Genomic DNA, 54,450 nt, shown 5'->3' with positions numbered 1-54,450 from the left:
GTGTAGGTCCATTCATTTCACTGCTTTAAAATATTCCATTTTTTAGCTGGGTGTTGTGGTGGGCACCTGTAGTCCCAGCTACTTGAGAGGCTGAGGCAAGAGAATCACTTGAGCCCAGGAGTTTGAGGTTGCTGTGAGCTGTGACGCTATTTTTGAGACTCTGTCTCAAAAATAAAAAAAACTTCCATTTTTGTATCACAAGAATGGAAAAGCAATTATCCAATGTACTCAATACTAATATGAAGCCAGTAGATGATCTGATGCATGCCCACATGGGAGAAAAACTCATTTTGATTCAAGCTGGGGAGAGGAGTAGAGTAACAAGGGAGGCATTCAGGGAGAGGTTGTTAAGGTGATAGAGAAGCAAGCCTAACTCCATTTTGTTATAATTCTTGTTCCTGAGAATCAGTGGGAAAGCAAAGCGGGCCTGATTCCATTCTGTTGTTTTGTTACATTTTATTGCTTAAAAAAAAAAAAAAAAACAGTTCCATTTTCCTCCCCCCCATTGCATAGTATTTTAAGTTAAGTGTACCTGGTTAGAACTGTTAGAATTATTAATATTGCGTAGAAACTACCCTGTGATAACAACCCTCGTGATTATGTTAAGGTGATCTTCATACCATCCACATATGATATTGAAATGTTAACAGAACAAGCTTAACTCCATTTTATTATTTACTCCTTTTTACCTTCAAAACTTGTTCCTCTTGTTTGCCCTCCCATTGTAACTGTAAATGCTTTTAGCTAAAATTGTTAGTAATGCAAGGTACTAACCTGTAGCCCTTGTGATTATAGCTTTTTATAATCATGCTCTTTACGCCCCTCACCTGTGATCCTCCTCCCTACATTACCTTCGGACATTATAGATTGCACCTTCTTTGTAAAGAAAAAATTGCTAATTGCTCTCATGATCATAACATTGTGTAAACTGACTAAGTCGGCCTTACCCTTGTGATTTCCCCTATTTGCTGTTTTTGCTTCTGTAACTATGCTTGCTTGCCCCCTGGAAAAATTTTGCCTTATAAAAGTCAGAGCCTCAGACAACTCAGGGCTGCTCTCAGAAACCCCATGTTGGGACACTGAGGCAGTTGCTGGCCGGCTCTTCAACAAAAGGACTTCAACTTGTCTGGCAGTGTGGTCTTTGAGAGACTCCTGGGCATAAGAGGGTTGGGGTGCTTTCACTGAATGGGCACAAGGTGGGAGTGTTTGGCACACATTTTGTGTGTGGGACATAACAAGAGGGACTCTAACAAAATCAAATATATATATATATTTCTTTTTTTTTTTTTTTTAGAGACAGTCTCACTTTGTTACCCTCGGTAGAGTGTTGTGGCATCACAGCTCACAGCAACCTCCAACACCTGGGCTTAGGCAATTCTCTTGCTTCAGCCTCCCGAGTAGCTGGTACTACAGGCACCCGCCACCCAGCTATTTTTTTTGTTGCTGTTTGGCTGGGGCTGGGTTCAAACCTGCCAACCTCTGTATATGGGGCTGGTGCCCTACTCACTGAGCCACAGGTGCCACCCAAAATCAAATATTTTGACCTAGTTGTTTGTACCCTCACATTACCCTGAAATAAATTAATTTTTCAAAAAATAAAATATTCCATTTTAGGAATATATCACAATTAATTTATCCATTCTCCTGTTGTTAGACATTTTTTCCTACATTTTCGCTATTGCAAACAGTGCTGGCATGAACTACTTATGCACAATTCCTTGTGCATGCGTGGGAGAGTTTTTGGAGGTGCAAACCTGAGAGTGGAACTGCTGAGTCACAGGGGAAATGCATCTTCAATTTACTAGATATTGCTGAACCGTTTTACAAAAAGGTTGTGCCAATTTACATTCCCAAGAGTCTATGAGAATTCTCTCACTTCACATCCTTGCCAATCCTTGGCATTTTCAGATGGTTGGGTGTTAAAGTGGCATTTCTTTTTGGTTTTATTTTGCATCTTTCTGATTTCCAGTGAAGCTGTGCATCTTTTGGCGTTGCCTTTTTTCTCTCTTGAAGGCTTAAAGAGTGGAAGGTAATAAAGTACGTGATTGAACCAGTTTGAAATTGAATGCTGTGAGTCTTCAATCTAAGCAGGTAGGGCCTGAGTTACTGGGATTCAAGGGGACCCACATCACCCTCCACAGAGCTCATTACATAGAGGCCTTTCTCACCCAGCTGAGATCTGTTGTGGACCCAATTGGCAGCAACTCCTATTTCCGAAACACACCCTTCTAACACACCAAAGCCCTGAAGAGCAAACACTGAGACAACATGATTACTATGGGTAACACTTATCATGGGCCAGGAACAGTGTTCAGCTCTTTACATAAACAATCTCACTTCTTGGGCAGTGCCCATAGCTCAGTGAGTAGGGCACCAGCCACATACACCGAGGCTGGCGAGCTAAAACAACAGTGACAACTGCAATAAAGAAAAAATAGCTGGGCCTTGTGGAGGGTGCCTGTAGTCCCAGCTACTCGGGAGGCTGAGGCAAGAGAATCGCTTAAGCCTAAGAGTTTGAGGTTGCTGTGAGCTGTGACGCCATAGCACTCTACCCAGGGTGACAGCTTGAGATTCTGTCTAAAAAAAAAAAAAAAAATCATCTCATGTATCTTCATTAGTATAGTGGTTAAAAAAATAGATAAATAATCTCATTTTATCCATCTGCCAACTCTATAAGGTAGATTTCATTATCATCACTATAATTACTACTAAGCTAAGGCTCAGAGAGGTTAAGTGACTCACCTAACATCACACAGCAAAAACTATAATTTGAACCTATTTCAATGATGCCAAAATTAGTGAATTTAATCTTCACACAGTATCTGAAAAAAAAACAACATATATATATATTGCAGTTTTTGGCTGGGGCTGGGTATGAACCTGCCACCTCCGGTATATGGGGCAGGTGCCCTACTCCTTTGAGCCACAGGCACCGCCCTCAAAAATATTTTTTGATCACCCTCTCTCAATACATTTTGGAACATGCTTGAATGTTATATTGTATAGGTTATAAAACACACCTACTATTCATACTATGTGATGGCTCTGTAATCACTTGCCCCCAGGCAGACCAAGCTCATTGTCTCTCTGTTGCAGATAAGAAAATTAAAGCCCAGAGAAGTTAAGGAACTTGTCCAAGGTCACACAGCTGGGAAGTGCAGAGAAGGGATTTGAACTTAAAGAGGATGGGGGTAAGGGGTTAGGAATAGGGAGAGTGAAAAGAGTGCTAGGGGTAGGGAAGCTGGTGAGAAGAGACAACTTGAGAGTTTTCTCATTCTAAACCCAGGATTGGGGTCAGAGAAGAGAAATGCTGTGGTTGGCTAGCCTGTGTGGCCGAGGTACAAAAAAAATCATAGAGCAGGTTGGGCGCTAGGCCAGCGGCTGAGATTTGACTGAGGCCTAAAGAATGAGAGTTCTATTGAGCAAAGGGAAGTGAAGGAAGCAAGTGGTAGTGTTTCCCACTCCAGAGAGCACATGCCCGGGGAAGATAAGGGAGACAGGAAGCTGAGCTGGGGCTGGTGCTGGTGCAGCCCCAGTGGGTGAGGAGAGGCCCTGCCAGGGCCACAGGAGCAGGGATGAGCCAGGGACTGGCAGTGTGCCCATCTGGACTTCAGAGGACCAACCCTTCCCTCCCCTGTTAGCTACTGAAGATAAGCAGGTTAAGCAACCTGGCCCAACTCAGATAAAGGAGTGTGGCCCCTTCAGAGACTCGTTCAGGACACAGAATAATAACAATAACATAATCCGAGGGCTTACAGTGTGCAGGGCACTGTGTGACGTGAGCAGAGCTCCTTATTCTCACTAGGACCCTAGGAAAAATCTGAAGAAACAGCCATTTTTTCCCATTTTACAGATGAGGACACAGGCACAGATAGTGAACTGACCTGCTCCAAGGCCCTCAACAAATAAAGGCAGAGCTAGGACTCAAATCCAGTGAGTTGGGCTCCAAAACATGCTGTCTTCATAATCAGACCTTCCTGTTTACGATAATTAAGATGATTTATAGGGTGGCACCTGTCGCTCAGTGAGTAGGGCACCGGCACCATATACTGAGGGTGGCGGGTTTGAACTCAGCCCCAGCCAAACTGCAACAAAAAATAGCTGGGCGTTGTGGCGGGCGCCTGTAGTCCCAGCTACTCCAGAGGCTGAGGCAAGAGAATCACCTAAGCCCAGGAGTTGGAGGTTGCTGTGAGTTGTGATGCCAGCACTCTACCAAGGGCGATAAAGTGAGACACTGTCTCAAAAAAAAAAAAAAGAAAAGACTTATAAAGTGCCCAGGACACAGTATGTATTCAGTAGGGAAAGGATCTTGGCTTTAGAAGTAGCAAACGGAACTGACCTGTAAAGGAGGACGAATGGAGGGTAGAAGTTAAGTATGATTTCCCAAAGGGCAGGCAAAGAAACCTTAATTAGGATTTTCTCCTATAAGCACCTCACCTCACAAAACACCTCAACTTAGGGCACATGAAAAAAGCCCCATAAAGTCAGAATAATTCCAGCTCTTGCCTGTCCCAGCAATTGTTGGGAGCTGTTATTCTTGGTTTGACTTCCATCTCTCTCTCTCCCTAATCTATACCTATGTATGCCAGTGTCAGCCAAATTCTTGGCTTTCTGAACACAGAACATGCAAATGTTACCTTTTTACTTCATTACGTCTTTTTTTTTTGAGAGACAGAGTCTCCCTTTATTGCCCTTGGTAGAGTGCTGTGGCATCATAGCTCACAGCAACCTCAAACTCTTGGGCTCAAGTGATTCTCTTGCCTCAACCTCGTGAGTAGTAGGGACTACAGGCGCCCACCACAATGCCTGACTATTTTTAGAGGTGGGTCTCGCTCTTGCTCAGGCTGGTCTCAAATTCGTGTGGTTAAATTTATCAACTTATTCCTTTACAGTTTGTGCTTCTTGTGCCTTACGTAAGAAATCCTTTTCTACCCCCAAGATCATGAATGTATTCTATTTGTTATTTTTTAATATTTTATTTATTTATTTTTATTTTTTGAGACAGTCTCACTACATTACCCTGGGTAGAGTGCTGTAGCATCATAGCTCACAGCAACCTCAAACTCTTGGGCTCAAGTGATCCTCTTGCTTCAACCTCCGGAGTAGCTGGGACTACAAGCTGCGACCACGCTAGGCTAGTTTTTAGAGACCGGGTCTGGCTCTTGCTCAGGTTGGTGTCGAATTCTTGCCTCCGCCTCCCAAACTGCTAAGATTACAGGCGTAAGCCACTGAGCCCACCCCTATTGTATTTATTTTTAAAAGCTTTATAGTTTTGTCTTTCATCTTTAGGTGTTTGGTATGAAGTAAAGGTCAAGATTAGTTCCTTTTAACGGATATCCATTGTCCTAGCACCACTTATCAACCGGTAGCCTTTCCTTACTGATCTAAAGTGATATCTCTGATTGATGGTAAATGTGTCTATTCTGTTTCAATGCCTACTTGTCTCTCTCTGCACCAATGCCCCATTATCTCAGTATTATTTTATAATAAGTCTACATATCTGTGACTTGCAGGACACATTGATAACAGAAATTTTTTTTTTTTTTTTTTTGTGGGACAGAGTCTCAAGCTGTCGCTCTGGGTAGAGTGCCGTGGCATCATAGCTCACAGCAACCTCAAACTCTTGGGCTTAAGTGATTCTCCTGCCTCCGCCTCCCAAATAGCTGGAACTACAGGCGCCTGCCACAACACCCAGCTATTTTTTGGTTGCAGCCATCATTGTTGCTTAGCAGACCCAGGTTGGGTTCAAACCTGCCACCCTAGGTGTATGTGGCTGGCACCCTTGCCAACTGAGCTACGGGCGCCACCCAAGAAAAAAAATTTTTTAAGAAAAAAATAAGTCTACATATCTTGCAGATCAAGTCTTCCCACTTTGTTCTTCAAGAGTACCTTGACTGCTTTTGTATATTGGATTTCTGTATGTAAATTTTGGAACCATCTTTATCTGGTTGATGGGATTTTAGTTGATACCCCATTTAATGTATAAGTGACTTTGGGGAGAGAATTGATATCATCCAGTGCATGATTGGGCTATTTTTTCATTTGTTTACATCTGCTTTGAGGACATCTTTCAGAGTTGCTTTTTCAATTTTTTTTGTTTTAGATTGTGTGTGTGTGTGTGAGAGAGACAGAGAGGAGAGAGAGAGAGAACGAAACAGGGCCTTGCTCTCTTGTCCTAACTGTAGTGGTATGATCATAGTTCACTGTAACTCTCTGGTTCAAATGATCATCCTGGCTCGGCCTCCCAAGTAGCTAGGAGTACAGAGGTATGCCACCGTGTCTGGCTAATTTTCTTATTTTTGTAGAGACAGGGTGTTATTGTGTTGCCTACGCTGGTCTTATATTCCTGACCTCAAGTGATCCTCCTCTCCTGCCTTGGCCTCCCAAAGCACTGGGATTACAAATGAGAGCCACTGGCAGGGAGTGGTGGCTCTGGCCTGTAATCCTAGCACTCTGCAAGACCAAGGGTGGTGGAAAATGATGTTTTTAAAAATTTAATGGTTTATTTGTTACCTGTATATAGAAATACTGATAATTTATTGCATTGATTTTGTATCCAGCAACCTTAATACATAATTATTAATTCTAGCAATCATTTGTAGTTTCTTTTGGATTTTCTACAAGCATAATCATAGCACTAGTGGATGATGTCATTTTTTTCTTCCTTTCTCAGCATGTTAAAAACATTATTCTCATAGAAATTGACAGGGAGCATGGGTCAGAGTTTTGTTGAACTCACTAATGAGGAGATTAGCTGGATGACTAGGCCACTTCAAAATAGAATATAAAAGTCCCGAGCTACATAGCAAGAATTTTTTTGTTTCTACAAAAAATAGAAAAATGAGCTTGGTGTGGTAGCACATCTGTAGTCCTAGCAACTTGGGAGGCTGAGACAGGAGGATGGCTTGAGCCCACTAGTTTGAGGTTGTTGTGAGATACAGTAATGCAGCTGTACTCTGAGCAACAGAGACTTATTGCAACAAAACAAAACAAACATAAAACCAAAATAAAATTTAAAAACTGGAGTTTTTATAATTGTTGGAAAAGAAAAATATCAAAGTAAGATTGCTAAATTAAATACAAAATCGGAGCCAGGTGCTGTGACTCATGCTTATCATCCTAGCACTCTGGGAGGCTGAGGCAGAGGGATCTCTCAGTAGTTTGAGACCAGCCTGAGCAAGAGTGAGACTCTGTCTCTATTAAAAATAGGAAAACTAGGGTGGTGCCTGTGGCTCACTGAGCAGGGCGCTGGCCCCATGTATCCAGGGTGGTGGGTTCAAACTCAGCCCTGGCCAAACCGCAACAAGAAAATGCTGGGCATTGTGGCGGGCGCCGGTAGTCCCAGCCACTCCGGAGGCCAAGGCAAGAAAATCACCTAAGCAGAAGAGCTGGAGATTGCTGTGAGCTGTGATGCCACGGCAGTCTACCGAGGGTGAGAAAGTGAGACTCTGTCTCTAAAAAAATAAAAATTAATAAAAATTTAAAAATAATAGTAAAAATAGGAAAACTAGACGGGCATTGTGGCATGTGCCTGTAGTCCCAAGTACTGAAGAGGCTGAGACAAGAGGATGGCTTGAGCCCAAGAGTTTGAGATTGCTGTGAGCTGTGATGTCACAGCCCTCTATCCAAGGGTGACAGAGTGAAAAATTAAATAAACAAACACATACATACCAAATGTGTTAATGTTTGTACAGGGCACTAATACCTTTGGGATCATCTCTACTGGACAGTAATAAAGAAATCGTCACACATTAGGCCAGGCGCACTGGCTCACACCTGTAATCCTAGCCCTCTGGAAGGCTGCGGTGAGTGGATTGCTTGAGCTCAGGAGTTCAAAACCAGCCTGAGCAAAAGTGAGACCCCCCATCTCTAAAAATTAGCTGGGTTTGCTGGGCACCTGTAGTCCCAGCTACTGAGGAGGCTAAGGCAGGAGAATCGCTTGAGCCCAGGAGTTTGAGGTTGCTGTGAGCTGTGACACGATGGCACAAATGAGTTTCATTTTGATGACAAAATGAGTTTCTGTCTCAATTAAAAAAAGAAAAGAAAAGAAATTGTCACACATTATTGCTTTACGGAATTACACAATGTCTGGGCCCTAATTAAGTGTGTAAATGTTACATTTCTCCTCAGAGGCAGATGACTCTTAAGAAGATTTGCTAGTCGTGCTTCATCACAACATCCAAAAAGTCACACAATCGCCTTTTTACCTTAGTAACATGTTTCAATAGTTTTTCTTAACACCGGTATGTTTAATTCAACTGACAATAACAGTTAGTATAAGGCTCTCAATAAATGTTTACTGGAAGCATTTTCATTCTCTTAAATATTTTTCCCCCCTCCGGTTTCCTTCTGTCTTTATTCGTTGTTTTGTTTGTTTTTTGAGACAGAGTGTCACTGTCACCCTGGGTAGAGTGTCATGGTGTCATCATATCTCACAGCAACTTCAAACTCTTGGGCTTAAAAGATCCTCTTGCCTCAGCCTCCCGGGTAGCTGAGACTACAGGCACCTGCCATGACACCCAGCTATTTTAGTAGAGACAGGGTCTGGCTCTTGCTCAGGCAGGTCTCAAACTTCTGAGTTCAAGGAATCCTTCTGCCTTGAGCGCTAGGATTACAGGCGTGAGCCACCGCGCCCAGCCTTCCAGTTTCTTTCTTCCCCACCCAGCACAAGTGACTAGCAGCAGAGTCTGCGGCTGTGGGGCGGGTGGGCAGAGGGGGCAGTCCTAAAGGACACTGATCCTCTTCTCTCCTTCAGCCTAGTATTTTGCGGGGCCGGTTTTGTATCTTCAAATAAGCGGAAAAAGTAGCTGCTTTGGACTTCAGAAAAGCAGGTATCCTCCACCCCATGAGGACACCCACTGCCCCTGCCCCCGAAGAGCATATTTTCTATCAAAAATTTGATATTTCAAAAAGGCCACCATGAAATAAATCAGAATTGCATTGACTTACACTTCATTTATTTTTTCCACCTTTTAATTTTTAAAAAATGTGGTAAAATACACATAACAAAATGTACCATCTTAGACCAGGTGCGGTGGCTCACGTCTGTAATCCTAGCATTCTCGGAGGCCGAGGTGGGTGGATTGCCCTGAGCTCACAAGTTCGAGACCAGCCTGAGTAAGAGCAAGACCCTGTCTCTAAAAAATTGCCAGGTGTTGTGGCGGGCGCTTGTAGTCCCAGCTACTTAGGAGGCTGAGACAAGAGAATCGCTTAAACCCAAGAGTTTGAGGTTACTGTGAGCTGTGACACCATAGCACTCTACCAACAGCAACAAAGTGAGACTCTGTCTCAAAAAAACAAAACAAAACAAAAATTTACCTTCTTAACCTTTTTTTTTTTTAATTTTATTATAATTGAAATATTGGGACAGTACATTTCAAATTTCAACCAAAAGACAAAAATGCAGTTTAACTCAAAGGCACAACAATTAAAACACAGAAAATAACAGCATCTCTCAGATGCCTATATCCAAATTAAAGAAGTACACACATTTTGTTCCCTTCCCACCCCCAATGCAAGCCCACAAGCTTTTTCCAAAATCTTGAGTTTTTGATGCCATCCAGCATCGTGGACTTGTGCATCTTAACCTTTTTTAAGTGGCTAATTCAGTGGTAGATTTAGCCACAGATTCAAGATCACTTGGAATGTGAGCATTTAAAAACACGATCTGGGGCTTTGACCAGGGAGTCATTGATCCAAATATTTGGATGTGCTGAGCATGAGGGAAATACAAGCATTTCCACAAAGCAACAGATGGGAAATGTTCCAGGAATGAACAAGTTGTTTCTTGGCAGTTCAGAAGTATGCAGTGTGCAAGCTCTACTCTGGGAGATGGGAGAAACCACTTGAACCAAATGACTTCTAGATGCTAGAAAAAGTATTACCAGATACTTCCCTGCCAAAAGTAGTACTCAGCCTGGGCAGCCCCTGTGGCTCAAAGAAGTAGGGTACTGGCCCCATATACCAGAGGTGGTGGGTTCAAACCTGACCCTGGCCAAACTGAAAAAAAAAAAAAGAAAAGAAAAAAGGTAGTACTCAGCTAAAGGGGATCTAAAATGCCTGGGCTTCCAACTTCAGGGAATTGAGCTTTTCCTCTGATTTTCCAGGAAAAAGGAAGGAAATATGGACCTTCAAATCACATGATGTTCAAGTTAGAGGACACTGCGGAAGCTGACCAGATTCCCCTTTATAATTCCTTATTGGCTTTGTTACCGAAATGAAGTGGATCTGTTTGCCTGAGTAATGGAAAAATCAAACACTAAAGCGCAGCTTCTTTTTTTAGGGAAGAAAGTTTATAACAAGGCTGACAAATAAGGAGATAGGAGTTAGCCACAAATTTGTCTCCCTGACAATTTGGAGGGCACTCAAATCACATCGATACCTGGGGCAGGTTTCATAGGCAGAGGGTAATGAAGTGAGGTCTGAGTGAACCTTGCCATGAAGGAACACAGGGAAGCATGATCTGGCTGGGTCATGCCTTGGGGTGATGCCAGGGCTAGCTATGATTGGCTCATGTATCATACCATGGGGTGTTCACTTTTTAATTTGGCCTGTGTTCCAAGGTCTGAGCACTTGAGTTCCACCCATGGTTGCGTACTAGGTTCATCAAGGCTCCAGTTATATAACATGCACCTGGGGGCCCCAGCAACTAAAAAAACAACCCACCATTTTATTACACAAAGTTGAATTAGATCGGGCTGGTTCTGTGGTTATAGCTCTTTATTTGTACATTTGTCCTTGTTTCCATTAATGGGGTAGAGACAGGCTCTGAATCTTGGCTCTATCCTTTATTAGGTATGAGATGTTGATGAAATTAGTGAATCTCTCTCCAATTTTTTTTTTTTTTTTTTTTTGGAGACAGTCTCAAGCTCTTGCCCTGGGTAGAGTGCCATGGCATCACAAGTCACAGCAACCTCAAACTCTTGGGCTTAAGCAATTCTCTTGCCTCAGCCTCTCAAGCAGCTGGGACAACAGGCACCCGCCATAATGCCTGGCTATTTTTTTTGTTGCAGTTGCCATTGTTGTTTTAGCAGGCCGGGGCCGGGTTCCAACCTTCCAGCCTCGGTGTATGTGGCCGGTGCCCTCCACTGGGCTACGGGTGCCGCCCTCTCTTCAGTTTTTAAAACCTGTATTTCTTTTCTTTTCTTTTTTTTTTTGAGATAGAATCTCACTTTATCGCCCTCGGTAGAGTTCTGTGGTGTCACAGCTCACAGCAACCGTCAACTCCTGGGCTTAGGTGATTCTCCTGCCTCAGCCTCCCAAGTAGCTGGAACTACAGGCACCTGCCACAACACCCAGCTATTTTTTTTTTTTTTTGAGACAGAGCCTCAAGCTTTTGCCCTGAGTAGAGTGCCGTGGCATCACAGCTCTGGGCTCAAGCAATTCTCCTGCCTCTGCCTCCCAAGTAGCTGGGACTACAGGCACCCGCCACAACGCCCGGCTATTTTCTTTGGTTGCAGCCGTCATTGTTGTTTGGCAGGCCTGGGCTGGATTCTAACCTGCCAGCTCAGGTGTATGTGGCTGGCACCTTAGCCGCTTGAGCCAAGGGCGCCAAGCCAACCCAGCTATTTTTGTTGTTATTGTTGTTGCAGTTTGGCTGGGGCTGGGTTGGAACCCACCACCCTCGGTATATGGGGCCAGTGCCCTACCCACCAAACCATAGGTGCTGCCCTAAAACCTGTATTTCATAGCCAGGCGTGTGGCAAGCACCTGAAGTCCCAGCTACGTGGGAGGCTAAGGCCAGAGGATTGCTTCAGTCCAAGAGTTTGAGGTTGCTGTGAGCTATGATGCCACAGCACTTTGTCTCAAAAAAAAAAAAAATCTGTACTTCAATTTTTGACCTGTAAAATGGTGATAATAATACTATTTCAGAGGGTGTGGTTGGCTTTGATGCATGTAAAATATAAATAAGAGCACGTGGAACATATAATTGCTATATAAATGCTTGCTGTCACCAATACAGTGACTATTTTCTCCTTCTCCTCCTTGTCTCCCTCCTCCGTCTCCTTTCCCTTCTCCTCCTCCATCTTGTACAGTTGCCACATAGTCAAATTTCTTCTGGATTGTTGTCCTGCAGCTTTATTCTGCATGATAGATGATTTTTGGGGGAAGTTTCTGCAGTAGGTATGAATGAAATTCTGCTTTCTTTTTTTTTAGTTGAGACATACTCTCACTCTGTTGCCCCAGGTAGAGTACAGTAATGTCACCCTGGCTCACAGCAACCTCAAACTCTTGGGCTCAAGCCATCCTCCTACCTCAGCCTATTCAGTAGTTGTGATTAAAAGTGTGTACCACCACACCCAGTTAATTTTTCTATTTTTAGTAAAGACATGTCTCGCTCTTGCTTAGGCTGATCTTGAACTCCTGAGCTCAAGGGATCCTCCTGCCTCAGACTGCCAAGGTGCTAGGATTTTAGGTGTGAACCACTGCACCTGGACAAATTATGTTTTCTGATTTTTTGCAATAACTCTTTGCAATATGTTAATATTTTTCTTATGCTAAGAGGTAGTCCCACTTTTTCATTTTCCAGATATGGAAACTGGATTTCCAAAAGGGAAAGTGACTTGCCTAAGATTACACAGAGACATGGCAAAACCAGTAACAGAACCATGGGCTTCTGACCACCAGTCCAAGGCTTGCCTCCACTCAGCACAGAGTTGAACGACTCTCAGGTATTGATGTGATCAGAGCACCCTCCAATCTGTATTCACCATTCACCCACAGGAAGACTTGAACACTATGATTCCAAGTGTTCTCCAATTAATATCTTTCCTTTCCTTTCTATCAAACTTGCAAGCAATTCAAGGGAAAGGATTGTGGCTTGATTATTTTGGAATCTCAATTATACGCCCAGTATTATGCCTCAAACTCTTGAGAATAGGAATTTCCCGTAACACCCTGGATTACTATGGGCAAATGCTCAGTGAATGGAATTAATAAATAATCAGCCTCCTTTTTAAGAAAGGAGGAGTTGGGAGAGGCATGGAAGAGAACTAATATTTATCAAGAACTTAATATGTACAAGTCACCATGCTGAGAATGTTCACCTGTATTATCCCACTTAAGCCCCAGAAATCCTTTATGATATTATCAATCTCTGCATTTGAAATCAGGAAATTGAGTCTCAGAGAGGTTAGGCAGCTAACTCTGAGTTTCTTCACCGGTAAATATTCAAGTTTGACATTTCACTGGTATACTATCACCTCCCAGAATCCAATGTCATAAACACAGAGAGGCAAAGCTAGGAAGGAAGAGTCCTAATGCTTTTCAGAGGGTACAAAAGAACATTTCTTTCCCTCATTAGAGAACTAAGAAATCAGTCACAGGAATTGTGATAATGTAAGTCGTGGTTTTATTTGTTCTGTGACTGTGGAAGATGTACATTTTCATCAAGCTAGAAAAAAACAGGGAAAAATAATTACAAGTATTTCAATCTTGCTCATAAAGAGAGACCTATCATTACTAAATCCAGGCAACCTGCAAACACTTATCCACATGAGAGTTTTGAATGGGAGACAAACAGGTAAGCAATAGGATTTGTAATATGGAGAAGGATAATTAGGCCAGTGTGAGTTTCATTACAGGGAAGGGCCCAGACATAAAAAATACTTTGTGCCTGTGCTAAACTGAAAAATGGCCCCCCAAAACCCAGGTCCTAATCTCTGGAACCTGTAAATGTTACCCTATTTGGAAAAAGTGTCATTTGTAATGTGATAAAGGGTCTTAAGATATAACATTATCCTGTATCACCCAGGTGGGTCCTAAATGCAATCACTAATGTCCTTATAAGAAAGAAGCAAAGGGAAATAGTGACACATACCCACAGAGGAGGAGGTGACATGAAGAAAAGAGGCAGAAACTGGGGTGATACAGCCAAAACCAAGGAATACCAATAGTCTTGGAGAAACTGGAACTGATTCTCCTTAGACCTTTTGGAGGGAACACGGCCTCCAAAACTTGATTTTGGCCCTGTGAAACTGATTTCAGGCTTCTGGCCTCCTGACCTGTAAGGGAATAAATTTCTGTTGCTTAAAGCCACCATGTTTGTGTAATTTTTGCAGTAGTCACTAATACAGTGCTCCTGTATTATCCTGCCATCTTGGTTCCCTTCCATCTGGCAGCTCCAAGAAGAATTTCCAAAAACATCCTAATATTTACTATTTCCTTTGCCAGACACTTTAACAAGAAGTTTGCATATAACAGCTTGCTGAATCCTCATAATCCTATTAGGAAGACACTAATGTCTTTCATATTTTACAGATTAGAAAAATGAGACTCAGAGAAAAAAGTGGGGGGGTGTCACACTCTTAATGGGCAATGGAGATAATATTCCAACTCAGGTCAGCCCAAATCTAAAGTTCACACTTTTAGCCTCTGTGCTATCCACATAGTACCTCAGTCTCTTTGGGTGAAGTTGGGGGATTGAATTCTCATATTGACTGATGGCATTTTGAGATGCCTAAGGGATATATTTTTTTCTTTTTCTTTTTTTCTGGATGTTGTTATTATTTGCCTTTTTTTTTTTTTTTACTTTTTTCTTTTCTTTTCTTTCTTTTTAAACCATAGCTGTGTACATTAATGTGATCATGGGGTACAATGTGCTGGTTTTATATACAATTTGAAATATTTTCATCAAACTGGTTAACATAGCCTTCACCGCATTTTCTTAGTTACTGTATTCAGACATTTATACTCTACAATTAGTAAATTTAACATATACCCTTGTAAAATGCACTGTAAATGTGTTCCCACCAATTACCCTCCCTCTACTGTCTGCGCCCCTTCCCTCCCCTCCCTCTCTTCTTTTCCCCTCTTCTTGGGCTATAGTTGGGTTATAGCTTTCATATGAAAGCTATAAATTGGTTTCATAGTAGGGCTGAGTACATGGGATACTTTTTCTTCCATTCTTGAGGTACTTTGCTAAGAAGAATATGTTCCAGCTCCATCCATGTAAACATGAAAGAGGTGAAGTCTCCATCTTTTTTAAGGCTGCATAATATTCCATGGTGTACATATACCACAATTTATTGATCCATTCATGGGTTGATGGGCACTTGGGCTTCTTCCATGACTTAGCAATTATGAATTGGGCTGCAATAAACATTCTGGTGCAAATATACTTGTTATAATGTGGTTTTTGGTCTTCTGGATATATACCTAGTAGAGGAATTGAAGGATCAAATGGCAGGTCTATTTTTAGATCCCTAAGTGATCTCCAAACATCTTTCCAAAAGGAACATATTAATTTGCATTCCCACCAGCAGTGCAGAAGTGTTCCCTCTAAGGGATATTTTCAAGGATGCTGGACCAAAAGAGATGAAGCCTGCCTGCATTCCAGCTGGAGAAATTGAGCTGCCAGTTCTATCTGACTTTTTCAACAAAGAGGAGATGGCCAATCCTAGGATCATAGAAAGCTCAAGTGAAAAAGATTTCTGAGATCCATTTGTTCAAACCCCTCATTTTATAGATGAGGATACTGGACCCAGATGAGAGATTCTTGCCCCACCAGGGTTAATACACAGATTGTATACAAGTGGTAGAGTAGTAATTGATGGAAGCCAAGATCTGACTTCAAATCCAGGGTCAGTACTACCGCATGTCACATTGACCAAAGTGATGGGTGTTGCTATGGTCTAAGGTGCTGACCAAACTCTAAGAATGTGAAAGAAGGGAAATGGGGGAAACGGATCTCAAATCTTTTCAAAGCTATAGTGCATTTCATCTCACCTGGGACACAACAGGGCTGCTGCCACTGAGATAATTCTGAGGATGGGGAGGCCAAGCTTCTGGATTGGGGTAAAAACTGAAGGGTCCATGATAATGTGACCACATCCCAAAGAGGGAGAAGAGGAACATTATGCATTCATGGATTCCTAAAATGGTCAGATTTCAGGAAACCTCAAGAATGGAAGTTTGGGGCAAATAAGAACGTGTTTGGGAAACTCAATTATCTCTAATAACGATAAAGGTTGAACATCTTTCATTCATCCACCTTCACATACGTCCACTCCACAAATACTGAGCCCCTGCTGGTCCCTGCCCTCGCGCTTAATAAGGTGGTTGAAAGAAACAAAGGAGATAATGCATTTTAAATGCTCTACACACTTTTAATACGCAACAAGTGCTTAAAAACCGCTGTTATTATTAAGAGATTAATAACAACAGCAGTAACAGCCACTGTCTTTGAGCCACGTTGATTTATGCTTGGTAAATTACACGTGCCCAGACACTCTTTCCCCGTGTTCCGCCACCCATTGCATTCTGGGGCTTGTAGTCCGGAAGTGAGGCGGTGATTTCCCAGTGCGCAGCCGCAGTGGTGAGGCTCCCCGGAAGAACGCTTTGAGCTCCCAGGATGAGCGGGTGGCAGTGGTGGCTGCTGCTGCGGCGGCGGTGACGGGACTAGAGCTCTATGCCTTTCCAGCTGTTCATTCCGCTAGGCTTCCTGTGCGCGCTGCTCCCTCTGCACCATGGTGCGCCAGGTCCCGACGGCACCGCACCGGATCCCGCCCACTACAGGTGAAGGGGGCTGGGCTCCCGCCCTTGGCTGGGAAATGGGAAGCACGGACTGGGTCCCTTCCCTTTAAGTCCATCCCAGAACCTTTACCCTGACTCGCTCGGACCCCGCCGGTGGGCCCCAGATAGATATCAGCTGGTGATTCCCACTTTCCGCCCTATTTCTTGTTCTTTCCCCCGCCTGGTTTTGAGTTTTGCCCCCATACTTTATTTATTGTCCCCCACTCAGAGAGCGAGTCAAGGCCATGTTCTACCACGCCTACGACAGCTACCTGGAAAATGCCTTTCCTTTCGATGAGCTTCGACCTCTCACCTGTGACGGGCACGACACCTGGGGCAGGTAGTGCGCTGTGAGGGGCCTAGGCGGACGGGTGGGTCAGCAGGGGCTGGTGGCTTCGTCGGTTCAGGAAACTTCGTACTCAAGCCAGGGCCCCGCTCCCCCCATTTCATGCCAGCACCCCCAGCATCCACTCAGCCAATCTGGTGGGCTGGACCTCCGGGCTTGGGCTCAGCCCCAGCAGTAATGGGCAGCAGCTGGAGGGATGTAGGCAAATATCCAGGTGTAACAAGACATCCTGGAGGGGCTCCAAGAGCCCCAAGGAACCCAACCACTTTCTTTTATGGGTGGGCAAACAGGTCCAGTAGGAGGTGTGGCATTCCCCTAAATCTTTGTTCCTGTGATTGAAACACTCATTATCCTCATTTCACTGGCTACTTCTTGTCTGTTATAACTCAGCTCAGTATGTCACCTCCTCAGAATCAGCTTTCCTGACCACCCAGCCCCTTTCAGTCACTCTTACAAGTCACCTGTTTTATTTTCTTTGTAGCACTTCTTACTCTCTGGTACTATCAATCAACTTATTTACTGGTTTATTTTTCTCATTTCCACTAGACAACAAAATCGAGGAGAGCTGGAATTCTCTCTCTTGTTCCTTGCTGTTTGAAAAATAATTGCCTTAGGCGTTGATTGAACACTGTGCTAAGGGTTTTATTGTGTCATCTCCTTAGATTCTCTTACCACTCCTAGGAGTGGTGCCATTATCCCCGTTTTATTAATACAAATGAGAATGCTAAGGACTGAAGAAGTAAACTTAGAACTTGTGCTGGCTGTGTTTTAGCTTGGAAAAAAGTACTTACAAACAAATGGCAAATTCAAGTAGTACAAAATCATATACAATAAAATAACTACAAACTCATATACAATAAATATCTTCCATATGCAAGAACTCTGACCATTAACTTCCCTATGTATATTTCTAAAAATATTCTCAGTTTATACCATTATACTATATATGTGTATCTTTTTAAAATGAACTTATAAAAGATATAGTTTACATATAACAAAATATGCTTGTTTCAAGTGTGTAGTAAGCACCATCAGTCAAGATATAGAACACTCTGTCGCCCTAAAAAGTTCCCTTGTGTCCCTTTATAGTTAACCCATCCGCCACCACTGACCCTAACGACTGCTTATCTGCTTTTTGTCAGTATATGTCTCCTTCTGAAGTTCAAGTAGAAACATATGTGTACTATGTCACCTAATCTGTATCCTATCTTTTTCACCTGATAACATAATTCAGCTATCTTTCCATCAGCACATAGAATGCTTGTTAAAATATTTTTTGTAACTTTATAGTTTTTTTTTTTTTTTTTTGTAGAGACAGAGTCTCACTTTATGGCCCTCAGTAGAGTGCCGTGGCCTCACACAGCTCACAGCAACCTCCAACTCCTGGGCTTAAGTGATTCTCTTGCCTCAGCCTCCCGAGTAGCTGGGACTACAGGCACCCGCCACAACGCCCGGCTATTTTTTGGTTGCAGTTTGGCTGGGGCCGGGTTTGAACCCGCCACCCTCGGTATATGGGGCTGGCGCCTTACCGACTGAGCCACAGGTACTGCCCGTAACTTCATAGTTTTGCATTGTTTTTACCTCAGTGGTAAAAACGATATTCAGTGGGTGGACATTTGGGTTATCTCCAGCCTTTTGCTGTTCTAAGCAGTAATGCCACAAGCGTTCTCGAACTACTCTGGGTGCTGTAGGGTAAATTCCTAGATGTAGAATTGCTGAAAGACCTGTGTTCTTGGTCCGGCGCCTGTAGCTCAGCGGCTAGGGTGCCAGCCACATATACTGGAGCTGGCGGGTTCAAACCCAACCCTGGCCTGCCAAACAACAATGACAACTACAACCAAAAAAATAGCTGGGCATTGTGGCAGGCACCTGTAGTCCCAGCTACTTGGGAGGCTGAGGCAAGAGAATTGCTTAAGCCCAAAGTTTGGGGTTGCTGTGAGCTGTGATGCCATAGCACTCTACTGAGGGTGACATAGTGAGACTCTATTTCAAAAAAAAAAAAAGAAAGAAAGACCTGTGCACTTAGCTACAGTCTTATGTTGCCTCCATAGCAGAGAAGAATGCCAGAGAATACAAGTGATGTGTTTAATTACAATTGAGCTACTTCAGCCCACCCTCCCAGATGCATTAAGTAAGCAGGTCAGAGGATCCTAGCAATTTTTGCTATGGCTTCTCTGTTGTGACTGTAAGCGGAACTGGCAAAGGCATCACTGTGCCTCACTTCGTTTGGGGGAAATTTGATCTAGGGCAGCCATATTGTCTGGTGTTTGGTTTTCTTACTAAGCAGCTGGAATTTCTGTCTTTTTACAGTTTTTCTCTGACTCTAATTGATGCTTTGGATACCTTGCTGGTAAGTATCTCATCTATTCTGTTTCCTTCTCACCATTGCATAACCAACAGTCTTCCTCTTTTGGCAGCTTGACTGTGGGTGAAAAATGAATTCCTCTCTGAGGCCTTTGGTTTTCATCTCATGATGATTCTGAACCATCGGGCTCTGTTGCCTAGCTAGATGGAGAAAATGATAAATTCCAACTTATTCAGGTTCATTTATTTAGCGAACATTTATAGAGGATCTGGTAAGTACAGGGAACTATTATAGGCTTGTATAACCGTGTGGGATACAGAGACTTTGACATCCTCCTATTTTTAGAGGCTTACATGTTAATGGCCAAGTTTATTGATAACTACAGGAATGATTGTGGGAGAAAGGTGATTGCTCAAGGGAAAATTGAGGTGCTAAAATTAGAAGAAAAAGTATGAAGATTACATTTGGCTGATGATTTTTAAAAAGAGGGTTTATTTTCTCAAGTAAAAGAAAGCCTGGAGGTAATTTCTAGCATTGGGTCAGCAACTCAACTCTGCCATCAGAAACCTGGCTCTTTGTAGCTTTACATTAGAATTTTGGCTTTTGCTCTCCTGCTTAGTACCTCATGGTTTAAAATAGCTGCCACAGTTCTAGAAATTGAGTCTGTATTCAAGGAAGCAAAAGTAAAAGCCATGTCAGCTGTGTTTGTCCTTTTTTATTAGGAAAGCAGAAGCATTTCTGGAAGTGTCCCCGTAGACTTTTCAAGGGTCAGAACTGACTGGGTAACATAATCACCTCTAGCAGCAAAGGAAGCAGAGAAAGCAAGCACTGGATTTCCAGCCTCTATGCTGGGAGGCCACAGGGGTAAAGACGGTCGGGAGTGAATCAGTATGGGCCAACCAAGGTTAAATATGACAAGAGAGATTTAAAAACAACTGATATCCATTGTAAACTCTGACCAAGACTCCTTATGTAGTCAGCATTATTCATCCTCTTAGAGGATGGGGTGGAGAGGTCTCAGGATCCCCCATCAATTTCAGACATGAAATTGGCTACAGAATGACTCTTGAATTGGTAGGGAGGTGATCTCTTCATATTGGGCCTCTGGGTGATTTCTAGCTCTCAGTGTGTTTGTTTGTTTTTATTGAGACAGTCTCACTTTGTCACCCTTGGTAGAATGCCATGGTGTCATAGCACATAGCAACCTCAAACCTTGGGCTCAAATGATCCTCTTTGTCTCAGCCTCCCAAGTAGCTGGGACTACAGGTGCCTTCTACAGTGCCTGGCTATGTTTTAGAGACAGGGTCTTGCTCTTGCTCAGGATGGTCTTGAGCTCCTGAGCTCAGGCAATCCACCGGCTTCAGCCTCCCAGAGTGCTAGGATTATAAGTGTGTGCCACCGTGCCCAGCCTCTCAGTGTTTCCTTATTCTGTCACCAATCCTAGGACAGAAACTGGAAGTCTCGAGTAAGTGAGGATTGCACCAGCATAGGATCCCAGAGTCTGAATTCAGCATCTTCAGTGCCTCGGGCTTCATTGTCAGGTCTCTTTTCCTTCTAGATTTTGGGGAATGTCTCAGAATTCCAAAGAGTAGTTGACGTGCTCCAGGACAATGTGGACTTTGATATCGATGTGAACGCTTCTGTGTTTGAAACTAACATTCGAGGTAAGGGCTATCCTCTAGGGCCTTTGGGAAAAAAAGTGTAGAGTTGCCTCTGTATAAACCAGAAAGAGGTAGATAGGATCTTAAGAGCCTTGCCAGGTCACTTGGCTAAAACCTGTGGTTGACAGAGCTCTTTTTTCCTCTTAGAGGATGGGGTGGAGAGGTCTCAGGATCCCCCATCAATTTCAGACATGAATGTGAACAGGGGGTTAGAGAAAAGACTGGAAAGAAATATGCCAGGATTACTTACATATTTAATATATATTTGGTGCTAGACATACAGTTATGAATAAGAAAGATATAATTTCTGCCTTCATGGAACTTATTTTCTGTCCAATAGAATTTTTTGAAATGATGGAAGTGTTTTATATTTACGTTGACCAGTATGGTAGCCACTGACCACATGGGCTATTGAGCATTTGAAATGAATTTACTGTGACTGAGGAACTGAATTTTTAATTTCATTTAATTTTAATGATTTTAAACTTAAATAGTCTTGTGTAATTGGTGATTATTGTATTGGACAGGGCAAGTCTTTGGAAACACACGTTTCCAAACTTTGCTGCCTGTACGAACTACCTGGGACCTTTTAAAAAATTCACATGTCCAGCTTCCACCCTAAGTTTAATGGATTGTAATCTTCAAGTTGGATCCTAGAATCAATATTTTTAGTAGACTTTCAAAGACTCTTGTGAAGCTACCACATTCCTTTTTTGCAGTAAAACTCTAGGCCACTGGCTTTACCACTGTCACCTCTGGATGGCAGAGTTCTGTTTTCCCCCTTATTTTGTATGTTTTTGGCAATAAAACTTGTGTTCATAAAAGTTTATACATAAAAGTTTAAAAAAGAGAAGAGAACAGAGGGACATTTGGTTCCTGCATCTTACAACTTCTGAGTCTGATTTGTCATCTGTAATTGAAAGTCATCCTCATCTTTGATATGAATAATTTTTACCAGCTTTCTTTTGGTTAATATTTGCCCAGGGAATCTTTTTCTACCCTTTTACTTTCAATCTTTGTAATCTATGATTAGATATATCTTTTATAAATAGTTATTTTATCAATTCTGACTTTTTTTTCTTCTAGCTGAGGAATTTGATCCATTTACATTTACTGTAGAGTGCTGTGCATCAGCCTAGCTCACAGCAACCTCACACTCCTGGGTTCAAGCAATCCTCCTGCCTCAGCCTCCAAGTAGCTGGGACTATAGGTGCCTGTGATCGTACCTTGCTAATTTTTCTATTTTTAGTAGAGACAAGGTCTTGCTCTTGCTCAGGCTGGTCTTGAACTCCTGAGCTTGAGCTATCTTCTGGCTTTGGCCTCCCAGAATGTTAGGATTATAGGTGTGAGCCTCTTTAATTCGGGGTATTCAACCTTTTTTCTTTTCTGCTGACATTAGAAGAATAAGAGTTGACTTGGGCCACCCAGTAAACACACAAACACTGTGGAAAGCTGATGAGCAAAAACGAAGTCCGTGCATACTTTTCATGAGATTAGACACCACAGATAAACAAAAAAAATCCTCACAAAATCAGCACACAGCCCAAGGCTGCTGGTTGCACACCCATGCTGCACATAATTATTTTCTATTCTGTTTGATCATTTCAATACCTGGAATTAGTAGATCTTGTTCTGTCATTCTACTGGCTCTTAGTCATAATGCTTTGTTTCCTTGTATGTTTTGTGATTTTTTTAAACCTGTATGCTCATTTACTAGTCTTTATCTGTGGGATTGATTGAGAAGGGATTGAAGGTGAATTCTTCCAGATACCTTTATGTTTACTTCTGCCATGTGGCTTGGAGGCACTACCACCAAAGCCCACATTATGCTCAAGTTACAAGGTTTCTAAACTATTTTGGTAGTGTACATTCAGACAATAAAACTTTTCTTTTTTTTTTTTTTTGGCCGGGGCTGGGTTTGAACCCGCCACCTCCGGCATATGGGACTGGCGCCCTACTCCTTGAGCCACAGGCGCTGCCCAAAACTTTTATATATAGAGTCTCATTTTGTTGCCCTTGGTAGAGTGCTATGGCATCATAGCTCACAGCAACCTCAAACTCTTGGATTCAAGTGATCCTCTTGCCTCAGCCTCCCGAGTAGCTGGGACTACTGGCTCCTGCCACAATGCCTGGCTGTTTAGAGATGAGGTCTCGCTGTTGCTCAAGCTGGTCTTGAACACCTGAGTTCAAGCAATACATCCACTTCAGCCTCCCAGAATGCCAGGATTATAGGCATGAGCCACCGCACCCAGCCCCTCAGACAGTAAAACTTAATAAATACCAGCTTATAGTTATTAATTCTCAGGAAAATTTTTTTCTTCATCCCTTTGGCACCAAAATTTGAGGCATGCAGTTGTCCCTACTGTACACTAGAGGAATTATGTAGTGTTTATATTTAATTCATCCTTACACAGAATATATGATTCTTTCCCAACTTTATGTAGAGACCTTCTTTCCAATTCCCACTTGAGGCAGTCCTGCCTTTGTTTCCTAATCTCCGTCTTAGAAGGAGGGGATGATGGAAACTTAAGGTCACCAGTTGTTTTCAGTGACAGGGCCATTTAGGATGTCTATTTAGCCATATTTCCTCCAGATATAAGACCTTTGGGTCTGTTTGTAGGTTCTAAGTATTGCATAATGAATTGCAATAGATAAATTAGTAAAATGAGGATAATAATTACTCCTTCCCCCAGATGTGAAAGGTGATGGGGAGACAAAGTAAGTGAACGTGGACTTTGGAATCAGACAGACCCAGCCCTACCACCTACTAGATGGGTGACCAGGCCAAGGCACTTTACTTCCTGAGCCTCACTCTTTGCATCAGAGGAGGAGGCAGTAGTACCTAGTGCTTGGTATACCATAGGGACTTAAAAATCATAGCTATTATTCTTGGGATCCACCAAAAGAAAGAACTGTAAACTCGACACTCTGCAAATATATGGGATTAAGGGACTCTTCTTTTAGTAGGTGGCTCTAGGACCTTCCCAGTGAGTGTCCCCAATAGAGCGTTAAGCAAAGTGTTTAGTTTTAATTTGCACAAGGGCAAGCCTGGTCCTTGGGACTGTGACAGTTGTTCTTTGTACCATCTGCAGTGGTAGGAGGCCTCCTTTCTGCTCATCTGCTATCGAAGAAGGCTGGTGTTGAAGTGGAGGCTGGATGGCCCTGTTCTGGACCTCTCCTGAGGATGGCTGAGGAGGCAGCTCGGAAACTCCTGCCAGGTAAGACCCACTCTGAGATGATGGAGAGATGAAGCTCAGTAGGGCCTGCTTCCTTGGCTGAAGATGAGAGTGGCAAGGCTGAAATGGTTCCTTATGTTTCTCACTCAAATACTTGGTATTCCTACCCATACGCACCTACCATGGAAAGAGCCTGGGCATTTAAGGGGCTACTGTGGCCCTGGCCTAGGATGGATGAGCTGACCTTGTTGTTTGCAGTGGTAGACTAAAGGCTAGCTTGGCAGGTTGGGGCCTTTGCCCTCATTTTGAATGAGCCCCTTTGTCCCCTCCTGGGACTAATATGATTCCACTGCAAGAATAATAGAAACCTAGGAAAAAGGCTTGGTGTGAGTACAAGGTGCCCTGGATTCTAGACTTGCCTCTGCCAGCCAACATCTTGACAAAGCCGTTTTTCTTCTCCACAATCCAGTTTCTTCATCCATCCCATGGGGCTTCATAATTTCCCCTTCCCTACCATGCTGAGTTTTGAGGAGGCTAAAATGAGGTCAGTAAGGAGAAACTGCTCAGAGAACCTCAAATACTATTGCAACGAGAGGGATTTGTTTCGTGGCTAAGTTGCATCCAAGCCTGTAGGCCACACCTCTGTGGTGTTGTCCAGCGGGACAGTAAGGCCTGGCACAGGCGCATCAGCAGGACACCGTGTTCCCTGCAGGGTGTGGCAGAGGCTCTGAGGGCCACTCGTATACACACACGTCACCATGTGCTTCCTGCCAGCCTCTCAGCCTTCTTCCTCATTTGTCCTCCTCACACAGCACTGGCCTCTCATCCTTGGGGTGAGCTGAGGAGAGCAAGAGAGCCAGTTCGGGTCTTGCTCATGCAAACGTCATGTCCTGTGTGATTTATCCCTAGTGGAAACTCTGCCTGGCTGCTTATTTATTTATTTATATACTTATTTATTTAGGTCATTTAAGAAAAGGTCAAAATATAGGATTCCGTCACTCCCCTTCTTTTTAATACCGCCTGAATTTTCCGAGATACTCCTTAGAGCCCTTCCAGGTGGTGACTTGCATTCTCCTTGCTTGCCACCCCCCAGTGCCTGCCAGAGAACAAGTTTTTTTTGTCTCTAGCAGACAAAGTTGCTGGACTCTGTGGTTTTGGAAATTTGAACAACTTTATTCCATTTGGTGACACACAGGCTGCTCTGGAGTTGTTTGACCTTTTGGCATAGAGAGGAAATCTCTGCCCCTGGCTGGTTGTTTGGGTTCTTGTCTTGACTCAGGAGGTAGGAGGGTGGGGTGGGCAGAGGATTGGTCTGGAGTTCAGGGCGGCCACACGGCAGGTGTTTTCATCTCAGCTCTATTTTGTCTATATGAGCGTTGGAAGAAGAACTTACTAGGTTTTCCCTAGTTGTAAGTTGAGGTTTGGACTGTGTCAATGGCTTTAGTGGTTTACATCATTTTTTTTTTCTTTTTGAATAACTTAGCCCCTGAACTCTGTGTTTAAAGCAGGGGTCTCAGGGTCTCTCTGGTTCTTCTGGGACTGCTTAGGATCTGCAGATATGTTTTTTTTGGCCAGAAGGCTGTTTCTGAAAGCCTGAGAACGGCTTCATACAAGGCATGCTTTCCTCATGTGCCACAGGCCCCGCCACTCTGGGAGCTTACATCCTGACTCACACAAAGCCACCTGCCTGGCCTCCAAAGGTACAGAGTAAGAGAAAAGCTAGCTAAAGTGAGTGAGTGTGCAATGTGACAACTTGGAGCATAGCCCATTCCGTGACCCTCATCAGGGCAGGAGTCTGAGGGTCATGTAGAGCAGTGTTTGACAGCATCTGGGTTAGGTGGCTGCTGAGGGCCTCCAGGTATGACATCTATGCTTCTCTGGCTCAGACTCTAGCAGATCACCCAGGAGAAGAAGAAGAGAGTGCTACCTAAGGTCTCAGGCTTTGAGCCTGTATTAAACTTTTCCTACCCCCCCACTCCTGTCTGGGGTCATAATTTTTTGATTGTTCAGCCTTTCAGACCCCCACTGGCATGCCATATGGAACGGTGAACTTGCTTCATGGTGTGAACCCTGGAGAGACCCCTGTCACATGTACAGCAGGGATTGGGACCTTCATTGTGGAATTTGCCACCCTGAGCAGCCTCACTGGTGACCCCGTGTTCGAAGATGTGGCCAGAGTGGCCCTGATGCGCCTCTGGGAGAGCCGGTCAGATATTGGGCTGGTAGGTTGGCTACCGCCCTTCCTGTTTGAGTCAAATGTGCCACCTTGGTCCCTGCTTATGAGGCCCAGCACTCTGAGCAAGAAACGTGCAGTTCAGCCCAGGGAATCGTAGGATGACCTTGGGAGTAGTGCAAGATTTGGGTTCAGGACACTAGAAGTAGGCCGAGCCCCCAGTTCAAGTTTGACACAGAGGGAAAAGGCCTGGGAGCACATTTTCTGGGAGGAATTAGGGCGTGTGTTAAGTTTTGACCCCTTTAGAGTCTCTGATTTTTAGGGAGTCGTGGCCCTGACTCAGACTCACTTAGTGACCTTAGGTCATGAGCTCATCTGGCTTTCATTCTTCATGTCTGTCTGTATTTGTAAGACAGCGTTTCCAGTTCTGAGAGATGCTGAATGGATAGTCTATGGAAAAATGATTCTGGGCCAATTAAGGGAGGGCACACATAATATCTTATTTTTAGAGAGCTACCATGAACATGAGCAGATAAAGGGTGTGAAATCCTGAAGTAAAGAAATCTGTCTTAATTTTACTTATCTCAACATTTTCCAAACTGGTGAGACCCCAAAGCTTCCCTTTCTTCTCCAATACCTGTGACCCAGGGAAACTGAACACATTTGGGGCCAGGTGATATCTAGGTTGCTTTCAGCTTCTAATCAGGATCATCCAATAAGACTAACAGTAATCGAGCCAAAGCTATCCAGGAAATAACACTGGGGTTAGTCAGAGCTAGATTCAAGCCCAGGCCTTGCTATATGAAACTATGTGACTCTGAGCTAGTTGCTCAACTTCTCTGGTTCACTTACTTTAGCAGTAACATTAATGTATTAATACCTACTTTGCTGAGTCATTAGGACTTAGGGAGACTGTGTTGAAAGCGATTAAGGTCAAGGCACATTTTATACAAAGTCTGGTGCGAACTTCACTTAAAAAGTGAAGCTTGCATGAAGGATCCTTGAAAATTCCTTAAGAAGGTGTCACTCTGGAGAACTATAGCCGGTCCCTGAGTGGTTGCAATGCAGGTAGGTTTTCCTCCGGCACTGGAACCGTAGTAGACTCTGTTGGGCTCCTGCCCATTCCTCTCAATCTTTACCACTCCCAGGCACTCAGGCCTGTCTTCCAACTGCCGTCACTTGTGGCTCTTTTCCCGTGAGCCTTCTCTGGTACTCAGAGCCTGCTCTGCTTGCCTTTGACTGGAAGTCAGTACTTACTGCCACCTACAAGCAGTTGTCACCCAGTGACAGATACTGATGGGAGTTTGTGTATAAACACTGGAGATCCCCACCCCTTGGGTGGGTGCTTTACGCTGAGTCCCCGTGCCCCCCGTGCTCCCCAGCAGGATTAAACTCCAGTTCCCACCGTGAGCACTGGCTTGTTCGCGCACATCCGAGCTGCCTTCCTTTTCCTGCCTGCCTTTCCCCCTCTACTGGTGTCTCCAAGGACTCACCTACCACATCAGTTCCTTTCAGGCTTCCTTGCTGAGGGTGTGCTCATGGGGGAGCCCAAACTAACACCACACAGTTAGCTATTTCTTTGAGTACCAGATGAAGTTATCAGCTTCTGTGAGAGTTGAAGTTATATGAAATACATCTCTGCATTTAAATCTTCAAACATTTATTTTAAAAAGGCTTTACAGTCATGTTTTCAAAATCATAAAAAGAATTCTGACATTGGTGAAGTCCCCTTTGGCTCCTGTCCCCCAGCTGTCTAGTTCTTCTCTTAAGAAGCAACTGCACCAGACTGAGCAAGAGCGACACCCTATCTCTAAAAAATAGAAAAACTAGTTGGGTATAATGGCAGGTGCCTGCAGTCCTGACTGTAGGGGGGCCTGAGGTAAGAGGGTCGCTTGAGCCCAAGAGTTTGAAGTTGCTGTAAACTATGATGACATCACAGCATTCTACAGAGGGCGACAGAGTGAGACTCTATCTCAAGAAAGAAAAAAAAAAGCAATGGTTTTACCAGCTTCTTGGGTATCTTTCTTGAGTTAAATTTTGGAAATATATAGTTTGTCTTGTTTCTTCAGATACTGGGATCACATGCTGAGAAGTTTGAGACAGATTATGGGAACAGCAAGTTCTCATTTCCCATCTTACTCTCAACTCTAGGCAGGACATAAGCACTCCGTATCATTTTCTTTTTCATTTTTTTTCAAGTATGTATAATTAAGTCCTCATAAATGTGCACGAGTGCATCTCCACTGCACAGATGCACACTGGGGGGCCTGCTTTGCATTTAACCAGGCAGTTGGAAGGAGGGGTGGGTAGATCCTTCTTGGGCCATGGGCCCTCCCTCGCAATAATGTTTCTCTCTCCTAGGTCGGCAATCATATCGATGTGCTCACTGGCAAGTGGGTCGCCCAGGATGCAGGCATCGGGGCTGGCGTGGATTCCTACTTTGAGTACTTGGTGAAAGGAGCCATCCTGCTTCAGGATAAGAAGCTCATGGCTATGTTCCTAGGTAAAAAGGGCAGGGGAAGGGGGCTTTCCCCATGAGTTTTGGTGTTGATCTGTAGTTTGTTTATAAACTTATAATTGCTCCCAACTGTTTACAGAATCAGTTCTGAATGCCTGAGTCTGCATTCAAAGCCATTATGGACATGCACTGCCCACTTGATGCCCACTATACATCTTCATGCCTTCCTGCAGGAGCCAACTGAAAGCACACTGTGTTCTCTGTATGTGCCTCTGGATTTCTCGTCTGATGGCCATTGCATGTGGTGCTTTCTTGGCTATAATACCTTTTTTTCTGTTTTCCTAAATTCTGTTCACCTTTCAAAGCCCAGCTATATGTCACACTTTCCCAGGAGGTATCTTGACCCTTCCTCAGAATTTAGAGCCTCCAGCATCTTTCTTTTCTCTTTTTTTTTTTTTTGAGACAGAGTCTCAAGCTTTCGCCCTGGGTACCCTTGGTAGAGTGCTATGGCGTCACAGCTCACAGCAAACTCAAACTCAGGCTTAAGCGATTCTTTTGCCTCAGCCTCCCAAATAGCTGGGACTACATGCACCTGCCACAACACCTGGCTATTTTTTTGTTGTTGTTGTTGCAGTTGTTGTTGTTTTAGCTGGCCCTGGCTGGGTTCCATCTCGCCAGCCTCGGTGTATATTGCCGGCGCCTTACCAACTGAGCCTCAGGCACTGCCTCCAGCATCTTTCTGGTAGTCAGCTTTACCCAATGAGTGTAGAATCCATGCCTTATTCATCCTTGTACTTCCCACAATGCTTTGCCTGAGGTAGGTAATAGAATGACTCCTATTGAATAAATACATCTTACCCTCTAGGCCTTAGACACTAGTACTACTGAGGCATTGTTGGGCATCAAATATTGATTGGTATTATAGCTACAGTAGTCTTTATTTGCAGTTTCACTTTCCGTGGTTTCAGTTACCCTTAGTCAACCAAGGTCCAGAAATAGTTGAGTACAGTCCAGTGAGATATTTTGAAAGACAGAGAGAGACCACATTCACATAACTTTTATCACAGTATGTTGTTATAGTTGTTCTGTTTTATAATTGGTTATTGGTATTACTCTCTTACTGCGCCTACTTTATACATTAAACTTTATCATAGGTATATACATATAGGAAAAAACAGTACAGTTGTGTGTTACTTAATGAGTGGGATATATTCTGAGAAACGCAGTATTAGGTGATTTCTTCCTGGTGTGAACATCGGGGAGTGTACTTACACGTACCTAGGGGGTGTAGCCTACTACACACCTGAGCTGTAGCCTATTGCTCCTAGTCTACAAACCTGTAAGCATGTACTATACTGAATACTGCAGGCGATTATAACACAGTGTACGTATAACAGAACCTCTGTAGTTGACCATTCCTTACGTTGACTTAGTTTTCATAGACCAGACATGCACCACATGTACATATCAGTACAGTAGGCCTAGTTCCTTAGGTTGACCCTTCTGTATGCTGACCAATTTGTTACGGTCCCTTGGATAGTCAACTTATAGAGGTTCTACTGTATTTGTACATCTAAATATATCTAAACATAGACAAGGGACAGTGAAAAAAAATGGTATGAAAGATAAAAAATGGTATTCTTATATAGGGCACTCACCGGGAGTGAAGTTTTGCAGGACTGGAAGTTACTCTAGGTGAGTCAGTGAGCGAGTGGTGAGTGAACATGAAGGCCTAGGACATTACTGTACCCTACTGTAGACTTTATAAACCTTGTACACTTAGGCTGTATTAAATTTATTTTTAATGAATGTGAAGGTCTGGGACATTACTGCACCAGGCCTTCAACATACCATAGACTTTATAAACCTTGTACACTTAGGCTGTACTAAATTTATTAAAATTTTTTTTCATGGGCGGCGCCTGTGGCTCAGTGAGTAGGGCGCCGGCCCCATATGCCGAGGGTGGCGGGTTCAAACCCAGCCCCGGCCAAACTGCAACAAAAAAATAGCCGGGCGTTGTGGCGGGCGCCTGTAGTCCCAGCTGCTCGGGAGGCTGAGGCAAGAGAATCGCGTAAGCCCAAGAGTTAGAGGTTGCTGTGAGCCGTGTGACGCCACGGCACTCTACCCAAGGGCGGTACAATGAGACTCTGTCTCTACAAAAAAAAAAAAAAAAAATTTTTTTTTCACAATAAATTAACTTTGGCTTGCTGTACCTTTTTAACTTTATATCCTGTTTAATTTTTTTTTTTAACTTTTTTTTTGGAGACAGAGTTTTAGGTCTTTCACCCTTGGTAGAGTGCTATCGCATCATAGCTCACAGCAACCTCAACTTCTTGGGCTCAAGTGATTCTCTTGCCTCAGCCTCCTGAGTAGCTGGGACTACAGGCACTGGGGGCTGCAAAACCTAGCTATTTTTAGATATGGGGCCTTGCTTTGGCTCGGGCTGGGACTCCTGAGCTCAACCAGACCACCCACCTTGGCCTCCCAGAGTGGTAGGATTACAGGCACCAGGCCTAACTTTTATTTTTTTTAATTAAATCATAGCTGTGTACATTAATGCAATCGTGGTGTATAATGTGCTGGTTTTATATACAATTTGAAATATTTTCATCAAACTGGTTAACATAGCCTTCACAGCATTTTCTTAGTTATTGTGCAGGCCTAACTTTTTGACTCTTTTTAATAACACATAGCTTAAAGCACAAACACATTGTACAGCTATACAAAAATATTTTCTTTATATCCTTAGTCTATAAACCTTTTTCTATTTTATTTTTTTTTATTTTTTTCAGTTTTTGGCCGGGGCTGGGTTTGAACCCTCCACCTCCGGCATATGGGACTGGCGCCCTACTCCTTTGAGCCATAGGCGCCACCCTATTTAAATTTTTTTTTAACCTTTTTAATTTTTTTGTTAAAAAGTAAGATACAGACACACACTAGCCCAGGCCAGTGCAGGGTTAGGATCATTAATATCACTGTCTTCTGCCTTTACCTCTTAGCCCACTTGAAGGTCCTCAGGGGCACTAACATGCCTGGAGCTGTCGTCTTCTTTGATAACAATGCCTTCTTCTGAAACAGTTCCTGAAGGACCTGCCTGAGGCTGTTTTATAGTTAACTGTACTAAAATAAGTTAAAAGTCTAGTATAGTTAAATGTGGTTATTGAAAACCAAATAGCTGCCTCCTAACAATTGTTATTTAGGGAGGAAAAAAATACTAAATTTTGAATTGTGTGTGTAGGCTCCCCAACAAACAGTTTTGTTTTCCACACTAGTCAGTGACTTAACATAAATTGTAAATGTTTGTAAAGGGTTAATTGTCCCACTTCAAATTGTATGAAATAATTCCATCCACTTATGGAGGAGGAGGATGTGAAGAGGTAGAAGGTGGGCACTAGTTCATATGTCTGTGAGTCAGTAAAGACTGAAGTCCCATGTTGAGTTGGTTATTTTGATACAATAAATATCTTTGAAGTAAAACCATTCTATTAACTGGAAGATCACAGGATATATCCATCACATTTTTTCAGTACAGATAGTTTTGTTGTGGCACAAATAGGTTAAAATTATACTATATGGTAATTGCATTTAGGTTTTAAAGAAAAGAATATAGAGAAATCTATGCAATACATAGTTTGTCCGGATTAGTTTTCATTTGGGGAAGGAAGTTCTGCATTATTTCCAAAGCAGTTTACCTATCAATTGAAAGTCCTCCAAAAAGAGAACTATTGGGAAACAATGGTGTGTGGTGGTGGAAAAGAACAGCTCCCTCAGCTTTTTGGAGGGAATAACTAAAAATACTTATGTGGCTCGGTTTACTTGGTGCAGTGAAGAATTAAACTCTCCAATTTTTTTTTGTTGTTGTTGTTGAGACAGAGTCCCACCCTATGTCCTGAGCAGAGTGCAATGGTGTCAGAGCTCACTGCAACTTCAGACTTGGGCTAAGGGCATCTCACTGCCTCAGCCTCTGGAAGCCGCTGGGATTACAGGCACTCGCTGCAGTGCCTGGCTGGGTTTTTCCATTTTTTAAGGAGTCAGGGGTCTCACTCTCGCTCAGGCAAATCTCGAACTCCTGAGCTCAAGCAATTCTCCCTCCTCAGCCTCCCACAGGGCTGGGATTACAGGCGTGAGCCACCACGCCTGGCTAAACTCGCCAATTTTAACATTGCTGTTACATCTGAAATAAACTTATGTGATGTTCTGGTAAAAAAAAAAAAGTTCTAATATAGTAAATAAATACTGCAACATAGCCTTTTATTATCATTATCAAGTATTGCATGCTATACATAATTATACGTGCTATACTTTTTTAGTTTATTTTTTTTTATTTGTTCTTTTTGTTTCAGGTTAATGTGAGGGTACAAGGAAGTAGGTTATAATGTTTGCGTTTGTTAGGTAGAGTCCATGTTGTAGTTATGTCCTGTACCCAAGAGGTGTACCACCTACCCTTACATAGTGCCCACTAAGTGGGAGCTATGTACTATACCTTTATATGGCTGGCGGGGCATTAGGTTCGTTTATACTAGTATTACCACAGACACATGAGTACCATATTACATGTTGTACCATGAGTACAATAGCTTTAAAAAGTTTGCCCAATAATCGACACTCTTCAGATTTTTAATAGCAAAGAATGTTACTTGTGCAAGTCAGAATTTGATACCAATTAAATGGTGGCAGCTTTGCCAATAAACAGGAATATGTTCTTCCATGGCTTCCAGATCTCATTCTTGCTCAGGCTGGTTTTGAACTCCTAAACTCAACTGATTCTCCTGCCTCTACCTCTGCCTGTTAGGATTTCAGCCATGAGCCACTGCCCCTTGGCTGGTTTTACTTAACAGTTGCATGTATTCTGTTGACTAGATACACAGTTCGCCCTCTGTATCTGCAGATTTCATATCTACGGATTCAGCCAACCACTGATCAAAAATAATTTGGAGCAGTGGCTCAGGCCTGTAATTCTAGCAGTCTGGGAAACAGAGGCGGGTGGTTGCTTGAGCTCAAGAATTTTGAGACCAGCCTGAGCAAGAGTAAGACCCTATCACTACTAAACATAGAAAAACTGAGGCAAGAGGATGGCTTGAGCCCAGGAGTTTGAGGTTGCTTTGAGCTATGATGCCACAGCACTCTACTGAGGGTGACAAAGTAAAACTCTTATCTCAAAAAAAAAAAAAAAAATTAGGGTCGGGTTTGAACCCGCCACCCTCAGTATATGGGGCCAGCGCCCTACCCACTGAACCACAGGCACCGCCCTACATGTGTATTTTGTACTTTTTTTATTTAGGTAATTTTTTTGTGCATATTTATTACGTATTGCCTTAGTGTTGGGGATTCTGCAGTGAACCAAGTAAAACACCAGGCCTCATGGGTTTATGGTCTAGGGAAGTGGTGTGAAGTATAAATTCAGTTCCTACTAGAGTGTAAGCTTTAGGAGGCTATATTTTGTCGTGTTTACGACCTCATAGGTTGCTAGTAGGTGCTCAGCAAATGTTTGTTGCGTAAATAAATGACCGAACAATCCCACAAGGTATGTAACATTACTTTCCCCATTTTACAGATAATAGAACTAAATCTTGAGAGGGAAAAACTTGCCTGGGGTCAGTTAACAAATGGTAAAGTCAAGGCTGGAATTTGGGTCTGAAGTTGGATGCTAGAGTCCATGTTCCTTTCATCTGCTTGCCTCACTGCATCCTAGTCTGCTTTGAGGTTAGGCTGTCCTATGAAGATTTTTTCACAAGCATAAATCCTTGCTCTGCTCTCAAGGCCTCCTTTTATCTCCTTGATCCACTCACGTGTCTGTTATCCCCTCTCTCCACTGCAGAGTATAACAAAGCCATTCGGAATTACACCCGCTTTGATGACTGGTACCTGTGGGTGCAGATGTACAAGGGGACTGTGTCCATGCCAGTGTTCCAGTCCTTGGAGGCCTACTGGCCTGGTCTTCAGGTAAGAACATTCAAAGAGGGTGACCATTTTTCTATGCAACCAACAAAGCAAGCTCATCAAATAAGGTACTTGAGTTGCTTGTGTACATTTTTTGGAGGGTTGGGGATGGAAGAAAGACCTAGAGTGAATTAGGCAGATTTAAGATTCTGCCAAACTGAATTTTCCAAGGGGAACTTTAAGGTTTCTGGAACTGAGCTTCCAGTTTGCCATGGAATGTTGTACTACTCAACACACTGTTAACTGGCGGTTTTATGCAGGAACTATCTGTGTTACCAGGTAACTTGTAACTAGTCAACAGTGTGTTAAAATAAAACATCTTTCCAGGCTGGGCAGGAGCAGCCCTGCAATAGCAGTTTCTCTACTGGGCATTTCTGTCCAATCTCATTTTTAACAACATGTGTGAACAGGGATGGTGAGTGGCCTATGCTACTCTGCCGCCATCATTATTTTTTTCATTATGTGATCTATCTGGAAGAGTTGCACCTGGAAGGGATCTTAAGCCTGTCTAATCTACCCCCTACATGTTTCAAAATATTACATGAACCAAAATGTGTATGTAATCAGGTGGGTTTTTTTGTTTGTTTAAGAAAAGGTAATAACATGTAGGTAGTAGTAAATTTTAAAAACACAGAATGGAATATGGTGAAAAGTCAGTCTTGGGGGCCCACCCTCAGACCTTCTTTCCAGTCCAGCCTCTACTGTCAGTTTTCTGTATATTCTTCCAGAATGCCAATTCATAAATATATGTATATTGATACCCCCTTTTTTCTTTTCTTTTAGAGACAGAGTCTCACTACATCACCCTCAGTAGAGTGCCGTGGCGTTACAGCTCACAGCAACCTCCAACTCCTGGGCTTAGGCGATTCTCTTGCCTCAGCCTCCTGAGTAACTGGGACTATAGGTGCCCTCCAGAACACCCAGCTATTTTTTTTTCTTTTTCTTTTTTTTTTTTATTATTAAATCATAGCTGTGTACATTAGTGCAATCAAGGGGTACAATGTGCTGGTTTCATATACAATCTGAAATATTCTCATCAGACTGTTCAACGTAGCCAGCTATTTTTTTGTTACAGTTTGTCCGGGGCCAGGTTCGAACCCACCACCCTTGGTATATGGGACTGGCGCCTTACCCACTGAGCAACAGGCGCCACCCAATACCCAGTTTTTTCTTTACTTAGATAGGAACATATTCTTTGGCACCTTTTTTCTTCACTGAATATATTTTGGAGATTATTCTTTGTTGATACTATACATATAGATTGGTTTTACCTTTCTTTCTTTTTTTTTTTTGAGATTGGCTCTCACTCGGTCACCCCGTGCTAGAATCTAATGATGTCATCATAGCTTACAATAACCTCAGACACCTAGGCTCCAGTGATTCTCCCACCTTAGCCTCCCAAACAGCTGGAACTACAGGCCTGTACCACCACACCCAGCTGATTTTTTTCTCTTTTTAGTAGAGATGGGGGTCTCATTCTTGCTCAGATCTTGGATTCCTGAGTCAAGTGTTTTTCCTGCCTCTGAAAGCTCCCAGATCTCATTTTTTTTTTTTTTGCACATGAGTTATGCATTTTATTTATTATCAAGGAATCCCCTCTAAAAACTCCGGCCTATATTTAAAATTGGTGCCCTGCTACTTTCTAGAATATTATTGGAAACACCCATTCCTCCAAGTACTTTTGGAAAATATAGGAATCCACTGCAGGATACTACATAAGACTTCATCCACGATCGTTTCAGACTTGATACCTTTATCTTTCTACCATCAATCAGAATGAACTCAGCTTCCTAGAAACATTTAAACAATAGCTTTAAAAAGTTTGCCCACTAGCCGGGCGTTGTGGCGGCGCCTGTAATCCCAGCTGTTTGGGAGGCTGAGGCAAGAGAATCGCGTAAGCCCAAGAGTTAGAGGTTGCTGTGAGCCGTGTGATGCCACGGCACTCTACCCGAGGGTGGTACAGCGAGACTCTGTCTCTACAAAAAAAAAAATAAATAAAAAAATAAAAAGTTTGCCCAGTAATCGGCACTCTTCAGATTTTCAATAGCAAAGAATGTTACTTGTGCAAGTCAGAATCTGATACCAATTAAATGGTGGCAGCTTTGCCAATAAACAGGAATATGTTCTTCCATGGCTTCCAGATCTCATTCTTGCTCAGGCTGGTTTTGAACTCCTAAACTCAACTGATTCTCCTGCCTCTACCTCTGCCTGTTAGGATTTCAGCCATAAGCCATTGCTCCTTGGACGATTTTACTTTTTTTAAACAGTTGCATGTATTCTGTTGACTAGATACACAGTTCGCCCTCTGTATCTGCAGATTTCATATCTACGGATTCAGCCAACCACTGATCAAAAATAATTTGGAGCAGTGGCTCAGGCCTGTAATTCTAGCAGTCTGGGAAACAGAGGCGGTGGTTGCTTGAGCTCAAGAATTTTGAGACCAGCCTGAGCAAGAGTTAAGACCCTATCAATACTAAAAATAGAAAAACTGAGGCAAGAGGATGGCTTGAGCCCAGGAGTTTGAGGTTGCTTTGAGCTATGATGGTACAGCACTCTACTGAGTGTGACAAAGTAAAACTCTATCTCAAAAAAAAAAAAAAAAAAGAATTAGGCTGGGCATGGTGGCTCACACCTGAAATCCTAGCACTCTGAGAGGCCAAAGCAGGTGGATGACTTGATCTCACAAGTTGGAGACCAGCCTGAGCAAAAGTGAGACCCTATCTCTACTACAAATAGAAAAAACAGAGGCAAAAGGATCACTTGAGCTCAAGACGGAGGTTGTTGTGATTTGTGACACCATGTCACTCTCCCTAGAGCAACATCTTGAGACTCTTGTCTCAAGAAAAAAAAAATTAATAGTAATTTGGAAAAAAATAAAATAAAGATAACATACAGGCTCGGCACCGGTAGCTCAAGCAGCTAAGGCGCCAGCCACATACACCAGAGCTGGCAGGTCGGAATCCAGCCCGGGCCTGCCAAACAACAATGACAACTACAACCAAAAAGTAGCCAGGTGTTGTGGTGGGTGCCTGTAGTCCCAGCTACTTGGGAGGCTAAGGCAAGAGAATCTCTTGAGCCCAGGAGTTGGAGGTTGCTGTGAGCTGTGATGCCACAGCACTCTACCCAGGGCGATAGCTTAAGGCTCTATCTCAAAAAAAAAATTAAAAAGAAAGAAAAAGATAATACAACCAAAAAACACATTAAAAAAAAAATACAGAGTGGCTCAGCGCCTATGGCTCAAGCGGCTAGTATGCCAGTTACATACACCTGAGCTGGCGGGTTCGAATCCAGCCTTGGCCCGCCAAACAACAATGACGGCTGCAACCAAAAAATAGCCGGGCGTTGTGGTGGGCGCCTGTAGTCCCAGATACTTGGGAGGTGGAAGCAACATGCTTGAGCCCAGGAGTTGGTGGTTGCTGTGAGCTGTGGTGCCACGGCACTCTATCCAGGGTGACAGCTTGAGGCTCTGTCTCAAAAAAAAAAAAAAAAAGAAATACAGTATAATAAGTACAGAGGGTACCAAGAAATGTGTATTCAATATATACCAATAATGTTCATTATCTTATATATTGTATACTTACATAGTACTTATGTTGTATTAGGTATTATAAGTAATACAGAGAAGATTTAAAGCGTACAGGAGGATATGCTTAGGATATGTGCAAAAGCTATCCTATTTTATATCAGAGACTTGAGTATCTGCAGAGTTTGGTGTCTGCTGGGGTCCTGGAACTAATCCCCCACTTCCACCAAGGGATTACTGTACTGCAATTTATTTAACTTGTCCTCCATTAAGTACTTTGAGCCAATCCTTTTATATTGACGATAGGGGAAGGGGCTTAAAGAGAACACTGATAATGTTAAATATTGGTCCAGGTCTTCTACCACCTTCAGATTTAGCCTTGAGTGCCCCCCCTTTGCAGCCCTTTGCTTGTTTTAATCTCATAAGTGTAAATAGTTGCATTCTATTCCTCTTTCTTCTTGAACTCATATTTCCACTCTATTCCCCCAACTAAATTTTATCCTAATTATTATATTTTATTCTGAAGGCACTTTCTTGATCTTGTCTCTGTAACAAAATTTGTATAAACATGTTTTACATGTTTGAAATTTCCTGTAATCATAGGCTCTGAGTTTTAAATTTGTTTTCTTCTGGACTCAGTTGCCATTACTATATTAGTGTGGTAATTGATAAAAGTAATATTAATAGGGCAGCACCTGTGGCTCAGTGAGTAGGGCGCCGGTCCCATATGCCGAGGGTGGCGGGTTCAAACCCAGCCCCAGCCAAACTGCAACAAAAAGAAAAAATAGCCAGGCGTTGTGGCGGGCGCCTGTAGTCCCAGCTGTTTGGGAGGCTGAGGCAAGAGAATCGTGTAAGCCCAAGAGTTAGAGGTTGCTGTGAGCCGTGTGACGCCACGGCACTCTACCCGAGGGCGGTACAGTGAGACTCTGTCTCTACGAAAAAAAAAAAAAAGGTAATATTAATAGCTTAAAAATGTTCATAAATAATTATGAGACCTAAAAGCAACTTTATTGGAAATGTATCTCCTAGAGATTTGGAGGGCTTTTTTGTTTTGATCAGTCTATGTGTTTGTGTGCAAATAATACTTACTGCAAAAATGGGGCGTGATTAAGTATCAGTTTTATTCCTGCTTTTTATTTTTTAGATAGAAGTGCTGAGGAGCTGTAGGCACATAGATGAGGATGGAAGGAATTTGATTATTATGATATTCGGGTCTTTGAAGAATTCAATTAATAGATTTTTCTTTTTTTTTATTTGGAGACAGAATATCACTTTGTTGCCATTGGTAAAGTGCCTGGGCATCATAGCTCACAGCAACCTCAAACTTTTGGGCTGAAGCAATTCTCTTGCCTGAGCGTCCCGAGTAGCAGTGACTACAGGTGCCCACTACAACGCCTGCCTATTTTTAGAGACAAAGTCTCATTCTGACTAAGGGTGGTCTCGAACCTGTGAGCTCAGGCAATCCACCCTCCTCGGCTTCCCAGAGTGCTAGGATTATAGATGTGAGCCACCATGCCTGGCCCTCTAGATTGAACTGTATAAAATTGCCAATCTTCAACTAATTTGTGTTTGTGTGTGAATGAGTGAAAGAAAGAGAGAGAAGATAGGGTCTTACTCTGACACCCAGGTTGGAGTACAGTGGTGTGATCACAGCCTCCAACTGCCATGCTCAAGAGATCCTCCTGCCTTGGCCTTCCAAAGTGCTGGCATTACAGTGTGAGCCACCACACCTGGGCCATTCAACCACTTTTGACCTAGAAAAACGGCAGTATCATATGGTTTAGCCTTTATATGGTTTTTAAAAAGTAGCACATAATGTTCTTTCATCAAAAGCTATTTTTTTTTTGTAGAGACAGAGTCTTATTGTACCGCCCTCAATAAGTGCTGTGGCGTCACAGCACTTACTGAGTGCTGTGGCGTCAAACACGGCTCACAGCAACCTCTAACTCTTGGGCTTACGCGATTCTCTTGCCTCAGCCTCCCAAGCAGCTGGGACTACAGGCGCCCGCCACAACGCCCGGCTATTTTTTGTTGCAGTTTGGCCGGGGCTGGGTTTGAACCTGCCACCCTCGGCATATGGGACCGGCACCCTACTCACTGAGCCACAGGCGCTGCCCCATCAAAAGCTATTTTTAATGATGGTCTCTCTGCTGACAATTTGACCAGTTCCTCTCAATTAGTGGTTCTCACCCTTCCTAATGCCGCGACCCTCTAATACAGTTCCTCATGTTGTGGTGACCCCCAACCATAAAATTATTTTCATTGCTACCTTCATAACTGTAATTTTGCCACTGTTATGAATTGAAATGTAAATATCTGATATGTGGGATGGTTTTAGGCAACCTCTGTGAATGGGTCACGACCCACAGGTTGAGAACCACTGCTCCCAATTATTTGAAAGCAAAGAATTGAAAAACCATGGGATTTGCCAAAGAATTTGTTACCCAGAGGTTAGGGTTATTCATTTTCTCAACACTCATATTTAGTATTTTAAATTTAGCCTAGTTTGGTGCTCAGGAAGCTCTTCTACACCAGGACAGTGTTCCTGGATCGAGGTTGTCTATAGTGACACTGTGCTGCTGTGCAGTGGCAGAAGGGTAATTGTGAGAGAGCTGGTGAGAATGGACGGACAGCTTGCCTTTGGGTTACCAGTGTATGATTGGGCAGGTTTGTTTTCAGGAAAGTTGAGGAACTGGAAATCTATTTCCTTAAAACTATTCGTGATGACATTCCTTTTGGAAAACCTTACACGACCCTGTTAGAGAACTGACACACCCTGACCCTGCTTAATTCCATTTCTATTCATGTTCCCCAAGAAAATAATCCAGGAGGGAAAGATGCAACTTACGTATAAATTTCCCAGCAGCAAAGTTGATGACAAAGAAAAACTAGAAATGGTCCAAATTCCTAATAACAGAGAAACAATGTTATTCCAGTGTTATAAAGGATTGTATGGATTTGAAGGATTATTAGATAACTAAGGCCTGGCACGGTGGCTTAACACCTGTAATCTTAGCACTCTTGGAGGCTGAGGCAGGTGGATTGCTTGAGCTCAGGAGTTGTAGACCAACATGAGCAAGAAGGAGACCCCATCTCTACTAAAAGTAGAAAAGTTAGCTGCATGTGTTGTCAGGCGCCTATAGTCCCAGCTATTGGAAGGCAGAGACAAGGGGATCACTTGACCCTAGGAATTTGGGGTTGCTGTGAGCTGTGATGATGCCACTGCACTCTATCCTGAGCAACAAAGCAAGACTGTTTCAAAAATAAATTAATAAAAAAAAAAGAACTAATATGTAAACTCCTTTGTTATATGAAGTGGTGGTGAACAAGAGTCAAGGAAATATGAAGGAATGAAGATTGCTATTGGACTATAGTGAGGAATTAGAGTGATAATTAAAAATTTGATTCTTTAAACTTAACAATAACCAAACATGCCCATTAAATACCCATTATGGTACTTACACATGCATTACAACTCAATAATTTGGACTTGTATGTTAATGAATAGAAGACAATAAAGATATACAGAGTGTCCATAAAGTTCATGTGCAATTTGCTGTGTTAAATTATTTTAAATTGCACATAAACTTTTATATTTTTTTATTTTTTTATTGTTGTAGTTTGGCCAGGGTTGGGTTTGAACTCACGACCCTCAGTACACGGGGCCAGCACCGCACTCACTGAGCCACAGGCATCACCCAATTGCACATAAACTTTATGTCCACCCTCTCTGTATATAGTAAATGGCTGATACTAGAAGATTAAGAAATTATTTATCTGTGTATTCCTATATGTTTTTTAAATGATATAATTTGTGATAAAAATTGGAATAGCCATATCAGACCTATTATGTCTAGCAGATAGAGTTAAAGGAGACATTTTTATGTCTTTATTTCCCAAATTTCCTTAAATAAAAGTAAAAGCAATAAGAAAGAGAGCTGGCCCGTTAATGAAAGGGTTCCATCCCAGTCTGGAATTTGCGTGCTTCGTGTACGGCACTTTTTCTGTTTTAACTGGGGCCCCTGATTATTTCCCCATGAGGTTATGTTGACACTAATAGCTAACATTTACTAAACATCTCTTCAGTGCTCGCTAGTCATCTTGTACACAATGGTAATAAATTCAATCATTTAAATTCATAAGATGAAAGAATAACTTGTGTGCCAGACACTTTATACAGAATCATCACAACATCCTGAAATAAATATTTCATAGACAAAGACAGGAGGATTAATGCTGCCAAACCAGTTCATTCACGTACTTGGCAAATATTTGAATGCCTTCTGTGTTCCAGGGTCTGCTCTCATGAGGTTTATAGAAGAGGAGACAAAAAGAAACATTTATTTTATTCTTTTGTTTTGTTTTATTTGTTGTTTTTCTTCTGGACAGAGTCTCACTCTGTCGCCTTAGGTAGAGTGCCGTAGTGTCATAGCTCACAGCAACTTCAAATTCCTGGACTCAAGCAATCTTCTTGCCTCAGACTCCTGAGTAGCTGGGACTACATGGCTACATGGCCTACCATGGCTCCTGGCTAGTTTTTCTATTTTTAGTAGAGATGGGGTCTCACTCTTGTTCAGGCTGGTCTCGAACTCCTGGTCTCAGTCCACCCGCCTTGGCCTCCCAGAGTGCTAGGATTATAGGCATGAGCCACCACACCTGGCTGAAAAACTTTAACAGACAAAACATAAAATAATGCACTGCAGTGCAGGAAACAAGTAAGAGGCTGACATAGAGAAATCTGATGGGGACTGCTTTAGACAGGGTGCTCAGGAGAGGCCTCTCAGCAGTGGTGGTACTTAAGCTGATACTTGCAGGGTAGAGTTGGGACTCTTTGGATGTTCCAGGTAGAGGAAACAGCATGTGTAAAGGCCCTGAGGCAGGAAAGAGTTGGTTGTTTATCAGAAACAAACAAAAGCACTGTGTCTACAGCCCATTGAGGGAAAAGCCCAATCACGGGAAGGTCAGCAGTGACCAGCTTGTGCAGGGCCCTGAGGGCCGTGCCGTGGCTCCTTGGATTCATACTAAGCCCATGCAAAGCCACTGAGGTCTGGTGTGTATAGTGAGATGGTGACTCTGGCTACCTTGGGGAGAGCCAAGAGGGCATATGGTGGGACCAAGGAGGTGGCCTTTAAGGCCATCTCAGTGGGAGATACTGGTGACTGGGTGGTGGCTCTGGAGATAGAGAAAAATCTTGATGATGTGGGGATGGAATTAGCAGGTGCCACTGATGAAACAAATGTAGGGTGGGGAGAAGGAAGGAGGCAGAAATGATGACCAGGTTTTTGGCCAGAGTAAGTGGATGGACAGTGATGCCATTTACCAAGAGGGAGAGTGGTGAGAGTAGAGGGCAACTTTGTGGGAAAGTGAGGGAACCAAGAATTTTGTTTGGGAAATGTCAAGCTTGTTCTATCCATGAGACTTCCAGTGGGATGTCAAGGTCAGCTATTTCCCTGTGAGCTCGTGGTATAAATAGTGATGGCTACTTAGCAACACTAGTAAAATTGTAAATGCTTACATCATCTGACCTAGCAATCCTAATTCTGAAAATTTATCTGACAGATACTTTTGTATATTTTGGAAGTAAATAAGTACAGGGTTATTTATTGTAGCATCTATTGTTGGAACCAAGCCAAATAGCTATTAATAGGGAACTGATTAAATTTTGGTCGAAGCAATAGAATACTATGTAACCACATAAATTGGAAGAGGGCCCTTTCTATGCACTTGTGTGAAACATACAGGATATGTTGTTTCATACATAAGGGAAAGTGCAAAATAGTTTAATTTTTGTTTGTTTTTGTTTTTTGTGCGATGGCGTCTTACTCTGTCACCCTGGTAGAATGCAGTAGTATCATCTTATTTCACAGCAACCTAAAACTCCTGGGCTCAAGCAATCCTTCTGCCTTTTGAGCAGCTGGGACTACAGTCACTTGCCACAATATTTGGCTAATTTTTCTTTTCTTTTTTTTTTTTTTTTAAAGACAGAGTTTCACTTTGTCACCCTCATTAGAGTGCTGTGCCGTCACAGCTCATAGCAACCTCTAGTTCTTGGGGTTAGGCGATTCTCTTGCCTCACTACAGGTGCCCACCACAATGGCCTCTGAGATGGTGTGGTGGTATGTGTCTGTAGTCCTGTTGTTGTTGCAGTTTGGCTGGGGCCGTGTTTGAACCCGCCACCCTTGGTATATGGGGCCGGTGCCCTACTCACTAAGCCACAGGTGCTTCCCTAATTTTTCTATTTTTAGTAGAGCAGAGTCTTGTTCTTGCTCAGGTTGGTCTCAAACTCCTGACCTGAAGGGATCCTTCTGCCTTGGCCTCCCAAAGTGATGGAATTGCAGGCATGAGCCATCATTACGCCAGGTGGCAAAACAGTGTATTTAATAGGCTATTCTTAGTGTGGGGAAAAACATATATACTCATTTTGGCTTATATTTGCATAAAGAAACTTTGGAAGATTATACAAGAAACTAATGAAAATGCTTATCTGTTGGGTGTAGGGTGGGAGTGAGACTTAGCACTGTCAACCTTTTCCCTATTCGTAGAATTTTGAACTGTCTGGCTGAATTAAAAAACTGTTAGTATGTAGTCCCAGCTGCTCGGGAGGCTGAGGCAAGAGAATCGCGTAAGCCCAAGAGTTAGAGGTTGCTGTGAGCCGTGTGACGCCACGGCACTCTACCCAAGGGCGGTACAGTGAGACTCTGTCTCTACAAAAAAAAAAAAAAAAACTGTTAGTAGATGACATGGATAACGTGTATTCAGAGATACAATTTCTCCTCCTTCCAACAAGATATGAGGTTCCAAAAAGGTTGTGTTTTACATCTTTTTTTTTTTGTTTGTTTTTTGAGATAGAGTCTCACTCTGTTGCCCTGGGTAGAGTGCTGTGGCAACATCTTAGCTCATAGCAACTGACTCTCTTGGGCTCAAGAGATCTCTTGTCTCAGCCTCCCAAGTAGGTGGGACTATGGGCTCCTGCCACGACGCCCACCTAATTTTTCTATTTTCAGTAGAGACAGGATCTCGCTTTTGCCCAGTTTGGTCTAAAACTCCTGAGCTCAAGCAATCCACCCGCCTTAGCCTTTCAGAGCACTAGGAGTGTTTTACATCTTATAGGTAAGGTTTGGACGAGTTAGGTGTCTGGCTCAAGACTATTCAGTGAGTAAACTGCAAACCCAGGGTCTTGGCTCCAAAGCCTTTCCTTGTCTTTTCCCTGAGGTTATCTATGTGTTTTTATGCCTGGTGTTTACAGCCACCTCTCTCCCACAGAGCCTAATTGGAGACATTGACAATGCCATGAGAACCTTCCTCAACTATTACACGGTTTGGAAGCAGTTTGGGGGACTCCCCGAATTCTACAACATTCCTCAGGGATACACAGTGGAAAAGCGAGAAGGCTACCCACTCCGGCCGGGTGAGTAGTGATTCCAGCTCTCTGCTAGCCAACAGGCTTTAGCCAAACCTCCATGTCATGCTCCACAACTGCTCATGAGTCCATTTTTTCCCATTTGATTCTTCTTGGGACTTTGGATGGTTTTCTTACTAGGAATCAGTTATCTCCATATTTTCAGATGTGGAAACTGAGGCCAAATGCGCTGAAATGACTTGCCCAAGGCAAGAGCGAGGCCTGGACCCCGAGTCTCCTAACTACATCTTACTTTCTTTCACCTTGAGAAGTGGAAGATTAAAAGTCAGGCTGATTCCTAAGCTCCTGCCATCAGGGTTTCAGAAGTGTAGGCAAACTTCCTAAGTCTGTGGGTAAGATAAATTATGCTTCCATAGTATGGAATAGTTGAACTTTGGGACAGACCTTAGGAATCAGCCTCATCCACCTCCCCATTTGCAGCTCAGAATCAAGGAAGGGACAACACACTAGGTACTGTCAAGTTCCTTTCCAGCTCTGATGTCCTCTGATTGATTTCAGGAAGTTGAAAATTGTGAGGAGGGGAAGGGACATAGGGGAAGGAAGCTTAGTCAGCACACACAGTTGTCCCCCACCCCCAAATAGGTCACCATGCCATTGTCTTAGACACTGTCCACCTTCCCACCTGACTTGCCCTTTGGCTGTGGGACAGGCCTTCCTGGTGGCTTCTGCCCATCCTGCTGTCCGCTGCCCTGTTTCCTTCCTCCTCTAGGCCAAGTGATTATTATAGGGATTGTGGAGGGAACAGATGAGGGAGCGGAACAGCAAGTATAAAGAGCTAATCAGTTGTCTGACTCCTTACAGGCTGCTTTTCTTGGCAATTCCCATGCATTTGTTCTCAAGGCACTTTTGTTTAAAGAGACACTCTGAGAAGGTATCACATCCAGTGTTACCAACAGATAAAATGAAGATCAGAGGCATGGTGCAGTGGCTCACGTCTGTAATCCTAGCACTCTGGGAGCTAAGGCAGGTGGATTTTGCCTGAGCTCAGGAGTTTGAGACCTGCCTGAGCAAGAGCAAGACCCCATCTCTACTAAAAAGAGAAAAACTAGCCAGGTGTTGTGGTGGGTACCTGTGGTCCTGGCTATTTGGGAAGCTGAGACAAGAGGCTCACTTGAGCCCAAGAGTTTGAGGTTGCTGTGAGCTATGAGGCCATGGTACTCTACCCAGAGAAACTGAGTAAGACTCTGTCTCAAAAAAAGAAGATCAGAGTTTGGGACTAAGTTTAAGACATAGGCTTGTGCAATTTCAGGATTAGAGGGAAACTAAGAAGTCTCCTAAGTGAAATCCTTCTATATTAGCTCTGTTAAGTGGTAACCTGGTCTGTGCTTAGTTGTTGCCAGTGACAGCTTGCAACAGAGACAATAGCCTTACAGAGGCAACCTGTTCCATGTGTAGGACAGGCTGGCAGGAAGGCATTAGTGGAAAGTGAGGTGCCGCCATCGGAATCCAGGAGTGCCTACGTCTAGCTACCCTTTCTACCTCAAAACAGTAAAAAATGGGAGATAGGTAGTACTCTATCACTGGATTGGCCAGTGCTTTATACTTTAGTTCATGGCTCTGGTCAGCAGAGTGGGAGCACAGAGCCTACACCTAATGGCCTCTGAGATGGGTGTGGTGGTATGTGTCTGTAGTCCTGGGTGCTCAGGAGGCTGAGGCAGGAGTTCAAGACTGTGGTGAGCTGGATGATGCCACTGCACTCCTGCCTGGGCAACACAGCAAGACCCTGTCTCTTGCCTTGGTGCCTGTTGCACAGTGGTTACAACACCGAGGATGGTGGGTTCGAACCCAGCCCAGGTCAGCTAAACAACAACAACTGCAACAAAAAAATAGCCAGGCATTGTGGCCGATGCCTATAGTGCCCTCTATTCAGGAGGCTGAGGCAAGAGAATAGCTTAAGCCCAAGAGTTTGAGGTTGCTGTGAGCTGTGACGCCATGGCATTCTACTGAGGGCGACATAGTGAGACTGTCTCGATAAAAAAAAAAAAAAAGACTCTTGTCTCTGAAAGATGAAAAGGCTTTTGAGAGCCCTTTACTTCCCTGCTAAGTCCAAGTCTAAATCTTGAGCTGTCAACATCCTCTAGAGAGTTGTTCAGATGTACAGAAAAGTGAAATAATAACTAGCATAATCAGGAGGCCTGTGTGTGAGGAAGAGAAACAAGAGGCTGACCACAGGGGCACTGACCCTACCAGCTGCTAGAAGCAGAAGAGGAGCTCTGGCCTATGAGAGCACTGGCTTTTCCACCTTTGAGCACACACAGTGTTCATCTGCCAGTAAGTGCGCCCCAGTCTGTGCCTTAGGAGTTAGATTAGCAGTTGTCCAGGGGCCTATGGGGTGAGGGAAGGGGATGTAGGAGAGAATTAGGGAAGTAGGCAGAGACCTTCCCTCTGAAGTAAGAACTAGAGTTTGTGGTATTGAGTCAGAGGGGAGAGAAGTGCTGATCCAGGCCAGGAGGAGATCAGTGGGAGATGTTGGGATAGGGAGGCAAGAGGGATTATTTCTTCTCTGAGAAAAGAAGGGTGAAGAAGTAGAAATGCGTATGGATCTGAAGCCTCCACCCACTGTGAGGTCACCCTAGTCAACTCTTTCTTTTCCATAACAGTTCCTGAAGTGTTTGAAAGCAATAAACACATTTTCCTGGGTTTCTCTTTATCCAGAATAAATATTGTCATTTGGACCCACTTGGGTTGGCTAGTTCTTGTCTTTTTTGTTGTTGTTGCAGTTTGGCCGGGGCTGGGTTCTAACCTGCCACCTTCGGTATATGGGGCCGGCGCCCTACTCACTGAGCCACAGGTGCTGCCCAGCTAGTACTTGTCTTAAGGTAGGGCCATGTCAGAACATCAAATTCCAGGTGTGGCATAAAGTAGGGCAAGATGTCACCTTGTCATGGGCACAGAGAACCAATGACTGCGTCTTTGTTAGATTCAGGGTTGGCTCTTGAATATCTTACCCTTCTTCTTTCTTCCATCCCATCTCAAGATGAGCCTTTTAATGGCAGGTTCATATTCTTTAAGTTTTAAGATAAAACCGTGGGTAATAAAAAAAAAAATTAGGGGTGACGCCTGTGGTTCAGTGAATAGGGCGCTGGGCCCATATACTGAGGGTGGTGGGTTCGAACACGGCCCCAGCCAAACTGCAACAAAAAAATAGCTGGGCATTTTGGCGGGTGCCTGTAGTCCCAGCTTCTCAGGAAGCTGAGGCAAGAGAATCGCGTAAGCCCAGAAACTGGAGGTTGCTGTGAGCTGTGACGCCTCAGCACTCTACTGAGGGCGACAAAGTGAGGCTCTGTCTCTTAAAAAATAAATAAATAGGTAGCTCAGCAGCTAGGACATCGGCCACATGCACTGGAGCTGGCGGGTTCAAAACCAGCCCAGGCCTCCCAAACAACAATGACAACTACAACCAAAAATTAGCCAGGCATTGTGGCAGGCGCCTATAATCCCAGCTACTTGGGAGGCTGAGGCAAGAGAATCGCTGAAGCCCAAGAGTTTGAGGTTGTTGTGAGCTGTGATGCCATGGCACTCTACTGAGGGCAACATAGTGAGACTCTGTCTCAAAAAGTAAAATAAAATAAAAACAAATAAAACAGGGAGATTATTCTGGATAATGTGTTTCCAATGGAATTACAAGTGCCCTTAAATATAGAAGAGAGAGGCAAAAGAGTCCGTGATGTGAGAAAGACTCTATCAGCAGCTGCTAGCTTTGAAGATGGAAGGGGCCACAAGCCAAGGAATATGAGCAGCCCGTCGCAGCTGGAAAAGGCGCATCATTAAAGGAAATCAGAAGTGGGTGCCAATACAAACCATCTTTGCTGTTTTGCGTTGGGGATCAAGAAGCGAACATTCCTTCCTCCCATCATAATTGAGCCCAGAAGGCTTTCATCATCTCAGTGATCCACAGAACACCAGGCTGGGCTAACTTTACATTGATGAGACACAAGTAGTCATAACCTTAACTATCTTAGTAAGTGTTTTAGAAGGTGGGAGGTAAGCCCCACAGACTTTCAAAGCCTCCTATGTTGTGAAATGCTTAGGGTCTGGCCGTCTGGGGCACATTAGAACATCCTCTCTAAAGTGAGAGATGAATTCTCACACCTTGCTCTGCTCGTCCTGAAGGCAACGTGCTGCCCAAGTCCCACCACCCAGAAGCAGCCACCCAGGAGGCGAGAGGAAGGGGCTTGGATAGGCTCAGTTACAGGCTGAGCGAGGAGACAGCACCCTGTGGGCGGTGTTGGCCTCCAGCTGTTAATTGCTTTAAAAAGTTGCCAATACTTGGAGTTGGCAAAATTAGAGTGGAGTTTACTCCAAAACTATTTGGAGTTCTTCAAAACTAGAAAACATTCATCTAGGAAACAGTGTGGCCACTCTCACTCTTCCACCTAAAAACATGCTTGGATAATTCTTGCTCTCTGTCCCTGTGACTTTGAGTTTAGGGGCTCGAATGTTCTAGACCCACCAGGGAATCATTCTACCACAGTCAGAGCGTTTCGATGAAGTGGAAACTTCAGCTTCCTCTTAGCCGAGGGGGGAGACTCATGCCATCAATGGAGCAGGCAGAGAAGGTTCCCTCTGCTGTGTGGTCAGTACTGATTCCAGGGGAAACTGGGTTTCTGCTACATAGCGGAGGAAAAGAAGGGCTATGTCTGAGACGCAGGAGGTTCACTGTGGTGTTCTCCGGAGCACTGGTTAATGAAAACCTGTTGTATCCAATAAAGACTAAAAACAGTACAGGGCAGAGAAGACATTACAAACCAGTGAAAAGAAGAAGGTTGTACTGTTCACAGGGTGGTGCTGGCCCAATGGAAAAAAAAATAATAATAATGATAAATAAATAATTAGTAGCTTAATTGAGGTAGAAATTTATTTCTTTCTTGGGCGGTGCCTCTGGCTCAAGGAGTAGGGCGCTGGTCCCATATGCCAGAGGTGGCGGGTTCAAACCCAGCCCCGGCCAAAAAAAAAAAAACACACACAAAAAAAATAAATTTATTTCTTTCTCATGTTCTGGGCCTATAGGGCTCTCTGTGGTGCCCTTAATCCCACCCATCTGCTGGGAGTAGTTGTTAGTCTAGGCAGCCATGTGCTTGGCTAAAGGTGGGAACAGATACTGAGAAATAGGCAGCAGCCTCTGCCACCTCCCAGAGCCTGGCTGCCCTTTCCCCCTTTGGGTGGGAGTCACCGATCAGCCTAAAAGCTGATCTCCACTGAGCATCAGGCTTTGGGTCCATTGGCTCTGAAAATTCCAAATTGGGTGAGATATCCCATGTTCTTCCTAGTTGGGACCCTGTGGATAAGGTGTGGTAGGGAGGAGTCCTTCCCTGCCCCAAGTGGGCCTTGAGCCATCCCTACACAGCCACTGGGTGAGGAGGGTCTGCTTGGACTTTGCAGAACTCATTGAGAGTGCGATGTACCTGTATCGTGCCACGGGGGATCCCACCCTCTTAGAACTGGGAAGAGATGCTGTGGAATCCATTGAAAAAATCAGCAAGGTGGAGTGCGGATTTGCAACAGTAAGTGTTTCCATGGGCCCTCCCCTCCCTTTCCTTTGGGAATTCTAGAATATTAGCACTAGCGGGAACCTTGGAGATGTACATAACCTCTTTATTTTATAGATGAGGAAACTAAAGAGCTTTGCTAAAGATCACACAGCTAGGCTGGGTGCCATGGCTCACACCTGTAATCCTACCACTCTGGGAGGCTGAGGCAGGAAGATTGCTTAAGCTCATGAGTTCCAGACCAGCCTGAGCAAGACCCCATCTCTACTAAAAATGAAAAACAGGCAGGAGGATCACTTGAGCCCAGGAGTTCAAAGTTGCTATGAGCTATGATGCTACAGCACTCTACCCAGGGCAACAGAGTAAAACTGTGTCTCAAAAAAAAAAAAAAAAATCATACAGCTAGTAGAAGTGTAGTTAGGAGTTAAGATTAGCTCTCAAGGGTCTTGACCGCAACACCCCAGTATCAGAGATCCTTTGTCTTTTGAATAGGTAACTTTACAAGGGTGAGGTTTGTGAAGAGTTTTGCGAGAGGGCTTATAAAATGAATTCTAAGAAGGGAAATCCAGAGTCCCACAGCCCTATATTCAAAGCCGGAGCTCCTCAACACAATAGTCCTACTAGTCCCATGGGTATTTATTAAATACCCTTTCACATGGCAGGTGCTATGCTAGGCCCGAGGGTACATCCTTATAGGACCCAAGCAGGCAAGATAAACAACCATTACAGAGACATAAAAACCAGATGTATAAGAAATCATCTGGGCCAGCACGATGGCGCTCACCTATAATCCTAGCACTTTGGGATACTGAGGCAGGAGGATCTCTTGAGCTCAGGAATTCCAGACCAGTCTCAGCAAGAGCAAGACCTTGTCTCTAAAAATAGGAAGAATTAGCCAGGCAGGTAGCAGGTGCCTATAATCCCAGCTACTCGGGAGGCAGAGCCCAAGAGTTTCAGATTGCATCATTGAGCTGTGATGATGCCACTGCACTCCAGCTCAAAGTGGAAAGTGAGTCACCATCACTCTGTCTCAAAGAAAAAAAAAACTCACTTTCTTGAAAAGCCTACAAAGTTTGTGTTAAGGCATGAGATTATTCAAAAAACAAAACATTGCTTTTGCAAATTTTTGTAATGTGGTTGTATTGTGTGTAATAAATATGTATATTAAGTAAAATATAAAGAGCTGTCCAGAAAATATTTAGCCACACAATGTTAAAAACAGAACCGTACATGGCTGGATACTTTCTGGACCACCCTTGTATATTTTTTAAAAGACCTATGTGTGTAGGAGAAAAATAAAGCAATGGTATTGATAGATAGATATAGATTTTTTTTTTTTTTTTGAGACAGAGCCTCAAGCTGTCACCCTGGATAGAGTGCGGTGGCATCACAGCTCATAGCAACCTCCAACTCCTGGGCTCAAGTGATTCTCCTGCCTCTGCCTCCCAAGTAGCTGAGACTGCAGGTGCCTGCCACAATACCCGGCCATTTTTTGGTCGTAGCCATCATTGTTTGGCAGGCCCGGGCTGGATTCGAACCTGCCAGCTCAGGTGTATATGGCAGGCACCTTAGCCGCTTGAGCCACAGGCACCAATCTGCAATGATATATTTTGGTATCAAATATGATGTATTTTGTGAAAAGGCAAAGTGATAAGCCCACTGGAGCCTTCTTAGGAATGGTAGATTTATTTCCATGAAAGTGAAGCTCTTTGGAGACCTTCCAAGGTGAATCATGGGAATAGGCGTCAGACCTTTGTCAAACAGGGCAAGAAAATAATTAGTTTGATACATCAAATCCATATTTGAGTCAGATTTTTTGTGTAAGATGTCTGTTGAGAATTCATTTTCTGTAAGTGTATTGCTAATTCTGAGAAGCTAGAATAAATGTAGCAAGTAGTCTTACTCATCCATGCCTGTAGACTCAGTTGAAATTTTCTAAATAGGATTCATTAGTTGTAGACAATAGCAATAACTTGGTAACCACATTAATGCCCATCCAGGGAAGATTAGCTAAGTAAATGATGATACATTTCTACAAGGGAATATTCCATTATTACAAGGGATGGATGATCAGGTCTATGGTTACAGACAGGAGATTGTCATGTCATGTAGGAAGGCCCATGGGGACCTTTCCAATGAGACAGCATTTGACCAGAGGTCTGCAGGGAAAGGCAGCATGCTATGAGGATATCTGGAGGTGGGGTGCTCCAGGCTAAAGGAAGAACAAATACAAGGAAGCTAGGGTGGGAGCATAGGTGCTAACTCAGGGCACAGAGAGGCAAGGTGGGGAGCTACAGGAGCAAGGATTAGAGGAGTGGGAGCTGAGGACTGGGAGGGAGCAGGGGCTGGATCTGGTAGTCCAAAGTGAGGACTTGCACCTTTAGCCTGTGTGAGATAGGGTGTCAACAGGGAGTTTTGAGCAGACAAATGGCAGGTAACATGTAGCTATAGATAGACCGCAGGGGTAAGGATGGAAGCCAGAGGCCCTCTTAGAAGCTGTTGTGATAATCCCGATGAGAGGTGGTGGTAGCTTGGCACAGAGTGAAGCTCTGAAAAGTTAAGCGATTTGCCTGAAGGCCCTCAATTGCTTGATTCCAGAGCAGGAATTCACATGGGGGTCACCTGACCCTTACTCCCAAACTGTGATGCTGTTCTGACTTTCTTTCCTCCCACATGGCAGATCAAAGATCTTCGAGACCACAAGCTAGACAACCGCATGGAGTCGTTCTTCCTGGCTGAGACTGTGAAATACCTCTACCTGCTGTTTGATCCCACCAACTTCATCCACAACAATGGCTCCACCTTCGACACGGTGATCACCCCCTATGGGGAGTGCATCTTGGGGGCTGGGGGATACATCTTCAACACGGAAGCTCACCCCATCGACCCTGCAGCCCTGCATTGTTGCCGGAGGCTGAAGGAAGAGCAGTGGGAAGTGGAAGACTTGATGAGGGAATTCTACTCTCTCAAACGGAGGTCAAGATTTCAGAAAAAGACTGTGAGTTCAGCGCCATGGGAACCCCCAGTAGGTCCAGGAACATTCTTCTCACCTGAAAACTATGAACAGATGAAGGAGAAGAAGCCTGCCAAGCAGAAAACCCCACTTCTCAGCTGCCCTAGCCAGCCCTTCACTTCAAAGTTGGCATTACTGGGACAGGTTTTCCTAGACTCCTCATAACCACTGGATGATTTTGTATTTTTTATTTTTTTGAGACTAAAGTATAATAATAAATCTTCTTTTGGCTATTATGTTTCGGTTATCGTGTTTTACATATTAGACTACTTCATACAATTTCATTGAAGAAAGGTTTGTGACCAATAACCATGGTGGATCTAGTTTATTTTTCTCATAAAGTTGGAGAAGCAGCTAGACCCAAAGTTAGCCAGCTTCAAAGACCCCAGGGGTTGATAACTGAATGTCCTTTCCTTTTCTGGGATCTTTGCTGA

General features: G+C 43.6%; 1 protein-coding gene and 2 non-coding genes across 5 annotated transcripts; 1 reads left to right on the top strand and 2 right to left on the bottom strand.

The window, feature by feature from the left end:
* The first annotated feature begins 16,318 nt into the window (after positions 1-16,318).
* Positions 16,319-54,250, top strand: EDEM2 (ER degradation enhancing alpha-mannosidase like protein 2). 3 transcript variants are annotated; one of them, XM_053573933.1, is made up of 11 exons: positions 16,319-16,515; positions 16,742-16,852; positions 19,169-19,208; positions 20,722-20,827; positions 23,917-24,042; positions 26,011-26,222; positions 28,535-28,676; positions 34,450-34,574; positions 45,358-45,502; positions 50,897-51,018; positions 53,684-54,250. In XM_053573933.1, exons 1-11 carry the CDS (start codon positions 16,409-16,411, stop codon positions 54,179-54,181), a joined length of 1,734 nt encoding a protein of 577 aa, XP_053429908.1. In that variant the 5' UTR covers positions 16,319-16,408; the 3' UTR covers positions 54,182-54,250. The 3 variants fall into 3 exon arrangements, with proteins under 3 accessions (XP_053429908.1, XP_053429909.1, XP_053429910.1); XM_053573934.1 differs by lacking the exon at positions 16,742-16,852 and having other exon boundaries at positions 16,333-16,515; XM_053573935.1 differs by lacking the exons at positions 16,742-16,852; positions 19,169-19,208 and having other exon boundaries at positions 16,369-16,515.
* On the bottom strand, positions 33,260-33,351 carry LOC128574366 (small nucleolar RNA SNORA24). Its single transcript, XR_008376738.1, has one exon. It is a non-coding gene; the product is annotated as a small nucleolar RNA SNORA24 (small nucleolar RNA).
* LOC128574365 (small nucleolar RNA SNORA24) lies at positions 36,623-36,714 on the bottom strand. Its single transcript, XR_008376737.1, has one exon. It is a non-coding gene; the product is annotated as a small nucleolar RNA SNORA24 (small nucleolar RNA).
* Positions 54,251-54,450: the final 200 nt, after the last annotated feature.

The sequence above is a fragment of the Nycticebus coucang genome, chromosome 21 (assembly GCF_027406575.1).
Source record: "Nycticebus coucang isolate mNycCou1 chromosome 21, mNycCou1.pri, whole genome shotgun sequence".
Lineage (NCBI taxonomy): Eukaryota > Metazoa > Chordata > Mammalia > Primates > Lorisidae > Nycticebus > Nycticebus coucang.
The sequence above is the reverse complement of the archived record's forward strand: the minus strand, read 5'-3'. Positions and strand labels throughout refer to the sequence as shown.

Coding starts and splice junctions, on each gene's coding strand:
- EDEM2 (XM_053573933.1), top strand. CDS start 16,409: ATGCCTTTCCAGCTGTTCATTCCGCTAGGCTTCCTGTGCGCGCTGCTC. Junction 20,828..23,916: donor GTTTGAAACTAACATTCGAG/GTAAGGGCTATC, acceptor TACCATCTGCAG/TGGTAGGAGGCCTCCTTTCT. Junction 45,503..50,896: donor AGGCTACCCACTCCGGCCGG/GTGAGTAGTGAT, acceptor TGGACTTTGCAG/AACTCATTGAGAGTGCGATG.